Here is a 72,089-nt window from a genome sequence, read left to right as displayed (position 1 = left end):
GAATTTATGCTACGTTTCCCAACAACCGGGCCCTCATACATGAGGGGTGGTGATGTGGCATGTCCGAAGAGGTGGCACGCATCTCCGGGGCGTGGCCCCCCTCACGGACGGCGCCGCCGCTGATACGTCTCCAACGTATCTATAATTTTTGATTGTTCCATGCTATTATATTACCTGTTTTGGACGTTTATGGGCCTTACTTTACACTTTTATATCATTTTTGGGACTAACCTACTAACCGGAGGCCCAGCCCGTATAGTTCTTTTTTTTGCCTATTTCAGTGTTTCGAAGAAAAGGAATACCAAACGGAGTCCAAATGGAATGAAACTTTCGGGAGCGATCTTTTTGGAACAAACGTGATCCATAGGACTTGGAGTGCAAGTCAAGAAGCAATCGAGGAGGCCACGAGGGTGGAGGGCGCGCCCCCCTACTATGCGCGCCCTCTATCTCTTGGGCCCCTCTGGCGTCTACCGACCTACTTCTTCCTCCTATATATACCCACGTACCCCGAGAACATCAGAGGCGACCACGAAAAACTATTTCCACCACCATAACCTTCTGTATCCGCGAGATCCCATCTTGGAGCCTTCGCTGGCGCTCCGCCGGAGGGGGAATCGACCATGGAGGGCTTCTACATCAACACCATAGCCTCTCCGATGAGTTGTGAGTAGTTTACCACAGACCTTCGGGTCCATAGTTATTTGCTAGATGGCTTCTTCTCACTCTCTCTCTCTTTGGATCTCAATACCATGTTCTCCTTGATCTTCTTGGAGATCTATTCGATGTAACTCTTTTTGCGGTGTGTTTGTTGAGATCCGATGAATTGTGGGTTTATGATCAAGTTTATCTATGAGAAATATTTGAATCTCCTCTGAATTCTTTTATGTGATTAAGTTATCTTTGCATGTCTCTTCGAATTATCAGTTTGGTTTGGCCTACTAGATTGATCTTTCTTGCAATGGAGAAGTGCTTAGCTTTGGGTTCAATCTTACCGTGTCCTTTCCCAGTGACAACAGGGGCAGCAAGGCACGTATTGTATTCTTGCCATCGAGGATAAAAAGATGAGGTTTATATCATATTGCATGAGTTTATCCCTCTACATCATGTCATCTTTCTTAATGCGTTACTCTGTTCTTTATGAACTTAATACTCTAGATGCATGCTGGATAGCGGTCGATGTGTGGTGTAATAGTAGTAGATGCAGGCAGGAGTCGGTCTACTTGTCACGGACGTGATGCCCATATACATGATCATGCCTAGATAATCTCATAATTATTCGCTTTTCTATCAATTGCTCGACAGTAATTGGTTCACCCATCGTAATACTTATGCTATCTTGAGAGAAGCCACTAGGTAAACCAATGGCCCCCGGGTCTATCTTTTATCATATAAGTTTCCTATCTACTTTATTTTGTAGTCTTTACTTTCCAATCTATATCATAAAAATACCAAAAATATATTTATCTTATCATATTATCTCTATCAGATCTCACTTTCGCAAGTGGCCGTGAAGGGATTGACAACCCCTTTATTGCGTTGGTTGCGAGTTCTTGTTTGTTTGTGTAGGTGCGTGGGACTTTTGAGGAGCCTCCTTCTAGATTGATACCTTGGTTCTAAAAAACTGAGGGAAATACTTACGCTACTATTGCTGCATCACCATTTCCTCTTCAAGGAAAACCAACACAAGCTCAAGACGTAGCAGCCGCCGACACCTGGAGGGGGGAAACGGACGCGTCGGGTCTACACGGAGGGGATGTAGCTGTGGGTTTGGCCCGGATATTGCTCCCAGTTGTCCCTCTGGGCTGACCTGACACAACTGGGTGGAGAGGTCCACTGGTCAAAGCCCGTCCGTGGGAAGTCAAAGGGCTAGATCTCATGGTCAACCGCTCCAGGGTTAGGCGGGACGGGGGCCCTGGGGGTGGGGTGGTAGTAATGCCATCGGAGCGTCGCACCGGCCCCTCATACATGCAGGGTGGTGTTGTGGCATGTCCGAAGAGGCAGCACACGTCTCCGGGCCGTGGCCCCCCTCACGGACGGCGCCGCTGCCGGCACCTGGAGGGGTGAAACATACGCGTCGGGTCTACACGGAGGAGATGTAGCTGTGGGTTTGGCACGGATGTTGCTCCCAGGTGTCCCTCTCTGCTGACCTGACACAATCGGGTGGAGAGGTCCACTGGTCAAAGCCCGTCCGTGGAAAGTCAAAGGGCTAGATCTCCTGGTTAACCGCTCCAGGGTTCGGCGAGACGGGGGGCCTGTGGGGGTAGCAATGCCACTGGAGCGTCGCACCGGCCCCTCATACATGCGGGGTGGTGTTGTGGCATGTCCGAAGAGGCGGCACGTGTCTCCGGGCTGTGGCCCCCCTCACGGACGGTGATGACACAGTAGTAGACGTTCTGCGGTAACGGTGCGGCGTGAATATTATTAAATACTCGGATCGCGATAAAATCATGAATTTTATACACGACATGGGCACATTTGCTATAGGAACGATGGTAATTTTTCATAATTTTTAGTGATGGAGAAGTATCCGAACACTTCCCTCTATGCGGATTGCCCTTCGCATGTCTACGACTGTGACCGGCGGCCTCCGTGGGCTAGCATGCCGCCAATCTTGCGTACGCGGCTTCTCACAAGTCTAAAAGTATTGTGGCGGTTGCAAACGCCCGGCACGCGTCTCTGGTGCGTGGCCCCCCTCACGGACGGCGACGCCGCCGGCACCTGGAGGGGGGAAACGGACGCGTCGGGTCTACACGGAGGGGATGTAGCTGTGGGTTTGGCCCGGATGTTGCTCCTAGGTGTCCCTCTGGGCTGACCTGACACAACGAGGTGGAGTGGTCCACTGGTCAAAGCCTGTCCGCGGGAAGTCATAGGGCTAGATCTCGTGGTCAACCGCTCCAGGTTTAGGCGGGACCGGGGCCCTAGGGGGTAGCAATGCCACCGGAGCGTCGCACCGGCCCCTCATACATGCGGGGTGGTGTTGTGGCATGTCCGAAGAGGCAGCACGCATCTCCGGGGCGTGGCCCCCCTCACGGCCGCCGCCGTCGGCGGCACCTGGAGGGGGAAACGGACGCGTCGGGCCTACACGGAGGGGATGTAGTTGTGGGTTTGGCCCGGATGTTGCTCCCCGGTGTCCCTCTGGGCTGACCTGACACAACCGGGTGGAGAGGTCCACTGGTCAAAGCCCGTCCGTGGGAAGTCAAAGGGCTAGATCTCCTGGTCAACTGCTCCAGGGTTAGGCGGGACGGGGGTCCTGGGGGATAGCAATGCCACCGGAGCGTCGCACCGGCCCCTCATACATGCGGGATGGTGTTGTGGCATGTCCGAAGAGGCGGCACGCGTCTCCGGGGCGTGGCCCCCCTCATGGACGACGATGACACAATAGTAGACGTTCTGCGCGCGAAGGCCGTGGATCACACCGGAGGGGGGGAAACGGCCGTGTCGGCAGCCTTGGGAAGGGTCTTGTGTCGGCAGCCTTGGAGTCCGTTCGGGGCTCCGGAGAGGGGGATTCGTCGCCGTCGTCATCATCAACCTTCCTCCATCACCAATTTCATGATGCTCACTGCCATGTGTGAGTAATTCCATCGTAGGCTTGCTGGACGGTGATGGGTTGGATGAGATTTATCATGTAATCGAGTTAGTTTTGTTAGGGTTTGATCCCTAGTATCCATTATGTTCTGAGATTGATGTTGCTATGACTTTGCTATGACTTTGCTATGCTTAATGCTTGTCACTAGGGCCCGAGTGCCATGATTTCAGATGAGAACCTATTATGTTTTCATGAATATATGTGTGTTCTTGATACTATGTGTTATGATCCGGCAACCCCGAAGTGACAATAATCGGGACCACTCCCGGTGATGACCATAGTTTGAGGAGTTCATGTATTCACTATGTGCTAATGCTTTGTTCCGATTCTCTATTAAAAGGAGGCCTTAATATCCCTTAGTTTCCAATAGGACCCCACTGCCACGGGAGGGTAGGACAAAAGATGTCATGCAAGTTCTTTTCCATAAGCACGTATGACTATATACAGAATACATGCCTGCATTACATTGATGAACAGGAGCTAGTTCTGTGTCACGCTATGTTATGACTGTTACATGATGAACCACATCCGGCATAATTATCCATCACTGATCCGGTTCCTACGAGTTTTCCATATACTGGTTTACGCTTATTTACTTTTCCGTTGCTACTGTTATCATCACTACAAAAATACCAAAAACATTACTTTTGCTGTCTTTACTTTTGTTACCATTACCACCACTATCATATTACTTTGCTACTAAACACTTTGCTGCAGATACTAAGTTTCCAGGTGTGGTTGAATTGACAACTCAACTGCTAATACTTGAGAATATTATTTGGCTCCCCTTGTGTCGAATCAATAAATTTGGGTTGAATACTCTACCCTCGAAAACTGTTGCGATCCCCTATACTTGTGGGTTATCAAGACCTTTTTCCGGCGCCGTTGCCAGGGAGCATAGCTCTATTCTTTGAGTCACTTGGGATTTATATCTACTGGACACTATGAAGAACTTGAAAGACGCTAAGATAACAATTTATCCCTCAACTACGAGGGGAGGTAAGGAACTGCCATCTAGCTCTGCACTTGATTCACCTTCTGTTATGAGTAATCTAGCGACACCTAAACCTACTTCTGCTATTCGTTCCCATATGTCGCATGTTATTGATGATGCCACTTCTGCTATGCATGATACTTATGAGGAAACTACTTCTATGCTTGATACTACTGTGCCCCTTGGTGAATTTCTAGATGAGCAAATTTCTAGGTCTATAGAAAGAGAAAATATTGAAACTGAATACAATGATGTTAGTGATGATGAAAATATGCCTGCTATTCCTGAGAGTTATCTTTTTAATGCTGAATCCACTGAAGCTATTCTTGCTTGCCAGGATAGTCTTGAACGTAAGAGGTTGCTAGTTAAGTGGAGTAAAGAATCTTTTAGAGATAGGATGAGACCTGACCCTGCTTTTGCTACTTCACCTATCTGTGTTCCCGATCAGGATTATTATGATTTTTCTGTTGATCCAGATATAATTACTTTGGTTGAATCTGATCCTTTTTATGGCTATGAATATGAAACTGTTGTGGCACATCTTCGAAAGTTAAATGATATAGCTGCCCTGTTTACTAATAATGAGAGATCGCGCTACCTTTATTTACTCAAAATATTTTTGTTCTCATTAAAGGGTGATGCTAAGAAATGGTTTAATTCTCTTGATCCTGGTTGTGTGCAAAGTCCCCAGGATATGATTTATTACTTCTTTGCTAAATATTTCCCTGCTCATAAGAAACAAGCTGCTTTGAGGGATATATAAAACTTTGTGCAAATTGAAGAAGAGAGTCTCCCACAAGCTTGGGGGAGGCTTCTCAAGTTACTTAGTGCTTTACCTGATCATCCTCTTAAGAAACCTGAAATACTTGATATCTTTTATAAGGGACTAACCAATGCTTCCAGAGATTACCTGGATAGTTGTGCTGGTTCTCTTGTCAGGGAAAGAACACCGGATGAAGCTGAAATTCTATTGAATAATATGTTGACAAATGAAAATAATTGGGCACCTCCTGAGCCAACTCCTGAGCCAGCTCCTGAGCCAACTATTGAGCCTATTCCTAAACCAACTCCGAAGAAGAGAGGTGTTCTATTTCTCAGTCCCGAAGATATGCAAGAGGCAAAGAAATCTATGAAAGAAAAAGGTATTAAAGCTGAAGATGTTAAGAATTTACCTCCTATTGAAGAAATACATGGTCTTAATTTACCGCCTGTTGAAGAAGTATATGATCTCAATTACTTATTTACTGAAGAACCTCCCGATATCCCGACACAGGTAGTAAAGGTAAATTCTCTCTATAGGTATGATAAAGCTGAAGTCCCTCCTACTAAAATTGCTAGTCAGTGCTTGGATGAGTTTGATAACTTTATGTTTAACCAAGATGACTTTAATGCTTATTTTGGTAGACAATTAAAACAGAATACCTTTATGATTAATCGCTTGAGTGATTATATGGCTAATATTAGAGGTGAACTTAAACTTGTTAGCAAACATGCTTCTATGGTTACCACTCAAGTAGAACAAGTACTTAAAGCTCAGAAAGAAGTGCTTGATGAAATGAATAGTAAGAAAAATGATTATGCTGTTAGAGTGGCTACTAGAACTGGTAGAATGACTCAGGAACCTTTGTATCCTGAAGGCCACCCTAAGAGAATCGAGCAAGATTCTCAGAGAAATAATATTGATATGCCTAGTTCTTCTAAAAGGAAGAAAAAGAAAAATGATAGAACTGTGCAAACTTCTAGTGAACCTATTGCTGAACCACCTGATAATCCAAATGATATCTCTATGTCTGATGTTGAAACACAATCTGGTAATGAACATGAACCTACTGGAAATGTTAATGATAATGTTCATGATGATGATCAACCTAGTAATGATAATGGTGTAGAAGTTGAACCTGCTGTTGATCTTGAAAACCCACAATCAAAGAATCAACGTTATGATAAAAGAGACTTTGTTGCTAGGAAACATGGTAAAGAAAGAGAACCATGGGTTCAGAAACCCAGGCCTTTTCCTCCCAAACCATCCAAGAAAAAGGATGATGAGGATTTTGAGCGCTTTGCTGAAATGATTAGACCTATCTTTTTGCGTATGCGATTGATTGATATGCTCAAAACAAATCCTTATGCTAAATATATGAAAGATATTGTTACAAATAAAAGAAAGATACCTGAAGCTGAAATTTCCACCATGCTTGCTAATTACACTTTTAAGGGTGGAATACCAAAGAAACTTGGAGATCCAGGAGTACCTACTATACCATGCTCCATTAAAAGAAATTATGTTAAAACTGCTTTATGTGATCTTGGAGCCGGTGTTAGTGTTATTCCTCTCTCTTTATATCGTAGGCTTGACTTGAATAAGCCGACACCTACTGAATTATCTTTGCAAATGGCTGATAAATCAACTGCTATACCTGTCGGTATTTGTGAGGATGTGCCTGTGGTTGCAAACGTTACTATTTTAATGGACTTTGTTATTCTTGATATTCCCGAGGATGATAGTATGTCTATTATTCTTGGAAGACCTTTCCTTAATACTGCAGGGGCTGTTATTGATTGCAACAAAGGCAATGTCACTTTTCATGTTAATGGTAATGAGCATACGGTACACTTTCCAAGGAAACAACCTCAAGTTCATCGTATCAACTCTATTGGAATAATTCCATCGATTATATTTGGAGGTTTTGAATTTCCTCTCCCTACTGTCAAGAAGAAATATGATATACTTATTATTGGGGATGTCCATATCCCCGTTGAGGTAACATAGTGTTATTCGAAATTTCTCCGGTTCCATGATAATCGAAATGAGTTTGTTAACAAGACTTGATCAACCTTGTTAGTGGATTCTTTTTGATGAGCATGAGATGGATGAAACTAGAAGCACAACCTTCTGTACCCTCTTTATATTTTCTGTTACTTAGTAGAAATAAAGTAAAAATAGTATTTTTCTGTATGTTTCCTGATTTATCCGTGCAATATAAAAATATCCCAAAAATAAAAGTCCTCAGAATGCCATGCCAATTTAATATGATTTTTTCGGGAATATTTGAGGATTTTTAGTGCAAAAATTACCGCGGGGGAAGCTACCACCTGGTCACGAGGGTGGAGGGCGCGCCCTACCCCTCTGCCTCGTGGGCCCACGGTGGCCCTCCTCCACTTATCCCTGCACCCATCTTCTTCCTCTGTCTCACACAAACCCGAAAAACCAACTCAAGCTCGTGTTCCAGCCTCTTTTGCTGTGATTTTCGATCTCCTTGCTCAAAGCACCTCTCGCAAAACTGCTTGGGGAGATTGTTCCTTGATATGTGACTCCTCCATTGGTCCAATTAGTTTTTGTTCTAGTGCTTTATTCATTGCAAATTTGTGCTGCATAGGTGTCCATGTTCTTGATCTTGCATGTCAAATATATATGGTTCCAAGTAGTTCTAATGCTTGATATAGGCTCTAGGCACTTGTATGAGTAGTTGCTATCAGTTTTATTGAAGTTGGTTCACTTTTGTTTGAAGTTACTAAAAATTTCAGAATTATTTTCAGAGAAAACAATATGCTTAGGAAGATGTTCCAAGGTGGTTCTTCAAGGAAGCAAGGTCCCAGGCTTGCAATGCGTGATGGTGACGAGGAACCACCAAGAGACGCTCTCATGAGGCCCTGTGAATGGCCTTCAGAAAATTTTATGAATCAAGTGGGAATTAAAGAAGAATTCTACGCATATTTGCGTAATGCCGGTCTTGAGGACTTTGAAGCTGATAAATTCCCACAGTATCGTGACCTCACAAGTTCATTTGTGGGGAGGTTTGAGTTTTCATCTTCGCATAATTATCCTTCAGTCATGTTTGACCATTATGACAAATCTTATACCATGGACTTAGAGGATTTCACTCTTGCATGCAAACTTCCATCTTGGGGTAGTATCAGGGATCCCCCTAAATCTGAATATAGAGACTTTCTTGCTAGAATAACTGTAGGGGAATCTAGAGATATAGCGCAGGCCACTATAGGGAGCATTCACTTTCCTGCTATACATTATTTTGCTCTCCTTATTGGTAGATGCATAACTGCTAAGGATGAAGCATGTCACATGTGTGCCCCTGATCTCAGCATTCTCAGAAGTGCTGTGTTAGGGGACCAATCTTATCATTTGGGAGCCATTGTAGATTGTAGGTTGCATCAGAATAGGCATAACGGAGATTTCTTTGGAGGAATTTATGCAACCCTCTTAGCTAATTTTCTTGATGTAGACATTCTTGAGGGTATATGGAGTTACCCCCTTCTTATTTAGATCTTGATTCTATGTTTTCCCACTAGTTCATTGACATGACTGGACCACCTTTCCTGTATCGACTAATCTTTAACAAACGGCATGTGGTCCGTGTTGCTCTTCCTGCTCCTACCTTCTTTGATTTTCAGGCGAGAGGAAAATATATTATTACCAGAGAGGAGGCAGATGAGTACGAGAGGAGAGCGGAGGCAGCTCGACGCCATGCTGCTACCCAGGAGGCGATAGCCGCTGCATCGCAGTACGATCCCAGCTACACCTACGGGTATCAGCCAGGCTATCCCTGGCAATAGACCAACTTACGCCAAAAGCCTAAGCTTGGGGGAGTACATATTTCTCACCGACATTACATTCATGTTCACACACACTCATTGCTAGATGTCGGTGCTCATACTCTTTCACTGTAATATCCATGCTAGTTTATTTTCCTTTTTCCTGCTTTCTTCTTGTGTGTTTAATAAACCTTAGAAAAACCAAAAAAAATTAGTTAGTCTACTTTCCATGCTTGTAGTATAATTAAAAAGAAAACCCAAAAATATTTCCCGTTCTTCTTTTGCTTGTTGGGAGCTTTCCCGTGTAAATAGTTTTATTTATTTTCCTTTCTTTGGGGGTCGAGAAGACTATATTGAAAATGCTTAGTGGCTCTTATATGCATTATTGTTTATCTAACTTAGAGCCCATATTACTTGTCTTCTCTCTTGAGTTGAATGCTCGCAGATTCCAGCTTAGTCCAATGCACGTGCACTCTTATTATTATTCACACCGTTCGGTCGTGCAAGTGAAAGGCAATAATGATGATATATGATAGACTTATTAGGATGAGAAAAGCTGGTATGAACTCGACCTCTCTTGTTTTTGTAAATATGATGATTCATCGTTCCTGATTCAGCTATTATGAAGTAAACATATTTGCAATGACATTTAGAGATTATAGTTGCTTGTGCCATGCTTGATTAGCTATGAGTTATAATGGTTTACCTTGCGTGCCAACATGCTATTGAGATGATTATGATGTGGTATGATAGGATGGTATCCTCCTTTGAATGAATTGAGTGACTCGACTTGGCACATGTTCACGCATGTAGTTGAATCAAATAAACATAGCCTTCATGATATTTATGTTCATGGTGGATTATATCCTACTCATGCTTGTATTCGGTGTAAGTTAATTTTAATGCATGTTTACGACTGTTGTCGCTCTCTCAGTTGGTCGCTTCCCAGTCTTTTGCTAGCCTTCACCTATACTAAGCGGGAATACTGCTTGTGCATCCAAACTCCTTAAAACCCCAAAGTTGTTCTATATGAGTCCACTATACCTTCCTATATGTGGTATCTACCTGCCGTTCCAAGTAAATTTGTATGTGCCAAACTCCAAACCTTCAAATGAAATTCTGTTTTGTATGCTCGAGCAGCTCATGTGCAACTAGGGCTGCCTATATCTTCCATGCTAGGTGGGTTATTCTCAAGAGGAGTGGACTCCTCTCCTCATTCATGAGAAAGGGCCGGTAACCGGGATGCCCAGTCCCATGATCCAAAAAGATCAAAGAAAATCAAAATAATTAAACAAAACTCCCCCTAGGACCCGTTGAATGTTGGAGGCACTCGTTGTTTCAAGCAAGCATGGATTGATGCTTGTGGAGGAGGGGGAGTATAAACCTTTACCATTCTGTTTGGGAACTGCCTACAATGCATGTAGTATGGAAGATACAGCCATCTCATAGTTGTTGCGTTGACAGTGAAAGTATGCCGCTCAAAATATAATTTATCTCTATTTCAAAATTGAGCTCTGGCACCTCTACAAATCCCTGCTTCCCTCTGCGAAGGGCCTATCTATTTACTTTTATGTTGAGTCATCACCCTTCTTATTAAAAAGCACCCGCTGGAGAGCACACTATCGTTTGCATTCATTATAATTGGTTTATATTGGGTATGACTTGACTGGATCTCTTTTACCATGAATTACAATGTTTAGTCAGTCCTTGATCTTTAAAGGTGCTCTGCATTTATGTTTTGCGGTCTCAGAAAGGGCTAGCGACATACCATTTTGTTATATCATGTTATGATTATTTTGAGAAAGTGTTGTCATCCGAGTTTTATTATTATGGCTCGCTAGCTGATTATGCTATTGATATGAGTAACTGTGAGACCTACGTGTTATTGTGAGTATGGTTAGTTCATAATAATTGCTAAAACTTGAATGCTGGCTTTTCATGTTTACAACAACAAGAGCAAACAGAGTTTGTAAAAGTTTTTCTTTTTCTCTTTCAGTTTGTCAACTGAATTGCTTGAGGACAAGCAAGGGTTTAAGCTTGGGGGAGTTGATACGTCTCCGTCGTATCTACTTTTCCAAACACTTTTGCCCTTGTTTTGGACTCTAACTTGTATGATTTGAATGGAACTAACCCGGATTGACGCTGTTTTCAGCAGAATTGCCATGGTGTTGTTTTATGTGCAGAAAACAAAAGTTCTCGGAATGACCTGAAAATCCACGGAATATCTTAGAATAAATAATAAAAAATCCTCGCCAAAGATGAAGACCAGGGGGCCCACACCCTGTCCACGAGGGTGGGGGGGCACGCCCCTCCCCCTTGGGCGCGCCCCCCTACCTCGTGGGCCCCCTGGTGGCCCTCCGACGCCAACTCCAACTCCATATATTGGCTTCCGGGGAGAAAAAAATCAGAGAGAAAGTTTCATCGCGTTTTACGATACAGAGCCGCCGCCAAGCCCTAATCTCTCTCGGGAGGGCTGATCTGGAGTCCGTCCGGGGCTCCGGAGAGGGGGATTCATCGCCGTCGTCATCATCAACGTTCCTCCATCACCAATTTCATGACGCTCACCGCCGTGTGTGAGTAATTCCATCGTAGGCTAGCTGGACGGTGATGGGTTGGATGAGATTTATCATGTAATCGAGTTAGTTTTGTTAGGGTTTGATCCCTAGTATCCATTATGTTCTGAGATTGATGTTGCTATGACTTTGCTATGCTTAATGCTTGCCACTAGGGCCATAGTGCCATGATTTCAGATCTGAACCTATTATGTTTTCATGAATATATGTGTGTTCTTGATCCTATCTTGCAAGTCTATAGTCACCTACTATGTGTTGTGATCCGGCAACCCCGAAGTGACAATAATCGGGACCACTGCCGGTGATGACCATAGTTTGAGGAGTTCATGTATTCACTATGTGCTAATGCTTTGTTCCGGTTCTCTATTAAAAGGAGGCCTTAATATCCCTTAGTTTCCAATAGGACCCCGCTGCCACGGGAGGGTAGGACAAAAGATGTCATGCAAGTTCTTTTCCATAAGCACGTATGACTATATACGGAATACATGCCTACATTACATTGATGAACTGGAGCTAGTTCTGTGTCACCCTATGGTATGACTATTACATGATGAACCACATCCGGCATAATTATCCATCACTGATCCGGTTCCTACGAGTTTTCCATATACTGGTTTACGCTTATTTACTTTTCCGTTGCTACTGTTATCATCACTACAAAAATACCAAAAACATTACTTTTGCTGTCTATACTTTTGTTACCGTTACCACCACTATCATATTACTTTGCTACTAAACACTTTGCTGCAGATACTAAGTTTCCAGGTGTGGTTGAATTGACAACTCAGCTGCTGATACTTGAGAATATTCTTTGGCTCCCCTTGTGTCGAATCAATAAATTTGGGTTGAATACTCTACCCTCGAAAACTGTTGCGATCCCCTATACTTGTGGGTTATCAGGAAGTCATTCGATATAGAGTACCGGAGGAAGCAGCCGAGGCTGGGAATGTCAGAATTGCTATAACAGGTGATGGGTTCAATCCGTATGGTATGTCGTCTAATCCATACAGCCGCTGGCCCGTATTTGTTACTCCGCTTAATCTCCCTCCCGGCGCCATAATGCAATGCAAGACCATGTTCCTGTCGCTTATAATTCCGGGGCCTGAATATCTGGGGAAGAATTTGAGTGTGTTTATGCAGCCGTTGGTGGATGATTTGCACCATTCTTGGTACTTCCCGAGGTTGACATACGACCGGCATCTGCAGAAAAAATTCTTGACGAAAGTTTGGCTACAGTACTGCATGCATGACTTTCCTGGATATGCCTTGTTCTGCGGATGGTGTACAAGTGGAAAGATGCCTTGCCCAGTGTGCATGCAGGCCTTGATTTTCATTTGGCTGAAGAAGGGTGGAAAGTATGTTGCCTTTGACCTGCATCGACAGTTCCTCCCTCCAGACCATCCTGATAGGGAAGACAAGAAGAACTTCACAAAAGGCAAAGTTGTCCATGAAGTAACGAGATTCCAACGTTTTCTGGTGAGGATGTGCTTGCTCAGCTGAAAGCTCTTAAGCCTGCCGGCAAAGGGAAAGGCAAAGGCAAAGGCAAAGGCAAAGGCAAAGGCAAAGCCACAGGCGAAGACGAGGGCGAAGGGAAAGGCAAAGGCAAAGGTAAAGGGAAAAAATGTTTTGAAGCTTATGGTGAGACGCACAACTGGACTCACATTACCCCCTTCACGCAGCTTCCCTATTTTAAGGACCTCAAGCTTCCATACAACATCGACGTGATGCACACCAAAAAGAATGTCACAGAGTCCCTTTTTTGCAGGATCCTCAACATTCCTGATAAGACAAAGGATAATGTTAATGCTAGAGTCGATCAACAGAATATTTGTGATAGACCACGTCTACACATGCAGCCTCCCACAGGCAGTCGAAAATCTTGGTTCAAGCCAGATGCTGACTTCGTACTTAAAAAGGATCATAAGATGGAGACATTGAAGTGGCTGAAACACGTCGTGAAGTTCACTGATGGTTATGCGTCGAATATAAGTAAGGGGGTCAATCTTTCAACGGGCAAAGTGACCGGGCTCAAGAGTCATGACTATCATGTATGGATTGAGCGGATTATGCCGGTGATGGTTCGGGGCTATGTTCCCGAGCGTGTCTGGCGTGTGCTTGCGGAGTTAAGCCATTTCTTCCGCACGCTTTGTGCTAAAGAAGTATGTCCTGAGAAGGCGCCAGAGTTGATATGCACGCTTTGCGGAGTTTTCATCTATGCGGACGCACTACTAGGAAAACGGCTATAGATGAAATGGACACTAATGGCGCACCACATGTGTTGTGCGCCATTAGTATATAACAATGACGCACCACATACAGGTGGGCCATTAGTAATATATTACTAATGACGCACCTGGTGTGTGGTGCGCCATTAGAAATTTTGAAAATAAAAAAAAAATTGTTACTAATGGCGCACCGTGGGATAGTGCGCCATTACTAGTTGACATAATAATGACGCACCACACCCACCGTGCGCCATTAGTAGTTTTGTAAAAAAAAAAAATTTTTTTTTTGTTAGTAATGGTGCACCTGTGGACAGTGCGCCATTACTAGTTAACTAGTAATGACGCACTGTCCACAGGTACGCCATTACTAAGTTTTTTTCAAAAAAAATTCAATTTTTTTTCATTTTTTTTTCAAAACTAGTAATGGCGCACCGTGGCGTGGTGCGCCATTACTAGTTAAACTAGTAATGGCGCACCACGCCACGGTGCGCCATTACTAACTTGGCCCAAAAGTTCCACCGAATGCACACACCCCCGGACCGCCTTTTCAGTTTAAAAAAAATAAAGAAAATGATGAAAATGTCAAAAAAATAAAAGAAAATAAGTTTCCCATGTGATATGTGATCTAGTTGTTGGGAAAATTTACAAATATGAATTTCGACTTTATTTGCAAAATCTCTCTGGAAATTTGTAAAATGGGCATAACTTTTGCATACGAACTCGGATTAAAAAGTTTTTTATATGAAAAATCATCTACTCGAAAAGTTACATCCGAATTTAACTAGGGGAACCCGTTTAAACATTTTCAAAATCCCCAAAAACCTAACAGAAAAAAGTTACGGGGCTTTCAAGATCTAGAGGCAAAAAATTCAAAAAATTTCAAACTTATTAGTGGCGCACCGTGGATGTGGTGCACTACTAGTAACAGAAAAAAAAATTGGTTTTGAAATATTTTTTTGAAAGTTTTTTCAAAAAATGGTACGTAATATGACCGGGAAGTTTGAAATATTTTTCAAAATTTCATCATAGTCATGAACATGAACAAAGTCCTAGACATCAACAAGGTATAATAGGATTGATATGCTAGATATATCAACAAGTGCCTGTGAAGGGAGCTGTTGCTGGAGTTGGATAGAACTCTGAAGTTAAACGTGCTTGGGCTGGAGTAGTGTGAGGATGGGTGACCTTTCGGAAAGTTTGACCACGGAGTGCGATTTGACCTGAGATTAAGCATATTGACCCGAGATTAAGCCATAGTGACATGAGATTAAGAAAAAAGCGAAAAAAATTTGAAAAAAAAAATTCAAAAAAAATTCTGAAAAAAAATTTGAAAAAAATACCAGATACTAATGGCGTGGTGCTAGTGGCGCACCTGTAGTGTGAGGATGGCCACTAGCAGCCCCTTTTCTAGTAGTGACGGCTTTGCCGTAGGCATAGCCCTGCCGCCAGGAGGCACCAGGGGACGACATGTGGCACGGCTATGCCTACGGCAAAGCCGTCGGCATAGATTTCATCTATGCCGACGGCTTAGCCCTGCCACCAGGAGGCACCACGGAATGCCACGTGGCAGAGCTATGTCGACGGCTTTGCCGTCGGCATACCTCTGCCACGTGGCGTTCCGTGAATCATCAGCGCTTTTGACAGCGCCGTCCGTTGCCGTCAGGTGAAAAACACTGCCGACGGCTAAACTATGCCGACGGCGGGCGCTCGGCCGTCGGCATAGGCACATATGCCGACGGCTATACTATGCCGACGGTCTGACAAGACTACGCTGACGTGATCTATACCGACGGGGCTATGCCGACGGCAGCCGTAGGCATAGATCTATGCCGACGGGAAATGGCCTATGCCGACGGCACGGGGCCGTCGACATAGGCCGCGAGTCCGGTAGTGATAAGGCATCAACACTACAAAAACCCAACCAAAATAAAAAAAATCTGGACTAAATCGGTTGTTTTCCACAGATCTACCGATGAATATCATCAAATACCGGTGACATATCGGTGGTCAGACCGATACCAGCGATAAGGGATAAATCAGACGATTTATCGGCTTACCGGCCAATCCTAGAACAATGGTTTGCGGATCAGCCGGCTGAGGGAGAATATTTTCCATTAATTTCAAGGTACCGGTAGGGCCCAGCCCGTGGCGTGCAGGTCCTCACTGGATTTTGTGTGTGGCCTAAACAGGCCTGGAACTACCTCTGTTTATTTTTCTTCTTCTGGGTGTGCTCCACTGCCACTTGCAGCACACATTCTGATACGGGTCAAAAGCAGAGCAATCGAAAGCTGGAACAAATTTAAGAAGGCGAAAAGAGAGACTGTAAAGGGAAGAAATTCAAGAGTGGGCATTTTATGTATTCAAACTCTGCTGCTTAACACTACAGCAAACGACAAGCTAGCTGTCCACTCTGAAGCAGCAGTCTGTTACAACACTTGAACCTTTTTTCTTTTTCAGGTTCTTTGCTTGGTAGCTCGAACTAAACCGCAACCATTAAATCTCAGACTTGCAACTAAGTTTACACTAGGCATGCATCATTTTCCGAGGCCACATCGCCATTGTGCCATCATCATCTCTGGTTGTCCAGTTCCATGATGCTTGCTCCGGTCGACTGATTAGGCAATAGGAGCAGTAGGGGTAGGAAGGAAGGAGGAGTGTAAAAAGGCATTTGTGCGACAGATCCAACATTGTGTTGGTGATCAAAGGTGTGTTTTGTGTACATGCACGACATGATGCACGCTTGAGAGCCTAACTAATTCCTAGATGCTGCTCAAAACTGTGTTTATTTACATGGATTAAGAGGGGAGGTGGAGGAAGATGGTGTGGTGGGGAGCTCAACTCACCGGTGGTGGCGGCAAACCAGATCAGGAAGTGGCGGCGGCGCCGAGGTTTGGCGATGGCAGACACGGTAAAAGAGATGGTGCCAAGGCATGCCACAGGAGTGGAGGAGGATGTGACCGAGGCTGGAAAGAGATGGCTGTGGGGAGAGAGGATCAGGCGGTCCCTTGGGGAAGAAAACAGAGGAGCCAAGTGTCTGGCTTCATCTAAAGGAGGGGAAACCTGCACGATGATGACACAACATACATGAATCAATCAGTACCAGAAAATCACAGTGGGAAGATGTAATGTTAGTTCTCTAAACACATACTGAATCACCACCTCTTGATGCAATGTAATTACCTTACAAATGATCGATGAAAAACTGCAGCTCTGGCGAGGCATCAGAAGATCCAAAACAGAGGCTCACTGCAGGTAATTAACTTCTGAATACCAACCTGTAAATTCACTATTTGTTGTCTGCAAATTGTTCTGCACTGCAGAAACCTAGTAATGGCTGTAAGACTCAGAAACTCACGAATTTGAGTGCTCAGTTTATTGTAATTTTGATGAGTCGGTAATAGGTGAACCTGCAAAATTTTACTGAAACTCTGATGGATGGAAGTGAAACATGACCGCCAAGCGATCTCCAAAGTTCGCACAAGATGTAGTTGGCAGTCGGTGGTACCATAATCGACCTGTTCCACTGTTGCAGGAAACATGTTTTTATTAGCATTAAGATATATTCAGAAAAATAAACGCTAGTCAAACATTCTTGCTTGAAATTAACCAATATAAGAATGGAGCAAAAAAAAGGGGGGGGGGGGGGGGGGGGGGGGGTTGTTCCCTACACCATATACACTAACTAACAGCCACTTGTATCATCTAAAACCCTTCAGATAGGTCAATATACCCGAACAGAGGAGAAATCGCTCCTGCACCCCAATTTATTATGTCGTGAAACAGAAGCTGCCCAGTCACTAAGAAGTCCGCCAATGCGCATGCAGACAAACGAATCGACCGATACTCCGAGGAATCAATGAAAAGACTTGTATGATCTGAGACCTGAAACATACCACACAAGTTACGATAATGATCACACTCTGAAGTTAAAAGAGAGAAAGGAACATTCATGTACAGCAGAAACAAACAGGCATTCACCTCTAGGTCACTCAATCAGCTATCCCCAGGTCGTGTCTTCAAAATTTACCATGCAATTCAAGCAAACTGCAGTGCTCCATTTCAAATACCAGTACCGCAATACATACAATGTAATATAAGGGCTGCCAGAACTGCATGGGCAAGGAAGGTAGGTGTAAAACACAGAAGCATGCCGGAATTGAACAACAAATAAGGAATTAGCCGGCCGGCAGATGGATTGACTAATGACCGACATATGCACACGCCGGAATGAAGCAACAAATAAGGAATTACCTTTGAAATGGTGAATGCACGTGCGCAGCTCTCCATCTAGACATCAAGGCAGAGGCTCTTTGCAGGTTAATTACTTTTGCTATTTGAATGTAACAACCAACTTAGCTTCTGAATACCGACTTTTGTATTCACCGTTGGCTGCAACCTGTTCTGCAGAAATAGAATAACGAATCTAAGACCCAAAAAATGATGAACGAGGTCATGGAATTCATTATCATGGATATAGTTGGCTCAGACCTTACTTTAATTCGCTGGGCAAAATTTGAGCTGAAATTCTGAAGATAACACGGCTGCGTGGTGATGCTGCCACCACATATACGAAACGAATCAGCACCGAAAATATGCAATGTAACTTGTTTAAATGCGTAATGAATCACCACCACACCTCAGGGAGTAATCAACTACCTTTGAAATGGTCAGTTATGCACAACCGCTGATGATAGCTAGAGAATTGTTCATCGAGACATCTGGACAGATGCTTCTGTTGTCACTGTCGTTGTTTGGATGGAACAACCGAGCTCTGAATTAATGCCAACTTCTAAATCCACTGTTGGTTTTAATTGGCCTGCATAATCAAAGAAACGAGTGTAAGACTAAAACAAAACAAGGTAATGAAATTCATGGATGTTAGTATTGCTCGGTCATTACTTTTGTTGGTCAACCTGCTAAATACAAAGTGAAACTCTGACGCTTGAGAGTGAGTGAAGTCGGTGGTCACATTCTTTGCTTTAAGAAAAATTGACATCTTATGAAACACAAGCTGTGCAGCCAATGCATGCACCAGTGAATAGCTAGAGAAAGAAACACCGGAATGATGATGCCACACATGCATGAAACAATCAGTGCTTTAGTGTGGGGTCTTTTTTCCCCCTTCCTAAAATAAGTGAAATAACGATCCACTCACCTTTTGAGACGGTCGATGCATAATTGAAAAACTCCTTCAGGACATCAAAACGTATAGTTCCATATCTGCTATAGTTTGGATGCAACAACCAAGTTCTGAATTTCCAGAAGCAAAACTGACCTTTGGCTGCAATGGTTCCGCAGTATCCATGTAACGTATGTAAGACTAAAAAATTAGCAAGGTAAGGGAACTACTCATTGATATAATTCATTACTTTGAGTTGGTCAGTTGACGAACCTAGGAACTGAAACTCTAAAGGATGCCGGTTAGTGAAACATCACCATATATATGCAATCTCCACAATCCGCACAACATGCAGTTGGCAGTTGGTTGGTGGTACCATGGACTGACCAAGACCATGAAAAATGACGTACCTGTTCCAATATTGCATATAACGTACACGTTTTAGAACTGAGATATCCAGAAAAGGGTGAGGGGAAAATAGTTGCATTATGCCATAAAAAATGGAGCTAATAAGGTGTGCTGCTTACACCATATGAATTCAAAGACTTTTCTCTTCCTCTTCCGTGAAGCTTTCCACCGGCTGATCATCATTCCAAGACTCCAGTGTACATGAATGCCAAATCCGTTGTCCGCCCAAATTGTTCTGTTACTTTAGGATACTTTTGTTACTGTTATTGTTTGGTTGGAACATTTAGTCCTGAATGCCAAATCCACTGTCCGCCCAAATTGTTCTGCATAATCACAGCAGTAAAGAATGCAAGGTCAGAAAAGCAACACATAAATGCTCAGACAAACCCAATTTCCAGATGATACTATATCTAACCATGAAAGAAAAATATATAAGCAGGCACTCACCTTCAAGTCTATATATCGATATAGTGTGGTACTCCTGCTCCATCTCAAATAGTACCAGTGTGCTCGCTCTAGTAGGAGGCAGAACAACAGGTACCACAACTGTGTACAAATAGAAAAACGAAGATATATAAGTCAGATAACAGCACTGTGTACAGGTTGGTTTAGCGCGTGTGAGAGAACGTCGTACCCTTCCAGGGCGACGGCTTCGTATTTATATAGATCGGGGCGCAACTCCCGTACAACGTACAAGGATCGATTACATTGTTGAGATGCTTAACTTGGGATCCAAGAGATAGACTAAAGAGATAGGGATAGTTACAAGAGATAAGAGAGAATAACAACTACCCTAGCCGATGGTTAAGTTGATCTCAATGGACTCCTGACCGGACCCTTGTACGTGCCTGTACTCGTTGCTTAACACCCTCCCTTAATCACAACTGCACTAAGTTGAGATTACGTTTGAACTCTTCAAAGTTTCTTGTGGGCAATGCTTTTGTAAAGCCATCTGCAACTTGGTCACGTGAATGAACAAATCTGATTTCCAATTGTCTGTTGGCAACTCTTTCTCTGACAAAGTGGAAGTCTATCTCAATGTGTTTCGTTCTTGCATGAAACACTGGATTGGCTGATAGATAGGTAGCACCCAAGTTGTCACACCACAAACAAGGAACCTTGATATGTTTCACACCAAGTTCTCTTAACATGGACTGAACCCAAATAATTTCTGCTGTAGCATTTGCTAATGCTTTATACTCTGCTTCAGTGCTTGACCTGGATACAATAGCCTGTTTCTTAGCACACCACGATATCAAATTTGGCCCAAAGAACACAGCAAAACCACCAGTGGACCGTCTGTCATCCACACATCCTGCCCAATCAGAGTTAGAGAATGCACTAACAAGATTGGATGATGACTTGCTGAAAAAGAGACCAAGCTTCATAGTATGTTTTACATATCTCACAATGCGTTTGGCAGCAGTCCAGTGAACTGTGGTGGGTGCATGAAGAAACTGGCATACCTTGTTGACAGCAAAAGACAAATCAGGTCTACTCAAGGTTAAGTACTGAAGAGCCCCTACTAAACTCCTGTATCTAGTACTGTCTTCCTGATTCAAGAGAACTCCCTCTTTAAGTGACAATTTTTCTGTACTGGAGAGAGGAGTCAAGGATGGTTTGCATCCTTGTAAACAAACTCTTCTTACCAGGTCAGCCGCATACTTTTCTTGAGATAGGTGGAGGCCATCTTCATGTTTTTTTACCTCAATACCTTGAAAGTAATGCAAATCTTCCAAGTCTTTGAGAGCAAACTCAGCATTTAAGTCTTTTAACAGCCCTATCACTGCTTCATCTGATGAACTTGTGACAATGATATCATCCACATAAATCAACATAAATATCGATGTATTTGACTTATTGTAAATAAACAAAGATGTATCAGACTTGGAGGGAGTAAAACCAAGTGTCTGCAGTTTCTGACTCAGACGTGAGTACCGAGCTCTGGGGGCTGCTTCAGTCCATAAAGGGCTTTATCAAGCTTGCACACATAAGAAGGCTTACTTTTGTTTTCAAACCCAGGAGGCTGTTTCATATATACTTCCTCTTCTAGAACGCCATGAAGGAACGCATTCTTGACATCCAGTTGTCTAAGACTCCATCCCCTGGACACAGCAATGGATAGCACAAGACGGATAGTTGCAGCTTTAACAACAGGACTAAACGTATCCTCATAGTCAATACCATACCGCTGTTTGAAGCCCTTTGCAACCAGTCTAGCCTTGTAGCGATCTATAGTTCCATCAGAATTTCTTTTTATTCTATAAACCCACTTGCAATCAATCAAATTTTTACCTTGCCGTGGAGGAACTAAATGCCAAGTTCTGTTTTTCTGAAGTGCCATGTATTCTTCTTCCATGGCCTTTTTCCACTTTGCATCACTAAGTGCTTCATCAAGAGTGTCTGGTTCACCTGTAGAACAAGCTAGGCCGAACTTGACTATTTGCTTATAATTAACAAGGTTAATTACCCCTCTTTGCAGCCTTGTACGTGAAGGAACAGGAGAAGCCACACTGTTGTCCTCCGCAGATGATCCAGCCTCTGGACAGGGCGATCCCGAGGCAGATGGCGCTGGCGCTCCCGACGCGTTTCCTGTCGCACCGGGATTTTCTGTGGCGTTGTCGCTTGGTCTGGACGTGTTTGACGGAGCAGAAGATCCGGAGCCGCGCATGTGATCAGCGTCAGGCCCATCATGACGCAATGATGGCACGGGCCCGGGCGAATCCGCTACTGATCGCGCGCCCGCGGCAGGACTGACGGCAGGATCAGCACCGGATCCCATGCGTGCATCAGTTTCCGTGCTCGGAGGCCCACCTGGCTGGCGGCGCACGTAGTGGCGGGGTCCGCCCGCTGGCCAGCGAGACGGAGGCGGCCACATGCCATCGGCTGGAGTGGAGGACGCGCCTGGCCCAGCTGGAGAGGCCCGGATGGCGGCTGTTGGCTGGCTGCCGCCGCACCTGGCAGTTGACGCAGGATCCAACGCGCTGACGCCCTGCCGCGGTGCGGATCCCGTGAAGGATTCGCTGGCAGGCAGCGATCCCGAGCCAAATCTGTCCCCCGTTCGGGGACGCATGAAATATTGCCCGTTTGAAGCGTTTTCTTCATTATTTTCTTCATGATTTTTTTCAGCATATGCACCTGCATCAGTACAAGACTCAAGAGCAAGGTTATGAGGATTAGTCAATAGTGGATCATCACAATCATTTTCCCCTTGATGAGCATTGGTGAGACTAGATGGTAAAAGGAGGATTTCTTGACGGAGTAGAGCACCGGCATTGGGGTGTAGATTGGTGAAAGGAAATTTTGTTTCATCAAATACTACATCGCGAGAGATATAGACACGACCCGTGGGAATGTCAAGGCACTTAACGCCTTTGTGTTGGGCGCTATAACCAATGAAAGCACACTATTTGGATCTAAGCATGAGTTTGCGATCATTGTAGGGGCGAAGATTAGGCCAACAGGCGCATCCAAACACACGAAGGGATGTGTAGTTTGGTTTGGTGTGAAGAAGCCTTTCCATGGGAGTTTCATTGTGGATCACACGACTAGGTAGCATATTTATAATGTGGACAGCAGTGAGGAAGGCCTTGTCCCAAAACTTAAGGGGCATGGAGGCGCCGGCTAGAAGGGAAAAACCAACATCGACAATATGTCGATGCTTGCGCTCGGCTGACCCATTCTGTTGATGGGCATGAGGACAGGAAACATGATGGGATATGCCAAGTTTTTGAAAAAATGAGTTTAGCTTCTCATATTCCCCTCCCCAATCAGATTGGAGAGCGAGAATTTTACTATCAAATTGTCTTTCTACAAGAGCTTGGAAATTGAGAAAAACTTGGCAAACATCCGACCGTTTCTTAAGAAGATAAATCCACGTGAACTTGCTATAGTCGTCAAAGAAACTCACATAATATGTATGTCTACCAACAGAAGGAGGGGCAGGACCCCAAACATCAGAAAAAATGAGTTGCAATGGTTTGGTAGAAATACTTGTAGAAATTGGATAAGGCAATTGGTGGCTCTTGGCCCTTTGACACGAATCACACACGGTTTCAACATCACGATCCCCAACATATGGGAGTTTATTTTTCCTAAGCAAACGCTCAACTAAAGGGAAACTTGCATGACCTAATCGATCGTGCCACCGTGTTGAAGACACTTTGGTGGCACTAAGAACTTGTTTATTGAATCTTCTAATATCTGGAATCAACGGGTAGAGCCCACGAACGAATCTACCTCGATACAGCACCCTCCTCGTTGCCTGATCCTTGATCAAAAAGAAGAAGGGGTGAAATTCAAGAAAGACATGATTATCAATGGCAATGCGGTGGACAGAAAGAAGATTTTTGTTAGCACTAGGGACATGCAAGATTCGTTTGAGATGAAGTTTCCTATAAGGGGTTTTATTAATTGAGTGACCAATATGACCAATCTTCATACCTTCTCCACTGGCGGTGTGGATGTGATCTCGGCCGCGGTATTTCTCCCGCATGGTCACCTTCTCTAGCTCACCGGTGATGTGGTTAGTGGCACCACTGTCGACATACCAATTTGTGTCAACTCCGTAGGAGGCTTCAGCAGCCCCGGCCACTTTTTCATCTTGAGATGAGTCTTCATCTTCATCAAACCGGTACCAACAGTCCTTGGCAGAGTGGCCCAACTTACCGCAGATTTGGCAGCGGATAGCGTCAGGCCGGGACTTGTTGGTGGAGCCGTTCGATCGCCGGCCGCCCTTGGTGTTGGAGTAGGAGGGTCGGCCGCCGCCGCGTGCATTGCTGTTGCCGCTGGTGTTGCCCCCGCCAGGGCCCCTGCTCTTCCCACGAGGAGGGCCACGAGAGCGAGAGCCACCGCCACGCCCGCGGGTGGCGACGTTCGCCGAGGATTTGAAACCACCACCGGTCCCGGCCCCTTGGAAGAGGGCCACTCGTTGATCGAAGTTGCTCATCTGAGCGAACAATTCGTCAAGAGTGACCGGGATGACACAGGCATCAAGGGCAGAGACCAGCGGCTGGTATTCCATGTCCAAGGCGTTGATGATGTAGGAGATGAGCTCGTCGTCGTCCAGGGGTTTGCCGGCCGCCGCGAGCTCGTCGGCGAGAGATCGCATGTGCGCGAAGAAGGTGGCCACAGATTGCGTGCCCTTCTGCGCGTTGGTGAGTGCCGCCCGGATGTTGTTGACGCGGGACAGCGAGGTCGACGAGAACATCTTCGCCAGCGCCAACCAGAGCTCATGTGCATGGACGATCCAGGTGACCTGCACGAGCACTTCCTTCGAGAGGTTATTCAGGAGATATCCTAGTACCTGTTGATCCTCCCGGATCTACACGTGGTGGAGCGGATTAGGGATGGACTCCTCCTTGCCATCCTTGTCCTTGGTGACGACGACTTTAGCCATCTCAGGTATGCTTCCATCAACATACCCGAAGAAACCAGCACCTCGGAGCTGCGGCGTGATCTGGGTGCGCCAGAGGATATAGTTGGTGCGGGTGAGGCGCTCGGTGATCTGGCCGGAGAGGGTTGAGTTGGAGGAGCCGGAGGAGGCCATGGTAGGAGGTTGGTGGCAATGGAGGAACTAGATGAGATGGAAGAGGTAGGCTCTGATTACCATGTGAGAGAACGTCGTACCCTTCCAGGGCGACGGCTTCGTGTTTATATAGATCGGGGCGCAACTCCCGTCTAGCGTACAAGGATCGATTACATTGTTGAGATCCTTAACTTGGGATCCAAGAGATAGACTAAAGAGATAGGGATAGTTACAAGAGATAAGAGAGAATAACAACTACCCTAGCCGATGGTTAAGTTGATCTCAATGGACTCCTGACCGGACCCTTGTACGTGCCTGTACTCGTTGCTTAACAGCGCGCACTTTACCAATGAATTAACCGGCCGGCAAATGGATTGACTGACTGACTGACTGACGTGTGGACCTGCGACATGACTTGCATTTATTCTGACCAGATGCAGTTGAAAGGTGCAGGTGTGCTGAAAATGATGCCACCTGTCAGATTTAACAAAGTTATTAGTTTTTGTACTGCAACAAGTTATTAGTTAGTACTACAAAATAGTAGAGAATCGTGAGAGATATTTCCTTTCCTCGTATATAAGAAGAAAAGGAAGGGAAGCATGCTAGCAGGAGGCGTGTTGTTACCTTGTGCTACTTGGTAATCATTCTCCGGAACATCTGGGTTTGTTTCCCTTAATTTCTGGATTTGCTCTTGTACCTCGGGACTGCAATTTCTTGCGCGTAGTCTAAACAGTGAGGTGGGGAAGGGCCCCTTGGGCAGAGATCGGATTTGAGGACAATCACCGACATGTAGTCGCTGAAGAGAAGGAAGGCTGTATAACCCCTGAGGAAGGGACGGCAGATTCGGGCAATCTTATATTTACTAATTGGAGGCACCATACGAGGCACCACGTTAATCCTTAGAATTAAAGAATTTTGACCGTTGTATTAATATATAATGTATCCGTAGCCATCAGATGAAATATAAGACATGTTGTCTCAAACTACCACATATGGAAGTCTTAATTCGTTGGGACTCTCTCTATTTCCTAGAAAAAACAAAAATCTGAGTGGCCACATCAATTAGATGAAAAGTTAGATTTGTAGTCCTTCCTCACGTTCAACATTGGTTGAAAGAAAAAAAAATCAGCCACGGTTCCTAAAAAAGGATAGGCCCCTTCCACAAAAGTTGCCGGCCCCTTCCACAAAAATCAGCCATTGCTTGAACAACAAAAGGCGCACGAAGCGCCAAACTTTCCATTCAGCTCAGCTCAATAGCAATGTACAGCATGAATTACAAAGCCCTTAAACTCGAAATTAGAGAGGAGAGAAACTACAGGGCAAGCCATGTTCCTGTGAGCCGAAGCAAAACAACATATGTCAGGTTCTACATTTGATGTAAGAACCTGATGAGCGACGTTGTGAGCAATTCCATTAATTTCCCTGGAAATATGGAACACTCTAGGTTGAAGGTCTGAAGAGTAACAGAAGAAATCAGCTAAAACTTTCCTGATAGTCCAAGGGGTAGCAGTTTCTGTAATCTTTCTACTAGCCGCAAATGAAGCCAAAGAGAGACAGTCTGTGAGGAAGGTCGGCTGGCTGATGTTGAGACATTTAGCTACTTTTGCAGCCAAGAGAAGAGCTAACGCTTCAGCCTGCACAGGAGTACTTGTAATTGATGTGGAAGCTTGAATCTGCACGCTGACTTCCTTCTGATCGTGCGGCAAAGAAATGTAGATACCAACTCCAGTGGCTGCTGTTCCCTGCAATAAACCTGGAATTTTTTTGCACTTAAAAGATGCATCAGTATATACTTTCGGTCCCGTGATAAGAAGATCTGATTTAAGCGTTTGTCCCTGCAAGAGAAGTTGATTAGTATGGGTTAAGATACAACTGAAGTTTTGAGGCTGATGGTGTGAAGAACTGTTAAGCAGATCACAGAAATCATTAGATAGAGAAGTAGCAGCAATATTAACTTGGTGAGGGGTAGCTTTCTTTTTATTAAAAAGATAATCATTCCTCGCTTTCTAAAGACACCACATAAAATTTAGAATGTTGACAACAGAAGCATGCGGATGGTTCATATTAAGTAAAGCAAGAATAATACTATGGATATTGGTATATGTCTAAACTAAAGCATCTGTTCTGATGAACCAAGGATGAGAAAAGCAAGCAGCTCTAGCGAAGTCACAAAGAAAAAACATGTGAACCTCATCCTCTTGCTGACCACATCTACAACAATATTGAGAAATATGTGCGGAAAAGCGCCCAACCCTCAAACCTGTGGGAAGCGCTTTCCTAAGGAGTCTCCAAGCGAAAGTTTGAACTCTGGGGATCATCAACTTTTGCTTCCAAATCAACTTGAGAAGATTTTTCATCTGCAAAGAAACTTGGGAAGGAGTATTTCTTGGATTGGCATGAATATCCTGCAAACACAATTTATAAGTGGACTTGGAAGAACAAGTACCATTAGGAGTTAGATCCCAACATAATATATCCGGGCAATCTTGGTGAATAATGTCAGTTTGAATGATAACAGAGGCTAGAGGCTGTTGAAAGAGAGAGTTAATGAGGTCATTGTTCCAGACTTTCTGACCCGGTATCCAAAGGTCCTTAACAAGAGAAGGATATATGTATCCTGAAGGCTGAATAATAAGATTGTCATGAACAGAAGCCCAAAGGGAACACCAAGGGGTACTCCAAAGAGATATATTCCCTTGTGTGAGTTGGTAAAAAGAGTGATCTTCCACAAAAGTTGGGCGCTGAAAAAGATAAAAAAACAGATCGCATCTAGGAAAAAAACAGATCACATCTGACACGTTATAATTTGATGAAATAAAACTAGGAAAGACTCCATGGTTCCCTCAAAAAAGAATAATATCCTTCTATAAAAACTCCAGCGATAAAAAAAATCAGATCTAATCTCCTTGCATAAAAAACTCCAGGGATGAAAAAAAAACAGATATGTTTGACTCACCAATAGTTTTTTCCCGATTGAAAAGAAAAAAAAAACAGCCACACAAGACTTCCATACGTGGGTGAAAGTTATACGTAACATATAGTTCGCCCGGCCAAAAAACAAGCATCTACACGTAATGTTGGTGAAAGAAAAGTAGGAAATCATCGGCCCGGCCAAAAAACAAGCATCTACACGTAATGTTGGTGAAAGGAAAGTAGGAAATCATCCTCTTATAGATGGTTCATTATATGAAAAAGGATAGCTTCTTTCCATAAAAACTCCACCGATGAAAAGAAAAAAGAAACATATCAAACGTAAGAAAGGAACGACATCTCATCCTAAAAAAAAGGAAAATATCCACCTCGACTCCTGTACATGGCCACTTAATCCTATATAAAAAGGATTAACATGATTCTTTGGAGGTGTAGATTGTCATATATAGTAAGTATGTATATGTATTTTTTATCCTAATAAAAAGGAAAAAATAATAGCTATTAAAACATCATTATATACATATAAATCGCTGAATTATTAAAAAAAGAATTTGATTGTATCATGCACCATAAAGATCTCATATAAACAGTACCGTTTTTCTACAACCACTATTGTCCCTCTCATATAAACATGATTGTCTATGTGATATACATATGTATAGTATGGATAGAAAATATTAGAATTTTCCCATACATGTTCATCATAAGAGATATTCTTAAAAAAATGGTACATATAAGATCTTATAATTAGAATAATCTATGGTGCTTATAGTATAATGAGAATATACAACTGCCTCTTTTTTAAATATGTATATTATTCGCTACGACATGGCGTATGTTGATAAAAGGACGTTCATGTATGTATCCATCATTCTATATATATAGAAACAAAGTGTTTTTAATTCTACCATGCTTCCGTGGCAAAAAAGAAGATGTCTGTCTTTTTTTGGCTTAAAAAGAAAGTAATATATATGCTGCAATTGGGCACTTCCTCTTTATACCTTCTAGAAACGTTTACATCACGAGTACATGATACATGCAACAACTTCTAGGTTTGTAACCATGTTTTCTACCAACATAACACATATACCCTTATGTAACCTTGATAAGTAGGACATCCACATGTCCACATATTGACCATAAATCTGACGTGGATCGCTATGACATAATTAGATAAAAACAGTCAAAGCAATGTAACTTCATTGCAACCTATGTGCATGTGTGATAATAATAACCTATATCAACATATGCAAATTGTTGTTTGACATTTCGAATCTCTCTAAACTTTATTATATCTAATATTAAAATTGCTAGCCCGTGCAGGTGCACGAGTTGACGACTAGTTCATAAAATTGATGTTAGTGAGGGAGGTGAGGAGCTGAAGAGCTGTGTCTTCATCTCCCGTGAAGCTTTCTGCCCGCTGATCATGAATGAATGTTAAAGCCTCGAGGGTGGAGGCGAGGAGGGTGCAGATGGGAGCAACAAGCACTGCTGAGATGCAATCCACTGCAAGTGTTCGCAGTCGGAAGGATCCCGCCAATTCCGAGAACAGATCGGCTGATATAGAGCGGCCAAGACAATTATCTCTGTTATATACTGCCAAACTATCAAGGTTGGCTGTGATGAGAGGATTAAACCCATCCACTGTGAAATTCTCAAAGTCTACTAGTCGTAGATCGGTGAGACAAGTGAGGTTTGAGAGCAGAGCCATTGACTGCATGCCTGACTCTCCAGCGATACCAAGTTCCTTGAGGGAAGCGGGGAAAGGCCTGATGGTGTCAGCTGATTCGACGGGCCACCGAAAGAAGTTGGGACAATCTCTTACTCTAACTGATTCGAGGCACATGAGATCCTGCAGTCCATGGCACGTGATGCTGCATTTGTAGAAATCTAGCCTTGCTAGGGATTTCTGTTTACTGAGCCCCATCAGTGAAATGTGTGACACATTGCTGATATCCACTGTTACTACATTACGCAGGTTATGCCAGGCCAGCCCACCACTATACCCATCAATAGACATCTCCCCTCTAGCACTAGAATAAGAAAGCCTTGAAGAAGCAAGTCCCACGTCACAATATGTCAGCGTGGATGTGTGAGGCATGGGGGGCAGAGACAACTTTGGGCAATTATCAATGGAAAAATTCCAAAGATTGGTATAAGAGACAGAGCACTCCAGGAAGGGCACGGCGCAGAGATTGGGACAACCTTTGCAACTAATGAATTCAAGCCTTGAAAAAGAATGGGCATTAGCTCCCCCAACCCACTCCATAAATTCAGGTAAATTACGAAGAATGATCCGCTTCAGATGCACGAAACTTTCATCTCTAACACCACCAAAGCTGGGTCTGATCTCACGAAGTGCAGAAATCCTGATCAATGTGAGTGACGTGAGATGCAATAGCTGCCCAAAAGGTGGAAGGGTGCTCCAAGACACACCCTCTAGGTGGAGACACCCCAGCCTTTTGATGCTAATGTCATCACACAACCAACTAGGACCAGATATACCACCATGATTTTTAATCACAAGTGCTCCAAGATTAGGGTGTGGGCGAAGAGCATCAAGAACGTTCGTGCTATGTTGGTCATCTGTACCCCAAACTAAGGTCAGCTCTTTCAAACCACTTTTACACAGAAGCTTGGCTTCTGCAGCCTCTTCCCTGGTTGCCACCTTCTCAAGACCATATATAGCGAGTTCTCCTCCAAGCTCTGTGAGTTCCCCCAACTCTCTCGGTTCAAATCCAACACTCTCTTTTTTAACACAGAACTCTTTTAGCTCCTGCAACCATTTCATCTTTCCGATACCAGGAACACTGGATTGGAGTTCCTTGTAAACAAAAAGATGGCGTAAATTGATAAGGCGGCTAATGTCACTAGGTAAATTAAATCTATAAAAGCTTGTAAGGTCTAAGAATTTCAAATGATAAAATCTGGATATTGTACTAGGAAAATTCGTTCCATAACGACGATCTGGTCTCATCTCAATTTTTAGGTATCGGAGGTGGATAAGTTTTGAAAAGTTTGGCAAAGAGTTTTGGGATTTTGCTACTATATATAGGACACGAAGACCCTCTATTTCCTTAAAAATATCTTTCAAAACTCCATCAGTTGTTTCTGCACTAAAAATCATCAAAGCCCGCAAATTGCTAACGTCTATCTTGCTAATCAATTTAACCATTTCTCCCTTAAAGTTCTCTTCAATTGCATCTTCCGTTGTAATGGATAAGTGTCGAACAGTTTGTGGGATGGCATCAACTCTAAAACTTGAATTGCATATGTTTAGGCACTCTTGTGACGAAACATTTTGAGACAGTTCATGTAATAAATCATGAATTACATAGAATTGTTCCCTATGAAAATAAACATCCTCCACAAGAAAACCATTATCTACAAGTTCTTCTACATAATTCTCATCTTTTTCTATGATTCCTAGTGCAATCCAAAAATACGTCATATCTAACTTCTTAAATTTAAAATCTTCAGGGAACAAGGAAAAATATGAAAAGCATTTTTTTAGATATAAAGGAAGGTAATCGTAGCTAATCCTTAATGATGGCATAATGTCATCATCATTTTCTTGTTTTTGCCACCCGTTGTTTTCTAGAACTCCCATCCAATGTCCCCGAGAAAATTCCTTGCTCAGTAACCGACCAACTGTTATGGCTGCAAGAGGTGAACCCTTCAACTTGTTTGCAATATCAATTGCAAGATCATGTAAGTCCTCTTGGCAATACTCAGCTTTGTTTCCGCCAAATATTGATGAAAAGAATGTGAAGAAGTCATCAAACTCCAGGCCTTGCAGTGTTATTGGGTTGGTGGCTTTTACCATTTCAGCAATATATGGAAATCAAGTTGTGACAAGAATCATGCTACCCTTGGCTTCCCCCATCCTGAATGGAGCCAAGAGGGTTTCCCACCACCTACTATTGCATTTCCATATATCATCGAACACGATTAAAAAACTTTTGCACTTGAGTTCCTGTGTGATGGATATTTGGAGCTCATCTAAATTATCTGTTTGATTTGAGGTGTTGCTTTTTTGTATGGAGCTAAGGATTTGTTGGCTGAGCTTAACCACATCAAAGTCAGTTGATACACATACCCAAACCTTTACAGCAAAGTGCTGTTCTATCCTTGTATCATTATAAAGATGCTGGGTGAAAGTTGTCTTTCCAATACCCCCTGGACCAACTATAGGAAGAACAGGAAGGGTTTCAGGGTGCTCTGAGGCAGTAGTGAGGATTTCATCTATGGTTTTGTCCAAATGGGCTGTTCTCCCATGCAATTTTTTTTGTGCACTGGTTGATCCTGTGACACGATGGCTTGGGGTGACTGTTGTGGTGGTGCTATGGTACGGAATCATGGGGAGCAACTTGGAGACACTGTCACACAGGGACTGTATTCCCTCTATCACTGACTTGATTTTTTTGGACATGGCAACTCTATCAAATGGCAACTTAGCAACTGGATCATCACCATCACCACTTACAGTGGCATTGGGTGGATTATCAGTAGTGATATCAGCAGCAACACCATCATCTCCATCTTTTATGCGTGAACAAGAAAAGCATGCAAGGCAGTTACCGACAGTGTGGCGAAGAGCATAGCGACCATGGCGAGCACGACTCAGGATTTCATCACCCAGGTCAGGCACTGCGTCGTGAGTGCCGTCGAGGTGGTCCTGGATGACGAAGTAGTGAAGCTTATCCAGCGCATCCTCAGCCTCATCGGCCTTGATGGCGAGCTTGTGCAGCAACCCCTGAAGACCATGGTTGTCGCTCAGTACCCTCGTCTGGGCCACTTGCAGCAGCCCTTTCGCGAGCAAGAGATCCTCCTTGATCTTGTTGGAGTTGAGGCCGAGCTGGGAGCTGGCAACATAGGCCTCCACGAACTCATTGGACAGGTGGTTCAGCACGCTGCCAATGAGCCCGTTCGCCGCGCCGATTGCCGCCTCCATCTCCTCCGGTGCCCCGGCAGGCAGGGTTAACTATGGTGGTTGGTGGTATGTGTGAGAGGTTGTGAGAGCAAGCAAAGCTAGCTGTTCGGTTGTGTGTGTTCCTGGTGGGTTGATGGATGGACCCTTTTATAGCACAGATATGTACGCAAAGGCTGTGTGAACCTCTCCAATTAACTGTTAGTAACAAGTAAAGTTTTGTGCCAGTAAGCTAGCCAGTACAAAAAATGAATCAGTAACTCGATGGGGTCGACAGTCCACGTGAAAGGTATTGGGTAAGCATGGGACGAAAAGATGCAGATTTTTTAAGGAGGAGTGATCATCTTCAGTTAACTACTAGAGCAATAATTAGTGAAGTTTCGTACTGGTAACCTAGCTAGATCTGAAATTGAAGCAAGAGCCGAGCCAGTATAAGAAATCAACCAGGAACTAAGCATGGGACAAAAAGCTCCAGAATTTTTAAGGAAGAAGAGCAGAGCAACCTGCATTGACTCGATGGAAATCGCTGCGACCGACCGTTGCTGATGCCTTGCCTTGTTTCATCTGCACGGGCGCGCGCGAGGCCGGGGATGCGATCAATGAAGAACGGGGATGGGAGGCGCAGATCGAGGTGCCTGCGGTACCGGCCATGGCGTGAGGAATGGGGTGCTGCCGGCGCCATCCGCGAACTCCAACTCCGGCCGGAACCGGGGAGGAAGATGAAGAGGGTGTGCCTTCAGTCAAGCGAGTCCGACCTTTCGTTTCATCTCCTCATGTGACTAGTGGACCCCCTGATGGCCCTGATCTGTCATTCCCACTTTCTCGCATGCTGTTTTAGTTTCCTGTTTATAATCTTTAAAATGTAAAATCATTTTCTTTGGGCGTGTACATTTTGTAAAATTCTTCTAGATGTTAGTAAAATTACTGGCTATAAGAATATGCAAATAATTTCTTACACACATCCCATGGCTACGCACCACAATGATAGCGAATGAGTGAGTGGTAGTGCATGTGTGAGTGGTAGTTCTCGTGTGCAATAGCTTTCCCTCGTACTCCCAATAGTGCTAAATATATCCATTTAAGCGTCAACTAATATGGGATAATATTCACAGCCTTTGTGCCAGCATGGATGTGATTCCTGGTTAAATCCTTGGCGTCGCTGCCTAAGAAGACCCCGGGCGCTTAGGTGTTTCTTTTAAGTCAGCTAAGCGTCTCAGAATTACTAATCGCATTGGAGGACAGGCTCTTACATGGGCGCTTGATGTTGTGATTTTTTTTCTCTTTCCTTAAGCGTCTCTGCATTGTACGTAGATGCTCCAATCCTCCAAAATCCCTCTGAAAATCCACTATATCAAAGGAGCCCTAAACTATTTAGATTGTCATTCTGTCATGTTAGAAAGATGAGAAGAATAAGTGTAAGACCTTTATGCCATTTGGGAATGTTAGAATATAAGTTGTATAGGGATAGGAAAGTGGTTTAACTCCCTGTCTATCTCTTCTTCTCCCTCTTATCTCCTGTAACCTCTCGAGAGGATCACGATCAAACTCTCAAACGTGTACATCAAGGCATTGGCCATATATATACACTGCGGCCCGAGACAAAGGGTTTAACGCTTCCTCATATGGTCATCAGAGCCCTTCCTCTCGTACGTCTAGCCCTCGAGAAGGAATCGATCTAGTTGATCGAGAAAAAAGAGAGGAACCGAGATCGAGAGAGAGGTAATCATGGCAGGCACCGCACCGTCCACCGCTGCATCCACCACGCCCGCATCCACCATGAGCACTTTGTCAACCCTGTCCGCGTCTTCCACCTTCGCATCGTCATCTACCCATAGCAGCTCGCCCTCTCTCGGTCCGCCTCCATCAGAGAAGCTCACGAGGACGAACTTCCTCCTCTGGAAGGCTGTCGTGCTACCCCAGATCAAGGGGGCACAGATGGAGCACTTCCTCGATGCCGCAAGTACGGCGCCCCCTGCCACCACCACCGTCACCAACGATGAGAAGGAAGAGTAGGTCTTCAACGTCGCCAGGTCGATCTAGTTTGCGCAGCAGCAACAGCTCCAAGGGTATCTCATGGGGCCTCTGTCTCGAGAGGTCCTTGCCCAAGTTGCCATGCTCCAGACGCCGGCCGAGGTGTGGAACTCCATCCATGCCATGTTCGCTGCGCAAACACAAGCCCAGAAGATCAACACGAGGATGGCGCTCACCAATCTGCAGAAAGATAATCTAACCATGGCAGAATATCTTGGGAAAATTAAAACCCTTACAGATGAAGTTGCCTGCGCCGGTGCACCGCTCGGAGATGCCGAGATCATCTCCCACGTCATAGCCGGCCTTGACATCGACTACAACCCCGTGATCTCGGCTCTGGCTGCGCGGGTCGAACCTGTTACGGTTCAGGAGCTGTATAGTCAGCTCCTGAGCTTTGACGCCCACCTCAGCATGCTTCAAGGAGGAAACTTGCGCCAATCTTCTGTCAATGCTGCCTCCCGCGGATGTGGCCGTGGGCGTGGACAGCAAGGGCGTGGACGCGGGAACAGCAACGGCGGCGGGCGCGGTGGTAACCAGGGCCAGGCTCACTCCGGCGGCGGTGATCGCGGCGGCGGCTACAACAACGGCGACAACGGTGGCTACAACAACAACGGTCGTCGCCCTAGATGTCAGCTATGCAAGAAATCGGGCCATGAAGTCATTGACTGCTGGCACCGGTATGATGAGGACTTCGTGCCCGATGCACGACACGCTGCTGCAGCCATACGGGAGCATGGCGGAGCTGATGGTAACACGGTATGGTACGCTGATTCTGGAGCTACTGATCATGTCACAAACGAGCTAGAGAAGCTTGCTCTCCGAGAGAGATATCACGGCAATGATCAGATTCACACCGCAAGCGGTGGAGGTATGGACATTCTTCACATTGGTCAATCTTCTATTAATTCCCCTAGTCTCAAACGTGATCTTGTCCTTAAAGATGTCCTTCATGTTCCACAAGCCGATAAAAATCTAGCTTCCATGTCTCGCTTAGCCTCCGACAATAATGTTTTCTTTGAAACTCATCCTACCTATTTTTTCATAAAGGATCGGGCAACGAGGGAGCTCATCCATCACGGTAGATGCATTGGAGGATTATACCCCATCACATCAAGAGTCTTTGATCGAAAGCGTCATCATCAAGTTCATTCTGCTATCAAGCCCTCCTTAGCCAAGTGGCACCAAAGATTAGGGCATCCTTCTTTAAATATAGTCAAGCAATTAGTCAATAAAGGCAATCTTTCATTGTCACGTAGTTCGGAAAGTAAGTCGGTTTGTGAAGCTTGTCAATGTGCAAAGAGTCACCAACTTCCTTATCCATTGTCAAATAGTGTGTCTCATGCTCCTTTAGAGCTTATTTTCAGTGATGTATGGGGTCATGCAAGAGATTCTTTTGGTAGAAAGAAATACTATGTCAGTTTTATTGATGATTATAGCAAATTCACGTGGATATATTTGCTTAAATTCAAATCCGAAGTCTTTTCTGTTTTTCAAGAGTTCCAAAAACTTGTTGAAAGACAATTTGATCGAAAAATTCTTGCAGTCCAAAGTGACTGGGGAGGAGAGTATGAGAAACCCAACTCTTTCTTTCGTAGCATTGGCATTATTCATCATGTTTCTTGCCCCCATGCCCATCAACAGAACGGTTCAGCTGAACGAAAACATCGTCATACTGTGGAAGTTGGTTTGTCTCTTTTAGCTCATGCATCAATGCCACTCAAATATTGGGATGAGGCTTTTATCACGGCTACTTATCTCATTAATCGTCTGCCTAGTCGAGTCATTGGCAACACCACTCCTTTGGAACGTTTGTTTCATCAAAAACCTGACTATAGTTCTCTCAAAAATTTTGGGTGTGCCTGCTACCCAAATTTGCGTCCCTACAATCGTCATAAACTTGAGTTCAGGTCCACACAATGTGTGTTTCTTGGCTATAGTAATCTTCACAAAGGATACAAATGTCTAGAAATCTCATCAGGCCGTATCTATATTTCTCGTGATGTTATTTTTGATGAAACATTGTTTCCATTTGCTAAACTTCATCCTAATGCCGGAGCTCTTTTGCGTGCTGAAATCTCCCTTCTTTCTGATCCTCTGTCTTCTTCTAATCATGGGGGTGAATTAATTAGAACTGACCATGTGGAAAATTCCATGAAAATTTTTGAATCTGGTATTGATTATGCAGCAACAGGGCGTTATTTTATGTGTTCAGATACAGCCAAGACAGGATCTGGCGCGGGATCCCAGGCTGATTCACCTGCAGCTGCGCGATCCGAGGCGGCCGCGCGATCCGAGGCGGATTTGCGCCGCAGACTGACGGACGCGGGATCCCAGGAGGATCGCCTCGCGTCTCCCGCGGAAACCGACCGGGTGGACGACCGCTCCCCAGGCGTGGAGCCCGCGGCAACCGATCGGGTGGCCGACAGCTCCTCAGACGCCGACCCCACCAATCTGCATGGGAGCGATTCGCCCCGTGCCACGAATCCCGCTGCTGGCGAGGGGGAGAGCGCGCCGCCGCCTGCTGATGAGGATCCGGCCGGATTTTCTGTGGACGACACCTCTGCTGCAGAACCAGAATTTTCGGGATCTTCTGCGGCCAGACCTGCAGCAACACCGGTTCCCCTCCGTCATACACGGTCTCGGTCAGGTATTGTCAAGGAAAAGAAGTATTCAGATGGTACAATCAGGTATGATAAACTTAAGTGTGCTTTTCTCACAAGTATCAATGAACCAACAAATTTGCATGATGCTCTTGCACACAAGGATTGGAAGAAGGCTATGGATGTTGAATATGATGCACTCATTCAAAACAAAACCTGGCGGTTAGTTCCACCAAAGAGAGATGCCAATGTGATTGATTGCAAATGGGTATACAAAATTAAGAAAAAGGCTGATGGAAGCATAGACAGATACAAAGCTAGACTAGTTGCAAAAGGGTTTAAACAAAGGTTTGGCATAGATTATGAGGATACCTTTAGCCCTGTTATTAAATCAGCTACTATTCGACTTGTGTTGTCTATTGCTATTTCCAGAGGTTGGAGTCTACGACAGCTAGACGTTCAGAACGCGTTTCTTCATGGTGTTCTTGAGGAAGAAGTGTTCATGCGGCAGCCACCAGGATATGAAAACAAAAATACACCACATTATGTCTGTAAGTTGGACAAAGCATTGTATGGGTTAAAACAGGCCCCAAGAGCCTGGTACTCAAGGCTAAGTACACAGTTACAAAAACTTGGGTTTACAGCGTCAAAGGCAGATACCTCGTTATTCTTTTATCATAAGAACAATATTACTATATTTGTTCTTGTCTATGTTGATGATATAATTGTTGCAAGTTCAAGCCCAGATGCCACAACCTGTCTGTTTAAGGATTTAAAGCTGGAATTTGCTCTTAAAGACTTAGGAGATATACATTACTTTCTTGGAATTGAGGTCAAGAAGGTAAAGGATGGCATACTTCTTACACAGCAAAAATATACCACTGATATTCTCAGAAGGGTAGGTATGGAAAAGTGTAAGCCAGTCAGTACACCTATCTCTACTTCAGAAAAGCTTACTGTTGAAAGTGGAGAAGCACTTGGTTCAGATGATGCAACAAATTATAGAAGCATTGTAGGTGCATTACAGTACTTGACTCTTACACGTCCTGATATTTCATATTCTGTTAACAAAGTATGTCAATACTTGCATGCTCCTACTACTTCTCATTGGACAGCAGTCAAAAGAATTTTGAGGTATCTCAAGTTTACAGAGGGACTTGGTCTTCAGATTGTCAAGTCTTTATCTATGCTTGTGTCAGCTTACTCGGATGCAGATTGGGCAGGGTGTGCTGATGATAGAAGGTCAACTGGTGGTTTTGCTGTATTTCTGGGAACAAACCTTGTGTCATGGAGTGCAAGAAAACAGGCAACAGTCTCAAGATCAAGCACTGAGGCTGAGTATAAAGCTTTGGCTAATGCAACAGCTGAAGTAATGTGGATTCAGACATTGTTACATGAACTTGGAATTAAAGTTCCACAGGCTGCAAGATTATGGTGTGATAACATTGGTGCAACCTATCTTTCAGCCAATCCTGTTTTTCATGCACGGACAAAACATATTGAAGTTGACTTTCACTTTGTCAGAGAAAGAGTGACGCGCAAACTACTTGATATAAGGTTCATTCCAAAAGGTGATCAAATTGCTGATGGATTCACAAAGCCTCTTACGATGAGGAGGTTAGATGATTTCAAGTACAATCTCAACCTTGGCAAATAGGGTTTAGATTGAGGGGGAGTGTTAGAATATAAGTTGTATAGGGATAGGAAAGTGGTTTAACTCCCTGTCTATCTCTTCTTCTCCCTCTTATCTGCTGTAACCTCTCAAGAGGATCACGATCAAACTCTCAAACGTATACATCAAGGCATTGGCCATATATATACACTGCGGCCCGAGACAAAGGGTTTAACGCTTCCTCATAGGAAAGCCATCCCATGCATAAGCTTGAAGATGAGACCTACGATGCATGCCCGTATATTGAAAAAAAATACTCCCTCTGTTAGACATAAAGATAAAAGTACTAGGCAGGAAAACAAAAAAGAAACTAGAAAACTCGAATCAAGGTGCACGCATGTGCTGAACTGGACCACCATAGCATCGATCGATGCGATGGACGGTGGTGGTGGTGGTGGTGTGAGGCTCATGACAAAAGGACATGATCTGAGTTTGATCCTATCTTACCGTGCTTTGCACTAGTAGGGAAATATTGAACCGAGGATGCATGGTAGGTATCTAGCAGGAAGTTGCGCTGCAAGTCCACTCAATCCGTCCTCGTTAACGGTACCACTTGCTGCAACAGTCACAAGCAAGGAAGCTAGTACTAGCCAGGTGTAAAAAAAAAATTTGAGTAGAATAGCCAGGTGTAATTAAAGGAAACACATCAATCAAGGAGATTAATTAGTCGAGCTGATCGTGCATACATTTTTTTAGTTTGCCCTCTTGTGCATAATGGCTTGGCATTGCTTAGACCATTTTCTTGTGATGAGTGCACCGAGACACAACTTGTGCTTGTCCTCTTCCATTAACTAGATAATTTGCTAATTACACATAGTTCGTGTTCAGCCGTGTCTAGAGTGTAGCATCATTTCTTTTCAATTTCTTGTCGCTTTTGCCTTTTGTCCATGCATGCGATTAGTATTTTACAAAACTAATCTAGATCTGAAACCGAAACAAGAACCGAGAGCCAATATAGAAACCAGGCATTCGAGGTCATGAATAAAGGGGGGAGGTTTGGGGAGGCTCATTGGACTTTTTTTTTCATTCTTTCGATAAAGGACGTTTTATTGAATTGATATATCAAGATGATACAACCATATCAAAGAAATGTCTGGCCTCAGCATAGCATGATAAACACAGCCAACAAGTTCAATGCAACCAAAAATAAACATCATTTGGCAGCAATAATAAATTTGTCCAGCCTAAGGTGGGTTAGATCCTATCCGGATTCCGGAGATTACACCACCATCCATCGTATGAGAGGTTGTGTGAACAAGCTGGGCTAGCTGTTCGGTTGTGTGTCCCTGATGGGTTGATGGATAGACCCCTTTATAGCACAGACCTGCACACACAGAGCGTGTGAACCTCTCCAGTTAACTGATAGTAACAAGTAAAGTTTTGTGCCAGTAAGCTAGGTAGATCTGAAAATGAAGCACGAGCCAGGCCAGTATAAAACTCTGACGTGTTAGAGTTAAGCACGATCTAACTTTGCACGGCACGTACATGAGTCCTAGTATGATTAGTATTCTAAGTCAAGTAGGATTAGGAATACTACATCTAGTCGGTTAGACACTAGGCCATATTCAGCATATATATATGCGTCCACCCCAGCCCTGTAATCACATCGAAAAAGATCAAAGCAATAAAGAGAAAAGAGCAAGGCTCGATACGAGCCTTTGGCAATATCCCAATCAGTTTTTTCTGTTCGCTGAGTTACGAGTTGCCGTCGTAGATTGAATCGATCCGATCGCTGGAGAGCTAGCTTCCCAAGCCAGGTGCACGTACGGAAGTATACGGCGATACGTGCATGTGCTAAAGCACTGTTCATCAATTAACCTGCTAGCTAGCTTGCTTGCTAGCTTGCACGTACAGGTTGCTTCGGTGGATTTGGTTTTGCAAGTTTAAAAACCAACAATTGGTATCAGAGCCTCGACGATCTACGATGACGGATAGCGACGCTGAGTCCGTCAAGTCCGGCAACGGCGGTTCCAAGGCGAACAAGTCCGGCGACGGCGGTTCCAAGGCGAACAAGAACGGCGACAAGGTGAAGAAGGGCGGCAAGTCAGCAACCAGTGGTGGCGGAACGGGCGGAGCCAACGTGCAGGCGCATCGCAATATCCCCATCCAGTACCGGATGCTCACCGACGCCAACTACGGCGTGTGGGCGGTGAAGATGAAGATTATTCTCCGAACCCTCCGAGTGTGGGAGGCCATCACGAACGACGACGTCGACGAGGAGTGCGACGAAGGTGCCATAGCCCAGTCTGTGCCAGATTCCGTGCTGATGACATTGGCGGAGTTCGAGACAGCAAGAGAGGCGTGGAACGCACTCAAAGAGATGAGGATCGGAGAAGATCGCGTCACGAAGGCTCGGGCATGTGCTGAAGCGCCAATTTCACAAGTTGCAGATGGAGGAAATTGAACTGGTGAACGACTATGCCATGCGTCTGACTACTTTGGTGGGAGAAATCCGCGCGCTTGGTGCGAAGCTCGAGGAGACCGAGATTGTGGAGAAGTTTTTCAGTTCGGTGACTGATAAATTCACGTACATCATCGGCACGCTCGAGCAGCTTTACGACATCGACGACATGACCATAACAGAGGCAATCGGACGCTTGCGGACATGGGAAGAGAATGCTCGTGGTTGTCGGAAAGGCAAAGGAGGAGGTGATGACCAACTCATGTACTCACGCGCAGATTGGGAGTCCCCAAGTAGCAAAGGAAGGCGCAACGTTGGCGAAGGCTCAAGCAACGCGAAGCGCGGCGGACAAACCGAAGAAGGCAAAGGAAAAGGCAAGCCACAAGGTCGTGGTAAGGCGGACCGATCTAAAGAGCGGAAGCCACGGAACTTGGATATGTCCGAGGTCAAGTGCTATAACTGCAACGAGATGGGTCACTTTGCAAAGGATTGTCCGGAGCCTAACAGGCGTGAGATCAAGGTAAATTTGGCGAAGCAGGAAGACGAACGTCCAGGTCTTCTGATGGTCAAAGTTTGTGATCTCGTCCAAACGGTGGTTGTGAAACCAAACCGGAAGGTGCTACTTCATGAGAAAAAAGTAACACCAAAGTTATCCGGAAGCCAAAACGTGTCATGGTATCTAGACACGGGTGCCAGTAACCACATAACGGGGTGCAAGGAGAAGTTCCTCGAGCTGGAATATGATGTTCAAGGCTCGGTCAAGTTCGGTGATGGTTCTAATGTGGAGATTTGCGGGCAAGGTTCTGTCCTCTTTGAGGGTCTCACAGGAGAACATCGCGTACTCACCGGAGTGTACTACATCCCACGGCTTCGCAACAACATCATCTCTGTCGGGAAACTTGACGAGAATGGATGCAAGGTGGATATCGAGAACGGAGTGATGACGATCTTCGACAACCTCCGAAACGTGCTAGCGCGTGTGAATCGCACGCGGAACAGGCTCTATATCCTCAACCTTGATCAAGCTCAACCGGAGTGTTGGCTCGCCAAGAGTGATGATGGTTCGTGGTTATGGCATGTTAGATTTGGACACGTTAACTTCTACGCCTTGAAGAAGATGTCGAAGATGGAGATGGTATCTGGGATGCCGTTTATCGACCATATTGATCGGGTATGTGATGGGTGCTTGGTTGGAAAACAGCACTGCAGGCCATTCCCTGCTCAGTCTACCTATCGTGCAAGGGATGCACTCGAGCTGCTCCATGGTGATCTATGTGGCCCTATCACCCCAGCAACTCATGGAGGAAAGAAGTATTTCTTCCTAGTGGTAGATGACTACTCGAGATATATGTGGGTCGTTCTCCTACGATCTAAAGATGAGGCGTTTGAAGCGTTCAAGAAGCTGAAGGCTGCAACGGAGATGGAACACAAGCTGAAGGTTCGCGCTCTACGGACAGATTGCGGCGGAGAGTTTACGTTAAACGAGTTCAACGACTACTGTGAGAAGATTGGCATAAAAAGGTTCCTCATGGCACCTTATACGCCACAGCAAAACGGTGTGGTTGAAAGGCGCAATCGAACCGTCGTTGACATGGCGAGAAGTTTACTCAAGAGAAAGAACTTGCCGGGGACTTTTTGGGGAGAAGCTGTCTCGACGGCGGTCTATCTTCTCAATCGGGCTCCAACGAAGGCGGTAATCGGCAAGACTCCGTATGAAGCAATTTACGGACGTAAGCCGAATGTGTCTCATCTACGGACGTTCGGGTGCGTGGCGCATGTGAAGACGGCGGAGCCGCATCTCTCAAAGCTTGCTGATCGAAGCACCAAGATGGTGTTCATCGGATACGAGAGGAGTTCCGGCACCAAGGCATACTGCTTCTACGATCCACGAACCAAGCATCTAAGGATTTCACGCGACGTCGTGTTTGAAGAAAACCAAGCGTGGAATTGGAGCACAGCAGCAGACGATGCTCCAAACAGTAACATATTCACAGTTGAATTTCCTACTGACGATGATGCAGGGGAGGACGTCCAGGTGGTTGGCAAGACGCACAGCCAAGGTGACCACAATGATAGTGATCATCATGGTGCCGACACCGATGACGACGCGCATGGGTCGCAAGGTGATAGCGACAACGACGCGCAAGACACGGGTAGAGATCTCAGCAAGGACATCGACAACGAGGCGCATAGTGATGATGACAATCAATATGATGGTCACGATCATGACGACTACGCCGACGACGAGGATGCCAACGATCCGGCATCTACCACGCCCGAGACTCAACCGTCTTCCTCAAGTGTGACGCCGACACAATTTGTGTCGCCTCCTTCGCAAGCCACAACGGATTCTTCCGGGCCTCGTCGCTACAAGCCCCTCAAGAAAGTCTACAAGAACGCAAAGCCAGTTACACTCGAGTACTCCGATTTGTGTTTACTCGGAGTTGAGGAGCCAGCAAACTTCGTAGAGGCGAGCAAAAGTTCAAGTTGGATGCACACCATGGATGAGGAGATGAAGGCGATCGAGAGCAATGGCACGTGGACTTTGGTAACCCGACCTCCGAACCAAAAGGCCATAGGTTTGAAGTGGGTTTACAAGTTGAAGAAGGACACGAAGGGTGCCATTGTGAAGTACAAGGTAAGAGTCGTCGCAAAGGGTTACGTACAACGTCAAGGAGTTGACTATGCGGAGGTGTTTGCACCGGTTGCTCGAGTCGAGACGGTGAGAATGCTCCTACCTTTGGCAGCGCAAGAGGATTGGAAGGTTCATCATATGGATGTGAAATCTGCTTTCCTCAACGGTGACCTCACAGAAAAAGTGTACGTGGAACAAACCCTTAGCTACGAGAAGAAAGACGAAGAAGAGAAAGTTTACAAGCTCAAGAAGGCACATTACGGGCTGAAGCAAGCGCCAAGAGCTTGGAACTCAATGTTAGACCGAAGTTTGGTCTCGCACAGGTTCAAAAGATGCCTCTTCGAGGATGCAAAAGACACTCAACCAAGCACCAAAGTACAGGTGAAGGTTGAAAACAGGACCAGCGAGGAGCGCTGGCGTCAAGCAATGGACAAGCCAATGAAACTAAAGACGGTCCCTGAAATGCTGCAAGGATCGGCGAAAGCAATGCCGATGACGTCTTTAAGTAGCAGCAGTCGTGTTTGGGATCCAGGTCGCAAAGAGGATGTCGTGCTTAAGGGGGTGAATGTTAGAGTTAAGCACGATCTAACTTTGCACGGCACGTACATGAGTCCTAGTATGATTAGTATTCTAAGTCAAGTAGGATTAGGAATACTACATCTAGTCGGTTAGACACTAGGCCATATTCAGCATATATATATGCGTCCACCCCAGCCCTGTAATCACATCGAAAAAGATCAAAGCAATAAAGAGAAAAGAGCAAGGCTCGATACGAGCCTTTGGCAATATCCCGATCAGTTTTTTCTGTTCGCTGAGTTACGAGTTGCCGTCGTAGATTGAATCGATCCGATCGCTGGAGAGCTAGCTTCCCAAGCCAGGTGCACGTACGGAAGTATACCGCGATACGTGCATGTGCTAAAGCACTGTTCATCAATTAACCTGCTAGCTAGCTTGCTTGCTAGCTTGCACGTACAGGTTGCTTCGGTGGATTTGGTTTTGCAAGTTCAAAAACCAACATGACGGGGTCGACGATCCATGTGAAAGGTAGTGGGTAAGCATGGGACAGAAAGATGCAGAATTTTGAAGGAAGAAGAACAAAGTGACCTGCATTGACTTGATGGAAATTACAGGATCATCTTCAGTTGGGTCATCTCCTCTTACGCTGTTGATCATCTTCACTTAACTACTGTAGTAATTAGTGAAGTTTCGTACTGGTAACACAGCAAGATCTGAAATTGAAGCAAGAGCCGGGCCAGTACTACAAGAAATGAACCAGGAACTCGAGGACATCCATGTGAAAGCACGTAAGCACGTCTGGGACAAAAAGGTGCGGAATTTTGAAATTTTAGACTATGCCATTTTCCACTAGTCTTGTTTGCAAAGACGAAGTTCACCGTACTCCTGCTCTTGTCATCCTCTTCAGTTAACTCATAATTACTGTAGTAAAGTTTGTAGTACTAGTACTAAGCTAGCTAGATCTAAAACTGAAGCACGAGCCAAGGCAGTATACAAATGAATCAGGAACGCGAGGAGGACAACAGTCCATGTGAAAGCAACTAAGCACGGGAGAAAAGGTGCAGCATTTCTCAGAACAGATTAACAGAGTGACCTGCATTGACTCGATGGAAGGAAATTGCTGGGACCCACCGTTGGTTGTCTCATCTGCACGCGAGCGCAACCGCAGATCGATGACGAACGGGAAGCGGAACCACAGGTCGAGGTGCCGCACCGGCCATGGCGTGAGGAACGGGGCTCTGATTTGTCATTCAATCGTGTACTCCTATAAATGATTTAGTGGAAAATAATTGTGTTTTTCATTGATATTTCTATTTCTTGATGCAATACTAGGAATATAAAAAGCCTCCATAGTAATATAAAACTTTGTAAAATCATTTGAATACTTTTACGAAAAGGTTATTTGCATACTTTTACTATATAATGATTCAATTGTTTAAAACATATGAATAGAAAAACCACTGGAATCAAAAGGTGAAACCCATGCCTCATAGATACTTATAAATCGATCGGCATAGAAGATGGTTGTCCCATGATGAGAAATCGATTGCCTATACTCCACCTAATATAGGCAGTTTAAGAACTTGTCCATCAAACATTTTTAAGGCTCACAATTCTTATAAACTAATCGCCAAAATAGACAATACGAAATGATATTTCTAAGTTCCTCATGAAATATATTGTATAATTGTTTTTATTGTTGGCGGCAATCTCCACGCCCCACTCGCAACACTTGTCGATCGTTAACCGAGTGGGTTGGAAGCTAGGGCAGCATCCAAGGTGACGATAGTTGAATTAGTCCTCTCATGTTAGTGGAACATGTGCTTCGGCGTAGCACTAGGGGTTTGTTCTCCTGCAAGTCCATTTACTAGGACGATGCCAAGGTAGCAGCCTTGGGGTCATGGTAGACTCTACATGTTGGTTCACACAACTGTACCAAATCTGCGCCACGTCATGGGCAGCCCCTCCGAATCCCGTGGGGGTGGTCTACGGTGGGATTGTGTGTCACCTATATGGTAGCGCCTTTTCGAACTAGCGTGGAGGGATAGCTAGTGCAACTATCAGAAGATCCACCATCGAGATTGTGTTGGAGCGTTGTTTCAAGTACTGAGTGAAAACTCTTGTTGTGACCTTCATTGGTTGGGCTTAACAGTGCTGAACTTGCGTCGTGCTTGCCTTGATTGGTTGGCTTGACAACTAAGATGACAGTCTTTGTCCTTGTTGTCTTCGGCCGGACATGACGATGTCGGCATGGAGGCATGCCCATATTGAAGTAGACTTTGCTGTTGGTCTTAATTTCATAATTTTAATGGTTCTTCCATAGTTGTCTTTCATACTCTACCTCTTTATGACTTTAGCTTCATTGCCTTGCATCAACTTTAATAAAAATGATGCAAATGACAATGGTTCCAACCTCCATTAAAAAAATTGTTCTTTATTTGGAAATACCTGGTGTGTGTGTCTAAAATAAATATATCGCCGAGGAATTACTTTAAAGACCATGCCAATGTCCTAAACTATTTAGACTAGAAGAACGCCTGTGCGTTGCAACGGGGCCACATTAACTTATAATAAGCAGCAAAAATTAAAAAAATAGGTGTCTGATTCCAGCTAGTGCTTCTCCAAATGAATGTGTCACTCACCTGAAGAACTACCAGATTACGACCAATGCCAAAATTTGGGTTGTCTTCTCCCAAGAAATTTGTACAAGCCCCTCGTCATTCTTCGCCTGATTGCATCATCTAAACCAGGCTAAATAGTTTTAGTGTACCCATGTGAAATTATGCATCAAGTAATCAGGTAAACAAGTATAGAACGACATGCAGATGTAACCTGATCTTTCACCTTGTCAGGGACTCCCTTCAATCCAAGAATATACAACATCCAGAAGAAATAAAATCAATGTCATAATTAGTAATCATTTTTCAGCGACAAAAGATAAACAACAATTGGATTTTTAAAACAAAACCTGCAACTACACAAGTACTCCCTCCGTTCTGATTTATTCGTATTTGAACTAAAACCACGACGAGTAAATCGGAATGGAGGGAGTATATTTTATATTAGCACAAGTGCAGATCCTGTCCCAGTCTTCATTTTGTTCACTAAAAAGTTCCGAATAGCAATCTCGGCGAGCCCTGTGCAAGCATCCCGTGATCTCGGCCGGGTTCGATCTGCATGGCACGCTGCCGATTCTTCCAAGAGTGCGCGCTGAAAGGAACGATCCCAAACCTGCATTGTCAATCGGCCAGAGCTGCATCGGCCTTCGGATCAGAGCGTGAACGGGATCAAGACGGTAGGGGTCGAGGAATTTTGAGGAAGTGAGGGAGTAGGATGGGGGCTGCCACGGGCTGTCCTCGTCGCCATCGGCGACTCCGCCACTACAGCACCACAAGCGTGGGATTGAGGGACGAAGGGAATGGAAGGAAGCGAGTTAATGACGTACCTAATGTTTGGTATGTAATAATCGGGTTAATTACTGTTATAATTCGTTGAGTTTGTTTCCATATATTACACTTTGGCGCTAGGAAGGTGGGACTCATATTGTCAAAAAAAAAGGAAGTTCGCACTGATGGACGAGGAGATCTCTTGCCTACGATTTCAATTACCAATTACCGAATCCGGCTACGCTGATTGCTCTCGATTTATTGAAGCAGAACTTGCCAAAATATTTACATGATTGAATTGAATCGATACCTGCCAAAGCAAGCACGAATAAATGGAAGGAGGATCGGACGTGATTCGGTTTTAAGTGGGAAGAAGAAAAAATTAAGGTGGAAGGGGTGGTGAGAGATGAGACGAAAATAAACCAAACGAAAAAACCGACAAAAAAAACCGGCGAAACTGGGAGGTGGGATCGTTACTGCGGGGAAATTGGGAGGTGGGAGGGAGGACGAAAAAGAACCAGGGAATGTGGGACGAAAAAAAACCTGGAAGCGAGACTACCAACTGCTCCATTAGGAGTAGAGATAGTGAATCTGTTATGTTATACAGATAAAGAAACTCCAAGTGCATATCCTTTGTGTCATTTGAGAGCCAACCCATGCACGAGCTTGAAGATGAGAGTATGAGGTAGGAAAACAAAATTGGAAACTATAACATCAATACATGTGCTTCACTGGACCACCATAGCATCGATACATGCCACGGACGGTGAGGGTGGTGGTGTGAGGTTCGTGACAAAATGACATGACCTGAGTTTGATCCTATCTTACCGTTGCTTTGCTCTAGGCAATATTGAACCGAGGATGCATGGGACGCATCCAGTAGCAAGTTGTGTTTTAAGTCCGCTGAATTTTTCCTCGTTCACAGTAGCACTTCCTGCAACAGTCACAAGCAACTAAGCTAGTAGTACTAGGCAGGATTAATTAAGCATCAATCAAAGAGATTAATTAATCTAGCTGATTTTATATACCTACTTGCTATAGACTGACTACAGTGGGAGTAACTTCAAGAATAACATTGGGTCCAACTCAACAAATTTTCCAATGTGGCAATGAGTTAATGAGGAGAGAGCTAAATTGAGTAACTTAGCTAGTTAGACTAGCCAAAGTGCTGAATATTTTGGACTAATAACATGCATATGTTAGTAGTCTATGTTACTACCTCTATAGTGGGGAGTAACATATATGTGGTGTCATGCAACACTTCATATATGTACTCTCCACAATGACTAGTCTTAGTTTGTTGATTGTGCATACTGGCCTGCTACTTCTCAGATAATTTTCTTGCGATGAGTGCCCTTTTCCTCCTCCATTAACTAGATAATTTTCTAATTACTCATGTTAGGAGGTGCACCACAACCTAGGCAGTGAATATGTTACGTTAGAAAGATAAAGAAAGTCCAAGTGCATATCCTTTGTGCCATTTGAGAGCCAACCCATGCATGAGCTTGAAGATGAGATCCACGAACATGAATTCTGCAAGAAGATGCTCTCCACGTTAGACAAAAATGGAAACTATAACATCAATACATGCGCTGCACTGGACCACCATAGCATCGATACATGTGATGGACGGTGAGGGTGGTGGGGTGAGGTTCGTGACAAGAGGACATGACCTGTGTTTGATCCTATCTTACCGTTGCTTTGCACCAGGCAATATTGAACCAAGGATGCATGGGAGGCATCCAGCAGAAAGTTGCGCAGCAAGTACGCACAATCCGTCCTCGTTAATGGTAGCACTTGCTGCAACGGTCACAAGCAACCAAGCTACTACTAGGCAGGAGAAATTAAGAAAGAAGCATCAATCAACGCAATTAATTAATCTAGATGATCGTGCATACCTACTTGTTTTTTTGTTTGTTGATTGTACATACTGGCCTGCTACTTCTCAGGCAATTTCCTTGTGACGAGTGCACTGAGGCACAACTTGCACTTGTCCTGTTCCATTAACTAGATAATTTACTAATTACAAAAGATTCGTGTTTAGCCACATCTCAAGTGTTGCACCGTTTCTTTTCAATTTCTTGTCGCTTTTGCCTTTTGTCCATGCATGCGATGGTGATGTTTTCTAGTACCACTTTATTAAACTAATCCAGATCTAGAACTGAAGTACGAGCCGAGACGTAGTATACAAAAGCAGGCACTTCGGTCGAGGAGGGCGGGCGACAATCAATGTGAATATGTATGAAGCTTGCTAGATATGAAAAAAAATCGTTATTTTATTTTTTTTAAGAAAGAAGAAGAGAGTAAGTGGGTGATATGCATCGAATCGAAGGAAATTGTAGTAGTGATTGTTCCATTTCCTACTTCCTGTCTAGCACAGATGAGCATAACCAAATTTTGGCACTAGATCAGCTTCTAACAACAATGTAACTACAAATCAAGGTTCCGGTGCATTGTAAACCTACACACATATTACCTATTTAGTCAACTAGCAAAGCGGCTCGCTCGATGCGCGGGCTAGGATTTTATGAATTTAAATGTTGAGAATATATTATTTGATTTGTCCAAAGAAAAATTGAAACCAAATGTGGTGACAGTTTTCAATATAAGGATTTTGCGAACATAGTTGTATCTTTGGCAAGTTTGGGTGTTTATTGATAATTGAATAGATGTGTTGGTTATTCTTTACTTGCTAATTATGCATGCCATACAAACTATAGTATTATGATCGACAACATTCTTAAAATTATATTTGTATTTTGTTTGCTGACTTTTTTTTTATCATGTTGCTTAGTTTTTTATGTAAACAGAAATTTAGTAGTTCCTATTGTTTTCGTGTAGACATAGGTTAGTTTTCTAACGGTATGCAAGGTTGGCATATTTATTTAGTAATATTGTACTGAAATTAATTCAGTTTATTTATATAGGTAGTACACCATCTTCTACCTGCCATATCATGTTAAAATACTAAGTCCGATTTTATTTTCAGGATATTTTGCAGTGAACTTTTTGTTACTCATAGCTATTCATGCGTGAAAACTTGTTTAGGTAGATATAGTCCTACCTTGTTAAGGACGCATGGGAGGCATGCGTGAAAACTTGCTTTGCACTAGGCAATATTGAACTAAGGAGGCATGGGAGGCATCCAGCAGGAAGTTGTGCTGCAAGTCCGCTCAATCCATCCTTGTTAAGGGTAGCACTTGCTGCAACAGTCACAAGGAACCAAGCTATTAGGCTGATTGTGCATACCTATTTGCTTTTAGTTTGCTGATTGTGCATATTAGTCTGCTACTTCTCTGACCATTTTCTTGCGATGAGTGCACTGAGGCACAACTTGCGCTTGTCCTGATCCATTAACTAGATAATTTGCTAATTACAAAAGATTCGTGTCCAGCCACGTCTCGTGTGTTGCACCATTTCTTTTCAATTTCTTGTCGCTTTTGCCTTTTGTCCATGCATGCGATGGTGATGTTTTCTAGTTACCACTTTATTAAACTAATCCAGATTTAGAACTGAAGTACGAGCCGAGACGTAGTATATAAAAGCAGGCACTCCGGGCAAGGAGGGCGGGCGAAAATCAATGTGGACATGGATGAAGCTTGCTAGATATGAAAACAAAATCATGATTTTATTTTTAAGAAAGAAGAACAGAGTAAGTGGATGGTACGCATCGACTGAAGGAAATTGTAGTAGTGATGGTTCCATTTCCTACTTACTGTCTAGCACAGATGAGCATATCCAAATTTTGGCGCTAGATCAGCTTCTAACAAAAATGTAACTACAAATCAAGGTTCCGGTGCACTGTAAATCCACACACATATTTCCTATTAGTCAACTAGCAAAGCGGCTCGCCTGATGCGCGGGCTAGGATTTTATGAATTTAAATCTTGAGAATATATTATTTGATTTGTCCAAAGGAAAATTGAAACCAAATGTGGTGACAGTTTTCATTATAAGGATTTTGCGAACATAGTTGTACCTTTCGCAAGTTTGGGTGTTTTTTTTTTGAAAGATCCAGCGTTGCTGGCTTCATTGGTTTAGCAGGGAGGAGAGTACAAGGGTGATCAGAACGATCAAAAGGAGTAAAATGAGCGGGAGATGGTCAAGTGATCATCATCCCGAAACTGAAAATACATAATCAGACTTCTCCCAGCATTTCCCCGAACGGGGTCTCTAGCTTCTTTGCTCCTGCTAATCTCCATTGTTCTAAGTTATTACTGATCTTTGCATCGATCCGTTGATTACTTGGTGTCGGCCCCTTGAAGGTGCAGTCATTTCTCTCATTCCATAGCTCCCACAAGATCATAACGATCATTGATCTGATTGCTCTTCTGTTCTGTGGTGCGGTCCGGTTGATTATCTGCTGGCAAGCCTGTGAGGAGGATGTTAGGTCCCTGGTCAAAGGAGATAGAGAGGAGCATCCCGATCGCCTCGCCGTGTGCTTCCCGAAACGGCAATCCCAAAACAAATGTGTAGATGTTTCAAGATTGCGAAGGCACAGTTGGCAGAAGTAGCTGTTCGGCCAACCCCTCCTCTGCAGCCGATCATTGCACCAAAGTCTGTCTTGGAGAAGCAGCCACATGAATATCTTGTGCTTGTTTGGAGCCCACACTTTCCAGATTAGATGGTTGAATCCGGACTGACCCGAAGATTGAAACTGTGCAGTGTATGCTGAATTTGCAGAGTAGCTGCCATTGTTGGTGTGTCGCCATTGTATGCGATCGTCCTCGTCAGGGCGCAGCACTGCGTTTTCAGTCTGTAGCATTCGCCACATGGACAGAAACTCCGGTGCAATGGCCATGATGTCTCCATGTTGCAGATCTTTGATCCATCGGTCGTTCCGGAGGGATGCTTCAACACTTCTACTTTTTCTGCGGGCGTGATTGTAGACTAATGGGTATGTGATTGCCAACGGGGAATCGCCTAACCAACTGTCGTTCCAGAAGCTTGCTTTGCGGCCATTTCCGATCTGAACTTTTGTTGCCAAACTGAAAATCTTTCGATCCTTCTCCGACGCCGGGGGCTGTAGTTGCACCCACGGCCTTGCTGGTTGCTCCCATGCTAGCCACTGCCATCTGAGGCGAAGGGCAGTGCTGAACTTGTTTAACTCTAGGATGCCCAACCCTCCTTGGCTCACCGGGGAGCAGACTTTCGACCAGGCCACCTTGCACTTACCCCCGGTGAGCTCGTCCTCCTGGCTCCATAAGAATCGCCTTCGAGCCTTGTCGATCTCACGGATGATCTTCTTTGGCACTTTTAGCACGATCATGGCGAAAGTTGGTAGCGCAGAGAGGACGCTGCGTACCAGAACCCTCCTACCAGCTAGGTTGAGCAGCCTTCCTTTCCAACCCGCCAGACGCGCCTTAATCCTGTCTGTCAAGAACTGGAAGTGGCTCAGCCTCAGCCTGGCCGTCGAGATCGGCAAGCCAAGGTAGGTCAGTGGGAACCCAGTCAGGGAGCCGCCAAAACCCTGTAGCACTTCCGACAAATTGATGTCATCGCATCTTATGGCTGCCACTGATGATTTCTTTGATTGAGATGCAGCCCCGTTGCTTCTCCAAATTTTGTGAGCAGATGGAGCAGCATATCGACCTCGGTCTTGGATGGGTTGGCGAAAATTACCGCATCATCTGCGTACAGACAGATCCTCATACTCGTACCCCGGCCCGGCAACCGGGCCAGCGTCCCCCTCTCTGTAGCTGCTGCTAGCAGGCGATGAAGTGGGCCAATGGCGATGATGAAGAGAAGCGGGGAGAAAGGGTCTCCCTGACGCAACCCTTGGCGGTGCCAGAACTTCTCTCCTGGCTCGCCGTTCATCAGGATGGAGGAGGAGGCCGAAGAAAGCAACATGGCGATCCAATCCCTCCAACGAGAGCTAAAACCCATTCTCTGCAGCAGTTCCATCAAGTACTCCCAGGAAACTGAATCGAAGGCCTTGGCTATATCCAGTTTGAAGAGAAGGGCCGATTTTTTGTCTCTATGAAGCGCTCTAACACAGCCCTGGACATACTGATAGCTATCATGGATGCACTTTCCCTTTTGGAAAGCGGTTTGCGCCGGGGAGATGAGATCCTTTAGCTTTGGGGCTAGCCTCGTAGATAGAACCTTAGCTATCAGTTTCGTGACGGAGTGTATGAGGCTGATAGGCCTGAAGTGGCCCATCTCTGTTGCTCCGTCCTTCTTTGGCAGTAGAGCTATGAACGCGCAGTTTAGATCATCGAAGTTTGCTCCTGCTGGGTTATAGAATTTGTGAAAAACTGCCATAATATCATGCTTGATGATGCTCCAACAGGTCCTGAAGAAACGCCCGGTGAAGCCGTCCGGTCCAGGTGCTTTTTCAGCCGGAGAGGCATGTATTGCTGTCCACACCTCATGCTCGGAGAATGGTAGATCTAGCCCTGTCATGTCGACTACCTGTAGGTGCAGTTCGTCCCAGTTTATGGTGCAGTTGCGCTGCCGGCTCCTTCCCAAAGCTTCTGTAAAGTGATCGCGCGTGGTCATGGCCTTCTCCTTATGTTCAGTAATGTCAGCGTTGCCCACCCTGATCGAGTGAATGTAGTTCTTCCTCCTTCTTGCTCTGATTTTTGCACGGAAAAATTTTGAGTTTGCATCGCCAGCTTTGAGCCACATGATCCTGGAAGCTTGCCGCTTTCTGGCCCTCTCGATGGCGGCCAGCCCAATCACCTTGAGTTTAAGCTGCTTACGCAACAGGCGCTCCTGCTCCGTCAGGTGCCTGGCCTCCTGTGCCAAGTCCAATTGCAGAATCACTGTATTTGCAATGTGGAACTGCATCTTGGCGCCTCCAAAGAGCGATCTACTTCAGATTTTCAGGTCAGCCCCCACCCTCTGCAATTTCCTATCGATGCAAATGAATGGGCAGTCATGATTCACAGGTCGATCCCAGTCATGCTGCACTGTATCATGGAAGTGCAGGAATTGTGGTCAAAAAAATTTCAAACCTGAACCTAGCTTCCCTAACTGGCGGCGCACCGTTGGCTAGCAGGAGGGGACAGTGATTGGAGAAGGATGTAGAGGCCGCCGTAAGCAACACGTCGGGGAACAGGTTTTCCCATGCGAAATTGCAAAAAACTTTGTCAATGCTGCAAGAGTAGGTGCTTCTCGTTCATTACTCCAGGTGAAATGCCTGTTTCTGCACTTTATTTCTCTGACCCCTGCGTAGTCGATCGCACGGCGAAAACGGCCCATCGTCCTTCTGTTGATCAGGCCGTTGCTTTTGTCCCTGGCTTGATAAATCATGTTGAAGTCACCATTAAGCATCCACGGATCAGATGGGGGAGGAGCCGCGCTTGCAAGTTCAGAAAAGAAGTTTTCTTTCTGGTCATCCTCTGTCGGCCCGTAGACGGTTGTCATCCAAAAGAACTCGCTGTTGCCGATGATTTGAAACTTAACCGTGATGGAGAAGCTAGCGATCATGTGTGAAACTATGTCGACTACTTGTTTATCCCAAAAAATTGCTGCCCCGCCTCGAGTTCCTGTTGCTGGCAAAACAACACAGCCCTGAAGGGAAGGACCCCCTACTTCTACTTCTAATTGTGTGGACCATGATTCGATCTTAGTTTCCTGCAAGTTTAGGATTGAAATCCTGTTTGCATGTGCTACCTCGCAGACGGCCGAGCGCTTTACAGGGGAGTTTAGGCCCCGCACGTTCCCGGAGATGATTCTGAAGTTTGTATCAATCATGGAGACACGAGATTTCTCTTCGTCGACTGACATAGCTACTGAAAATAAACACGAACACACAAGCCTTACAATCCTGCTAGGGACGACGCCGGCCACCAATAGACCCCAAACTCCGGTGCCGCCAAACTACCTCTACCTTACAGAGGACACGACACATTGGGTTAAAACCTAACTCAAGCTGGTTTAAGACTAGCCGTCGATGAAGGCTACTAAGGAGGACTAACATGATCACAACACTAATGCATCCTCGCCGCTTGCTCCGGCCATGCCCGCAGCTATCTTCCGGGCCTCACAATCCAGGCCAGTGAGCCTGGCAATGGCGGCGATGTCGTTGTTGGAGAGAGGCTCCTGGAAACGCTTGAGAAGATCAGCAGCAGCCTTGGGCGTCATCTTGTCCTTAGGTCCGAGCCCGCCGAGCTCCTGGATGAGGTGCATCGCCGCTCTCTGCGCAACCGGAACATCACAGGCCGCCGCTTCCTGCCGAGCACTGCGGCGCGAAGGTACCGAGGTGGCCCGCAGCTTGGGAGGAGCCGAAGGCCATGGCCGCGCCGGGGGGCTGGGCAGCACGGCCTGGGGCACCGGGGCAAAGAGCTCTAGTGCGCCTTCACTACTTTTGCCGTCCGTATCATTGGGAGGGCCGTTGTCCTGCGCCCTTCCAATCTGCAGACTATCGACCTTGTGGGTGATCGCGTCGACATGGAACCCCACCGCGGCCGCCGCCGGCGAGCAGATGGAGGGGCTGGAGAGCGGGGCAGAAAGGTCGGCGATGCACGGGAGGATGTCGTCGTCTTCGTGGAATTCTTCCATCACACCAGAGCGTGTGCGAGCATGCGGGGGCAAGCGTCCACCATCTTCAAAGGCCAGCGGGGAGTTGAGGGCATCGAGCATGGCGTTCTCGATCTCTAGCTGCATGACGTTCGTGCGCGGCGGGGGGAAGAGCGCGCGGCCACCAGGGAAGGAGAAGAAGGCGGCCATGGGGTCTATCTCCTGGGCTTCCGAGCGCGGGGCCACCGTCGTCTGGAGGAGAGGGAGTGGTGGGGTGGCCCGAAGCGATGGCACCTCGGTCGCCGTCTTGCTCTTCGCGCGTCTCCGCACCTGATCGCCGTGCCTCCTGCCTGCCGGAGTCCGGCTGCGCCGCCGTGGCGTCGCCTCGACGACATCAGTGGACTTGCCCTTGGCGTGGCATGAGGTGCCCAGGAACGCATCACGCCACGAGCGTTGCTGGTCACCGGAGCCATCCTCATCGTGGTCGCGCCGGTGTGCCTGAGGGGCCGCCCGGCAAGCAGCAGTGGCCAGCCAACCTTCGGGGCGACGAGACAGCACCTGGCCATCTTCGACACCTCCCATCCAAGATCCCGGCTCGACAACACGCGGGTAGGGGCGGTTGTCGTCGTCGTCGGAGGAGGGGATCCCGCTCTGCCCCGAGTGCGAAGAGCGCGGCGAGAGCGGGGTCCAGTCTTCAACACGATCCACGTGCAGCAGCAGATCATAGCGGCGTACGCCCGGCGGGGAGTAGCCGAGGATCTCGTCGACGCGGCCCGCTCCCCTCTTGAGGACCCAGAGTGCTCGCTTTGTTGGAATGTGCGCGACATCCCAGGTCCAGAGCCAGCATGCGAAGGTCTTCGTGTGGCCCCGCTCCAGCATCCTGCTGTCGAGGCGCTCGATGCGGCCGAAATCGCCGAACGCCTCCTCCGCACCCACGAGCGACCAGAATTGCATTGGGAGATTCTCGACGATGATGCGCACGTGCAGGGTCAGCTTCATGAAGGCGGCGTGGTCGTCCTCGTGCCAGGCGCGGATGAAGAACTTGGCGCCGTCCACCCGCAGCACGCCGCGTCTCACGGCGGCGTCGCGGTGTACCGGGATGTCGAAGTGCACCAGGAAGGCCTCCGGGTGGTGGGAGGTGACACGCAGCTGGAAAGGGGGCGTGCCCAGCTGCGCCTCGATGGCCTTGCCCACCGCCATGGGATTGGTGGCTGGATCCCCTCGGCAGCGGTGAGGGTGACTGCGTGCAGGCGCAGGACGAGCTCCTCGCGTTCGAGCGCGGGTGAGGCGACCACCACCTTGTTGCTGACGCGCGGCCGCTGTGAGTGGTCGCAGCGGAGGAAGCGGTCCATGGCCGGGGAAGCAGAGGTGCCCGGCGATGGGAAGTGAAGGCGCGCGTGCACCGGAGCTCTGGAAGGAGCCGGGATCAGCCGATCACGGGCGGCCCCTCCTGGACCCCCGTTCCTCGGGTTGTGTGAACACTCGCGGGCGAAATGGCCTTGGCGCTTGCAGAGGACGCAGCGGAGCGGATCTCTGCAGTCCTTGCGGCGGTGCAGCTTGCTGAGGCACCGGAAACACTTTCCCTTGAACTTGCTTAAGAAGGCGTCGCGGCCGGTGGGTGCATTGAAACCCTGCTGGCGGTCCGAGCGGCGCTCCCTGCGATGATGCGTATGAACCGCAGGTCCGAGGCCAGCGCGCTTTCCCTTCCTGGATCTGACCTCCGTCTGTCCATGGTCTTCGCCCGAAGAGGAAATGTCGACAGCGGGGGATGGGGCGACCACCATGGATTTAAGGCGTCCGTGCCCAAAAGCAGGGGACGCGCCCAGATCCGTTGGGCCAAGCAGCTGCCCCGGCTGGGACGGGCCACCTCTCTCCAGGAAACGCGGCGTAGAAGCTAGATCTGAACCTACGATGGTTGTGGCCAGTGTTGATGGCGAGGCTGAAGCCCTCGACGGACCGCCCGAAGACGAGGAACCGCGAGGAGAGGGGGGGCTTCCATGCTGCGAGTCAGCTGAGGAGGGACGGGATGGGACGGCGGCCATTGATGCCGGATTTGTGGCCGCCGCGGCCGGAGTGGCCAGCGGCGCAGGGGAGCGGGGGAGCGGGGGGAAGGCAGCACTTTCCTTTGGGTGTTTATTGATAATTGAATAGATGTGTTGGTTATTCTTTACTTGCTAATTATGCAATACTTTTCTACCATTAGACTGTAAAGACCAATACAATGTCCCAAACTATTTAGACTGTGATCTGCCATGTTATTAGAAAGATAAAAAAAAGGAGTTACAAGACCTTTCTACCATTTGAGAAGCTGTGCCATGCAGGAACAGATGAGCTTTAAGATGGGATCGACAATGTGTGCGTATGATAAAAGATGCTCCCTGCGTTAGACATGAACATGAAGGTACAAGGTAGCAAAACAAAAAAGAAACAACAAAACTCCAATCAAGGTGCACGCATGCGTTAGACATGTACTCCCTCCGTTCGGAATTACTTATCTCGGAAATGGATGTATCTAGAACTAAAATACGTCTAGATACATCCATTTCTGCGACAAGTAATTCCGAACGGAGGGAGTACAAAGTAGCATCAGTACATGTGATGGACAGTGGTGGAGTGAGGTTCGTGACAAAAAGATAAGATCGAGTTTTGGTTCTATCTTTACCGTTGCTTTGCACTAGATAATACTGAATTGAGGATGGACGGCATCTAGCAGGAAGTTGCATCGCAAGTCCGCTGGATCCGCCCTCGTTAACGGTGACGCTTGCTACAACACTCACAAGCAAGCACGCTACTGGACAGAGGTAATTAAGGGAGAAGAATCAATCAAGGATATTAACTATCTAGCAGATCGTGCATACTTAATTTATAAGTTTTCTTCTTCCAAAAAGTATCAGAATTATTATAAAAATTCACTAGAAGTATGAAGAACCTCAAACATAATAAAAATTACATCGAGGTCCATGAACCACCAAAGGATCATTGCTGCCGCTAGTACGAGCCGCCGACGCGCCGTTATTGCCGCTGCCATACCGAAGCTGCCTGGCCTCGTCGATGACAGCCGAGAAGTCTACGTGAACGTGCCCCTGAGGACCACCGCTTTCGGAGCCGCAGTCTACGTCATTGAATCATTGAATTGATCTGAAGAACCTGACACCAAATATTGCTATTGCATACGCACGACGAGAAACCTTAACCATGCCGCCCCAAGGAGCTGACAGGAACCTACGCCGGGGCTTCATCTAATCCATCCCAATGGATGAATTTGAGGAGGATCGGAGACCGAAAGACCGACTCAAAGAAGGAGCGATGCCATCAATCCAAACGCCACCCTTGTGAGGACTAAAACCCTACTTATGTACGTACTAGCGGAAGCCGAGACACCAGAATTATCCTTCCCGCCACAGGCCGCCAGAGTGGTTGGCGGATTTTACAAGTTTGTTGATTGCGCATACTCGTCTGCTACTTCAGACCATTTTGTTTTGCGATAACACTACTAGGAGAAAGCTAATGGCTAGGACCTTAGTAGTAGCGCAGGCGTGAGCGCTACTGTTAATTAATAATAGCGTGTGTGGAAGCGCTACAGCTATAGAAGTAGCGGTAGCGCTGGGTAGCCTACAAGCGCTACTGCTATGCGTACCCATCCACACACACTGGTGCTGAACATAGTTGTAACGGCCGCCGGAAAGCAGTGCTACTACTAACATGTTAGCATTAGTGCTCGTTGTAGCCCACCGCTACTGCTATTTGTGCATGGTTTCAACAGGTGAGCCGAACTTAGCAGTAGCGGCGGTCGACATGCCGGCGCTACTGCTACAAAGTTTAGCAGTGGCGTCGTTTCCTATCCCGCGCTACTGGTAAGTCTAACTTATCTTCACCCGCGCGTGGCCCTCACTCTCCCTCTCCACTCCCCATCTCCATCCCCGTCGTTGCCGCCCCTGCATTGCCGCCTGCCGCATTTGCCGCCCACTGCTGCCCCCGTCGCCCCCCGGTATGTCTCCCTCCCTCCCTCCCTTCCTCCGACCCTGTCCCTCCTCCACCCCCCCCCCCCTCCCTAAATCCCACCATCTCCCTCGGATCCTCAACCTCCATCCCTCCCCCCTCCTTCCCTCCTGCAATGCATAAATGGGTGGGTGAAATTAGTTTTTTTGTAATGCTTAGTTTTTTTGTAATGCTTGGATAGATAGATGGATAGAAGATAGATTAAACTAGGCTTTTTTAGTAATGCTTTGGATAGTAAGATGGATGGATGAATGGATAGCTGTTAGGGTTAGAACTACGGTATTTTTGGTAATACAGATTTTTAGTAAAATACTAGATGTGGATCGATTTCGATTCCCTTGAAAAAGAAAGAAGATAAATGGCACTAAGAATGAATAAGTGAATTACAAATAACCACCACATTATACGCTTCCATTTCGATTTGCCATCACATTCCGTTTAGGCAACAAAAGTCTACCGGTTTTCTCGTAAATTTTTCAATAAACCATTATGGCTGGTTTGGAACATTTTAAGCCGAATTCTGGAATGTTGGGCCCACCTGTAAGTGCTGACATGGCAAAAAATGGGCAACATCATTTGTTGACCGTAAAGTTGGACAAATCGTCCAGCGTCAACACACTTATCTCTCTGAAACCTTCTTCTCCTCTTTGGGGAATTCTATTAATGTAGCTGCACTTACTCAAGTAAATAAATGCCCTCCATTTATTCTAATATGATGGTTAGGATTGTTTGGTACTGGAATATTAATTCCTCAAAGTAATAGCATTGAAAGTTGGGGAGTACCATGATTTTGAGAGTAATTTGTTAATCCAGATGGGCAATTAATGTATTACCACTGTGATAAGAGCGTTATTTAATTCCCCCCTAACCACGGGATGTGATGAACATTGCGTGCTTGAACAAGCTGGATACCTTACCCAAGAATCACGGGATGCATCAGGAGGATTTCTTCACATTCCAATGATTAGCAGGGTGTAGTGAGTAAGATATACCAGATCAACTGATCAATTGGTGACTTGTCCGGACAATTGGGAGTGATACAATGCTAGTTTATATGTTTGCATCTAAAACTATTTAAAATTAGGGAGCATATTTTACCTTGCGCGGTCATGTGTCATTTGGTTCGGACGAGTTAACGGAACCACCAATGAGCCTTTCTATATCCTCCTTGTACATCAACCTAATGACAAAACCTGATTTTTAACAATGTAGATATTAAGCAAAACATTATGAAGAAAAGATGTTGAACATGATACCAGAGAAACACGCAGTGCAATATCTAGAGAAATACATGATTTTAAATACAATGATGTTTTAATGAACTATAATATTAAAAAGGCCGGCCTCCAAAGAAGATGCTTACTTTCTAAAGAGTAGATGTAGCGTACAAATGACACATATATATGGAGTGAGCCATAGATTAAAAAAATGCATCCTAACCACGAACCTTTCTTCCTTACACCATACCGAAGCACCAACCGTCCTGGCCGCTTGCCTCTTGCATCGCGGCCTCCGCGCTTCATGTCTCCCGGCCCATGGTTGGCCGCTCCATACGTACTTTCCCCTGCCACGCCGCCCCACCCTGGTCGCCGCTGACCTCTCTGGCGGAAAACCCTATTGGACGCTCGATGCGGCGAAGTGTCGGCGCGCCGCACAGGTCTCGACCGAGGCGGGCCAGCCCATTTAAAAGATAAGCGTGCGTTGCATCCATCCTGGTTTTAGGAACCTTCTGGAAAGTTCCAGCAGGTTTTCCCGGTTTTGGGAACCTTCTAGAAGGTTCCTGAACCGGATTTTTACTGTTTTTGTTTCAGGTTTTTTTTTCTGTTTCCTTTTCTTTTCCATTCTTTTTAGTTTTTCTTTTTTGTTTTCCTTTCCTTTGCCATTTTTATTATTTTTTTCACTTTCTTTTCGTTTAGCTAATTTTTTATTTTATTTTCATTTTCAAGTTTATTTTTTCTTTTTCAACCAATTTTCAGAAATTTAAAAATGTTTCCATTTTTAGATTTTGTACATATTTTTAAAATATTCCTATTTTGCAATTTTTTAAACAAATTCCAAAAGAATTAGGATTTCAAATATTTGTTCGCTTCTTATAAAAAATGTTCCAAAAATTTCTATATAGAATTTAAAATTTTAAAAGTTCCGCGTTTTAAAAAAATCATAAAATGTTCCCAGTTGCAAAATTTGTTCACAAATTAAAAGAATGTTCATATTTTGAAAATATATTTGCAAATTCAAAAAATGTTCGGGAATTTCAATAAATGTTCCTACTTTCAAAATTTATTCACACATTTTAGAAATGTTCATGTTTTTAAAATATATTTTGCAAAATTCAAAAAATGTTTGGGAATTTCAATAAATGTTCCCTCTTTCAAATTTTTCTCAACAATTTTAAAAATGTTCATGTTTTGAAAATGTTTGGAACCCACTTTCAAAATTTGTTTGAAAAGTTAAAAAATATACATATTCCCGAACAATTTTTAAAAGTGTACCTACTTTCAAATTTTGTGCACAACGAAACATGAACATTTGTCGCAAATTCAAAAAAAAGTTCCAGCTTTCCAAATTTATAAAAAATGTTCATATTTTCAAATTTTGTTTGCAAACTCCAAAAATGATCGTATTTTGAAATATTTGTTCACAATTTCGAAAAATGCTCATGTTTTATAGAAAATGTTTGCATCTTTTTTAAAATTATTCGTAATTTCAAAGAATTGAATGTGGGAATGACAGATCAGGGCCACCAGGGGGTCCACTAGTCATATGAGGAGAAGTAACGAAAGGTCCTTTATTGAAGGCACACCCTCTTCATCTTCCTCCTCTGTTCCGGCCGGAGTTGGAGTTGGCGGATGGCGCCGGCAGCACCATGCCGGTGCAGAAGGCACATCAATCTGCGGCTCCCCTTCCCGTTCTTCATCGATCGCCTCCCCGGCCTCATGCGCGCGTGCAGATGAAACAAGGCAAGGCATCAGCAACGGTCGGTCGCAGCCATTTCCATCGAGTCAATGCAGGTTGCTCTGCTCTTCTTCCTTAAAAATTCTGCACTTTTTTTGTCCCGTGCATAGTTGCTTTCACATGGAGCCCGTTCTATGGAAGCGGGTGGGCTGCTTTTTAGAAGTTTGGCCCGTTTTTTCATTAAAAAAATCAAAAAGGGGGGGAGGGATTGACCTTTCTAATGCATATTCTGTCGTACCGGCATGGCCCCACTGATTTGTTTTCGATCGGAGCATCAAGCAGCGCAACCCAGTTCTACTTGACTAAGCCCCGTGCTCGTCCAAGGAGGGAGTTTGCTTTACCCAACTCCCCCTTTTGATAACAAGGCAAAAACCTCCGACCCGACATTCATGAGTTTCGAATGAAGAATGAAGAGTGCCCTGCCCCTCTTTTTTTTTCTCTAAATCTTAGATTTGGAAGTTGGTAAAGACCCACCCCTTGTTTAAGTCAGAATGAGTCCCCGAGACATTGGCTTCCGCCAACAGTGAACTATTAAGGATCGCATCCCGCGCATATTCTACATTATAGCCTGCAACTAATTCAGCTTCCGCTTCTGGGAGATCAGACGGAGCTCGATTAGTTTCTGCTAGACGAGGAATAAGGAACATAACCAATACGGGGAACAAGGGAATACCGGACCATATCTGCTTTTGCGCCAGGACTATCTCACTCGAATTACAGGGACCTACACATATTAGTACAGTATACCGGGGTCCCCGGCCAGAACCACACGTGCAAGTTTCCCTGCATGTGGCTCGTCCGTGCTTTTATCCGAGGCGCTGCCTGCGACTCTGCATGGGAGAAGAGGGCTGGACTGCAAACTTTCGTGTTCAGAGCATTGCATTGTCTAAGGGAGTAGGGTGAGTAAGCTGCGCCTACCAAGCTAAGATTTCGTCGAAAAGGCGTCACTGCTTCCTTTTCGGCGCCTGCCCTTTATTTAGATGTTGGGGCAAGGCAAGCCCAAGGAAAGTCTAGGTTGGCGCTCCATCTCGGCCGGCATCCTGCTCTCGAGAGGGTCTGGTCCTTGAGCGAACTAGTCATGTGCTGTGTTGCCCCAACGCAGGGGCATTTGGTGAGGAGCTACGGTCCGGTGGTTGACAAGCCACTGATCGGAGGTGACTGGACTGGAGTGCTTTCATCAAATGATGCATGTGGGCTGAGCCATTCCCATCCCAAGTGGTGGCCCGATTCGGCCTGGCCTGGTCGGAAAGAGATTCTAAATCTCGAATATGCGCACCGAGAATAGATATCTATGTTAGCTAGCGGGGGCGGGCTTTCCCCTGGTAGTCCCGCTGCGTCCTCTGACAGTCCGTCTTGTCTCATCTTTCTTTGGCTATACTCGTAGCCAGCCATATTAGCTCCACATTCCACCCTTTTGGATTTCTTACGAAAAAGGCAGTCATCAGTCGCCCCCTTTCCTATTTAGCTTTGCTTGCTTCCTATTATGAGAATAGGTCCCGGTTCAAGCGGCCCGCCTTTCATCATCATCTATACCAGCTGCCACGCACGATCCCATAGGAACGATTTCATCGCCCTAAGAAGCAGAACGCGCCATCACCTACAGCCCTTTCCTCTGCTGGGGACTTTCACGAAATGAAAACGGGCGGCATCATCGTATGCTCGACATTAGTTGCCCTGGTGTATATCCCGGAGTACTCCTATGGCCGATCTGTCACCCATACATGAAGGCCTTGGCCCCGTCCCGTGTGGAGGATGCCCCCCTTACGGCACGGCTTAGTCTGTTATTTTCTTTTGTCGGAGTGGATTCGGACCGCCACTTCTCTGAAAGCATGGTTCTTGCCTCCCTCTCTCCTCCCTCCTTGGAGCTCATCCATTCGTTGGGTGATCCCTTGCTCTCACATTCGAGTGTTTGCTCGTCGTTTAGGCCAGTGAGTTACATTTTTGCTCATTGCAGTCGCCTCCGGGGTTCTTCACACCTGGGTAGTACCAGGACACTTGTGCCCCGGACTGCACTGCCCGCCCTATGACCCAAAACTCAAAATGAGCCTTGCGACGAGACGCGGACATTCCTCATGCTGCGGTTCCCTCCGGTCCGTTCCCGGGTTGGGTTAGGGGAAGATCCGAGCGATTGCCTTCGCGGATCCAAACGTGCTCACAAGGCGCACAATAAGAATAAGACCAATAGAGACTTCATAAGGGACCATTTGAGCTGCAGATCGTAATGCTCCTAGAAAGGCATATTTCGAATATAAAGGACGTTCCCAACAATCCACGAGAATATTATACCCAACTATGAACCGTACGAGCACATCCTCTGTCACCCCCACCGCGCTTATGGCTCTATACCCCAACCCAACTTGCTCTGGCCCTGGGTCCTCCCGCATCTCTTCCTCGGTAAGCGGACCGTGGAAGCTGGGGAGTATCCGCTTGGGACTGATAGAAAACAGCATATCTTTTCCCTCCTGACCCCTATAAAAATCTAGTGGAAGTCCGGTCGCGTCGGAGACATCTTTATCTGATTTTGAGGCTTCGTCGTCCGGCTCCTCCAAAATTATGTTAGGATCGGCTAGCTCATCCTCATCATCTGAAAAGAAAACAGAGACAAAACAGATTTGTTTCAATGACATATCTAATCAGACTGAAATTGATGTCGAAGACACGATCATTCACATCAATTGAATGCAAGCAAGATAGCTTGCTTACTCTCCATCTAGCGTGCGTTGGCGGCAAGGAAGGAGGCATTGAAAAGACTAGACCATACACATTAATTAGTACAAGAAAGAGGCATTCAGGAAGCGACTAGTCGCTTCTGGTGAAGCTTAACAAAGGCCGACTACTACATAGAGACAACTACTACCAGTCATGAGCGATAGTGAAGCCGTCAGAGGCAGAAGCTGTCGCTTGACGGACGAAGCCGAGCCGATACGATAGGTGGGCGAAGTGAGCGAGACCAAGACGGGCCAGACGTGGAGTGGTGAAGGGGGCCTACTATACGTATACGTGATTAGTAAGCGGTTCAAGACATCGAACGAAAAATCAAGTGAACTAACGAACAGTGTGATTGATCAGACAAGTACCAAGGAGCAAGAAAACGTATGCGCTTTAGCAAGGGATGAGCGCGAAATCCGTTGCTTGTTCTCTCGGTAGCCTTCTTTCATTTCCGAATTTGCTTGCGAGCAGTCCTTGCATTAGTATGAGTTCGTTGACCGCGTAAGGGCGATCCATCTTGATGACGAATTCCATGATAACGAGAAATAGAAATTAATCGTTCGATGTCTGCTCTTTCTCCCCTCTTCAATTCCCAATGAACAACATGATCTTGAGCTATCATTTGTTCAATTTGGTCGATCTGATACTTAGTTAACTCATTCATCTTGATGTTCCCACTGATACCTAATCGATAACGAAGCTGAATGGCTTTTTTCAGTCCAATTCCATCCATTTTTGTTGAGGCAATTCCGACTTGTTCATCGGGAAGTGATCTAGCTCCTTAGATATATGACATTCTTTATCCTTATCTTTTCCTGGTCTTCTCGGCTAGAATCTACAATCTACACCTCTCCAAACACATACGCAATATCTTGAGTACCCGGAACCATGTTCAGTGCTGCAAAAGCGCAGTTGTAGCCCCCTAGAATCTTCGGCTCCTCGTTTTTATTCAATTATGAAATGACTCATTTTGATGGAGATTTGTAGCATCATTCAAGTAAATACAAATTGAGATCGTAGAAACATGAGCTTGTGATATAGCTACACCTAATTCCAGACCGGTTAATGCTAGAACTATAAATAAGGGACCAAGATCTCCTATGAAATAGAAAATATTATTCAGAAATAGCATAGTCCAAGCAAACCCACTTAAAATCTTTACTAAACTATGACCGGCCATCATATTAGCAAATAAACGTATTCCTAATCTTAATGCACGAAAACAATAAGAGATTAGCTCAAGGAGTACTAAGAAAGGTGCTAACGGCAGTGGGACTCCCGCAGGTAATAAGAAGCTAAAAAAAATGAAGCCCATGTCTTTGAAATCCAACGATCGTAATGCCTATAAAAATGTAAAATGAAAGAGCCAAAGTAATGAGAAAATGACTTGTCACTGTGAAGCTAAAGGGTATCATACCCTGGGGATTACGAAATAACGAAAAAGTAAAAGTGACCGAGATGCGAGGGAAAAACTTTTGTTTCACATTTCCGGAAAGACCGCCTATTTGTTCGTTTACCAGGTTCAGCACGAAATCATAAATAAACTCGACCAAGGATTGCCATGCATTTGGCACTGACTTTCCACCTCCCTTTTTCGTAACAACAAAAAATAGAAAAACGACCAAAACGACAGTGAGAAGCATATACAAGACTGCATTTGTAAATGTAAAATAAAAGTTGCCCACATGAAGATCAATTATTGGGTAAATGGCAAATTGATCCAATGAGTTTTCCAAAAAAAGCGGATTCGGAGCACTTACAGCGCTACCCGGCGGGGAGTTTTCGTCCCTCCATATTTTGTTATAAAAATTAACAAAGCCCGCGTTCCAAGTGAAGCTTTCGCGCCCCTTGAAATGTAAATCTACGAAAGTCTTCCTTAGACTCTCAGCAGGATCCACGCCCAGAAACTGGTCACAAAACCAGGTAACATCGTATGCAGGTGGCAAAACCATTGATGCCTGCCGCATGTATAATTCTACCATTTTTGTGATTTCAAAAAGCAAAGCCTGTGCATTTCCGGGCGCAATTCCATACATTTTTAAAAGGAGGTCCCCATCTTTCGAGGTAGGTGCCTCCACCCCTTCCAAAAGCCGGTTCACAAGCTGCGGATCCAACGCAGGTTGGGAAAAATCAAAAATAAAAGAATGGACGTGAGAGACGCTTTGTACTGTTTGTGTTATTAAATCAAATTTGTTCATCTCTAGGTAACTCCATCTTTTTCAGCTCTGCTCGCTCACTTTTGAAAGGAAAGGAGACTGATCTTGACGTCGGCGTTGGTTTTTCCAACGAAACGAAGAAGCTTTGGATGGAGATTTCACATAAGCATTGCACAATGATCCGCATTAGGCGGGGTGCAGCAATGATACCGCCGGCCAGGAATAAGTACTTATCCCTCTTATACTTAAGAAGAGAGAATAGAAGTGAGCGAATTCCGTTTTAATCTGTACCTAACTCTCGATTGAATTCAGAGTGCTGCCTTTACTTCATCTGCCGTGAACGGAGCCAAGAGGCTTGCGTTCATTTCTTCAGTTACTCGCCTGTTTACTTTCCCCAGTAGCCCAGGGTCGGGAGCTAGGACTTCTGAGGTGAACAGTCCCTCAAAGTAACCCAGTATCAGAGATGCTAACTGGTCATTACCTTCGATCCTGTTGCCGTTTGAGTCATTCAGAAACCTTATTATGTTCTTCTTTTTTCTCCGTTGCAAAATGTTGTGATGAAAGAAGCTCGTATTTCGGTCTCCATGGCGGAGCCAATTAGCCCTTCCTCTTTGCAGCCATTAATCCGAGTGCAAACTCTCTCAATTAAGTGTTGTAAGCAGTCGCTCCTATCCACTCCTACCAGGGAGGGGAGCCCCAAGTATTTGTCAGTGAGCGATTCGGTGAGAATATTCAGTAGGTTGCATACCTCTTGTCTGTCCCCCATATCTGTCTAAGGGTCCTTGGTAAAACTCTCTTCATTGAAGGCAGTACGTGGGTATCCATCTTATCTACGGTCTGCGGGTCATCCACATGACCAAAACAAAGGGTACGAAAGCAGTGAAACCGATATATCTGTTGAAGGCGATCCCACCGGTCATATTTATTAAGTTGCAATGGCGAGTATCTTTGGACCCCAAAGAGTTGTATAAGTTGGAAAATGGAGATTTGCCTGTGGCATTGGCCGTTGGGCAGCTAGCTATTGCATTTGAAGGCCCCATAGAAAGAACCCGCAGGTACTATTACGACAGGTGGCTTCGAATCCAGTTTGTTAGTCGTTTGCATCTCGGTTAGTGTGTGCTAGTGACAAAAGAAGTGCGAGACGATCTGGGAAGTGAGGGATGCCCTTCCTGGGTATCACAAGCGGCAAGGCAGGTACGCCTGGAGGAAAAGCAAGGCAACAGGGTGCTAGGTTTAAGCAAGTATTGTCTGTCCGATCATTGGAATCGGCTTAGCCGAAAAAGGCAGATCTGGTTTCACTAGTAGGAAGAACACCCTTCTAAGGTGAAGGTATTCCATTTCTAAGAAGGAAGTTCTATATATTCGAACTAGAGAGAAGCTCTAAAATAGAAATCGAAAAGGAACCCCTTGTCCGTCCAGGTACTCACCCCGCCGGAACTCGCAATCAAACATAGGGTTGGCAAAGTAGGAAGGCACAGAAAAGAAGGCAGTTGTGAAGGCGAGCAAGGTATTTTGGAATTTCCTCAAATTGATGAATCAATGAAGTAGTTGAATTGAAGTAAATGTGCCTACGAAAGAAGAGTTTTCGATATGGATATGCGAACAGGAAGAAAGCAAACATATATTACTATTGCCTTGGCAACGAACACCGTCAAACAAAGATAGCTGTTGAGGAGGAAGACCTGGATAGGGAGCCGGTTACGAATAAACCTGGGACTAGGAAACCCCGAACTACGAATGGAAACACTTTTTCAAGCAGGGGTAAACGGATCTGGTTAGGAAGTCGGAGATGGAAGAGAGGGTGTCGTGTCGGATCTTCAATCGGGGCAAACAACGGATGCTCGGCATAAAGCTGGACTTCGATTGGTTTTTGATGGATATGAGCTTTCCCTGAATAAGGATCAAAATATGCTTCCTAAAACAGCATGCGCAATGGTGGGCCGAGTACATAGCATAGCGTATATCAAGTATCCAACGCCTTCCGAATAAGGAATGGAAGCCGACTTAATAAAACTACATCTTGCTGATGTAGGTCTAGACAGGTATTCTAAAAGGAGCGACAATATTGGGTGTAAGGATTCTTCTATGCAAACATTGACCACTCGTATGGTAGCCTCACAACCATCTACAAGGGAGACTTCCACCTCAACCTGAAGTTCACCCACGTGGAGCCTTTACCAGTCGGAGTGGTAAGACTACAACCGATCCTCTTCCCCAATGCCAGCGTTGTATGTACCACCTGCCTTCTACCCTAGCCGGCCCAATACCTTCTCCGCAGGGACCTCAACAGTCCACTACTTCTGCTGCACTGCCTAGTTCTTCTACACCAGCAGCTATTGCTCCTAATGATCCATCATCAATCTGCTTCACCTGTCAACCCGAAGTTGCCATTTCCAGAACGGTTTGTGAAGTCAACTGAAGACAAGCAGATTGAAAAGTTTCTGGATATGATGACAGATATGCAGATTACCACCCCCATCCTTGATGGTGTCTTACAGGTGCCGATGTATACACAGTTCTTTAAGGACCAGCTCGCAAAGAAGCGAAACATTAACGAGCCAGAACTGGTTACTCTTACTAAGGAATGTAGTGCAGTCGTTCAAATAAGCTATCTCTCAACTTAGATGAGCCTGCCAGTTTCAGTATTCCATGCTTGATAGGAAGTCAAACTTTCCATGCTTTATGTGGTCTTGGGTCTACTGTGATTCCCTTCACTGTCTACGAGCCACTACCATTGGGTGATGTACGGCCGACTAGCATCACTCTCCACCTTGCTGATCAGGATCCGACAGACATTTTGGGTGATATCCCTGCGATAATTGGTAACTTCGCATTTCCAGTTGATTTTGTTGTCTTGGAGATGTAGGATAAGAGCTCTCCTATTTTTTTGGGAGACCTTTTCTAGCTACTGCAGGGGCTGTCATCGATGTGAAAGATCCTAAGCTCACGCTTCAGTTTGGTGAGGAGAAAGTCTCATTTGACATTAGGTATATCTTCCAACTCACCTTCCTCACTGTCCAGACCATAGTAAGCAATATGAAACGAGTCACTTAAGCCCTAGTAAAAGGCCACTCTTTGAATCCCCTCTTTAAGGCATAGAAAATTAGTACTCTTCCTGAGCTAGCTTAAGCATATCTCGAGCGAGTGAGTTTCCCTCCATCAAGTTCTAAGCGATCAAATAAGGTCCTTGCTCTCGAGCCAATGCCAATACCAATAGAGAGGGTATAAACGAAGGATTCAAAGGAGGTTACCGGTTAAGGGCAAATGCAATCTCTGAGCCAGTTGGAGAAAAAAGGTAATCAAAGAAAGTTTCAGTTGGACTTTCCCTGCCAACCCTACCCAAATTTCATACCCTGCGGTTTTCGTTTCTCTATTGATATTTCGTTCCTCGAATCGAGACTTTCTTTGTCGAGGATCTCTGGTTTAGGGTACTCCATCGAGTTTCTGTTTCTTCTTCTAATGGCTGTGTCCGTCTAAGGTGGCTATTTGAGCGATTTAAGTATCGCGGTTGTCTTGAGCTCTCGATTGATGGACGGAAACCCGGGGCTGGGTTCGATTTCAACTCGGAGATAGCCGGGTCTATAGTAAGAGCCGCTTTGTGAATAGCATCAGATGACATAGCCAGGGTAGCCGCAATAGAGCAATTATGCCTTAAGCCCAAAACTCTTCCTTTTAGGGATCAGATCAACCTAAAGCACCATCAGTTGTGGATGAATCCA

The 72,089-nt window shown here is 45.4% G+C and overlaps 3 protein-coding genes and 3 pseudogenes across 3 annotated transcripts; 1 reads left to right on the top strand and 5 right to left on the bottom strand.

Moving 5' to 3' along the window:
• Nucleotides 1–23,962: 23,962 nt before the first annotated feature.
• On the bottom strand, nucleotides 23,963–24,665 carry LOC147962570 (uncharacterized; annotated as a pseudogene).
• Nucleotides 24,389–24,527, bottom strand: LOC147962571 (small nucleolar RNA Z247; annotated as a pseudogene).
• Nucleotides 24,666–26,227: 1,562 nt separating the features above from the next.
• LOC125527610 (putative disease resistance RPP13-like protein 1) lies at nucleotides 26,228–31,740 on the bottom strand. The gene has a single exon (XM_048692124.2). It carries the CDS (start codon nucleotides 31,738–31,740, stop codon nucleotides 29,254–29,256), a length of 2,487 nt encoding a protein of 828 aa, XP_048548081.2. The 3' UTR covers nucleotides 26,228–29,253.
• Nucleotides 31,231–32,959, bottom strand: LOC147962569 (putative disease resistance protein At3g14460). Its single transcript, XM_087537806.1, has one exon. The coding sequence runs from the start codon at nucleotides 32,866–32,868 to the stop codon at nucleotides 31,759–31,761; it is 1,110 nt and encodes a 369-aa protein (XP_087393932.1). The 5' UTR covers nucleotides 32,869–32,959; the 3' UTR covers nucleotides 31,231–31,758.
• Nucleotides 32,960–35,136: 2,177 nt separating this feature from the next.
• Nucleotides 35,137–35,275, top strand: LOC125541910 (small nucleolar RNA Z247; annotated as a pseudogene).
• Nucleotides 35,276–56,014: 20,739 nt separating this feature from the next.
• LOC147962568 (uncharacterized) lies at nucleotides 56,015–57,903 on the bottom strand. Its single transcript, XM_087534233.1, has one exon. It carries the CDS (start codon nucleotides 57,749–57,751, stop codon nucleotides 56,015–56,017), a length of 1,737 nt encoding a protein of 578 aa, XP_087390359.1. The 5' UTR covers nucleotides 57,752–57,903.
• Nucleotides 57,904–72,089: the final 14,186 nt, after the last annotated feature.

Source organism: Triticum urartu, chromosome 7A (assembly GCF_056163025.1).
Source record: "Triticum urartu cultivar PI428250 chromosome 7A, HENAU_Tu73, whole genome shotgun sequence".
NCBI lineage: Eukaryota > Viridiplantae > Streptophyta > Magnoliopsida > Poales > Poaceae > Triticum > Triticum urartu.
The sequence above is the reverse complement of the archived record's forward strand: the minus strand, read 5'-3'. Positions and strand labels throughout refer to the sequence as shown.

What these genes read in the sequence shown, in the direction of transcription:
- LOC147962569 (XM_087537806.1), bottom strand. Translation starts at nt 32,868, where the DNA reads ATGGAGGCGGCAATCGGCGCGGCGAACGGGCTCATTGGCAGCGTGCTG.
- LOC125527610 (XM_048692124.2), bottom strand. Translation starts at nt 31,740, where the DNA reads ATGGTAAAAGCCACCAACCCAATAACACTGCAAGGCCTGGAGTTTGAT.
- LOC147962568 (XM_087534233.1), bottom strand. Translation starts at nt 57,751, where the DNA reads ATGGCGGTGGGCAAGGCCATCGAGGCGCAGCTGGGCACGCCCCCTTTC.